At 42.5% G+C, this 72089-nt stretch overlaps 1 protein-coding gene and 1 non-coding gene across 4 annotated transcripts; both read left to right on the top strand.

Moving 5' to 3' along the window:
• The first annotated feature begins 14436 nt into the window (after positions 1–14436).
• LOC102153776 lies at positions 14437–42664 on the top strand. 3 transcript variants are annotated; one of them, XR_005386239.1, is made up of 4 exons: positions 22722–23164; positions 37723–37919; positions 39193–39271; positions 41569–42664. XR_005386239.1 is itself a non-coding variant. In XM_038587156.1 (3 exons), the coding sequence occupies exons 1-3, from the start codon at positions 14581–14583 to the stop codon at positions 42303–42305; spliced, it is 978 nt and encodes a 325-aa protein (XP_038443084.1). In that variant the 5' UTR covers positions 14437–14580; the 3' UTR covers positions 42306–42664. The 3 variants fall into 3 exon arrangements, 1 of the variants encoding a protein (XP_038443084.1); XM_038587156.1 differs by lacking the exons at positions 22722–23164; positions 39193–39271 and adding an exon at positions 14437–14624; XR_005386238.1 differs by lacking the exon at positions 39193–39271.
• Positions 42665–58164: 15500 nt separating this feature from the next.
• TRNAE-CUC lies at positions 58165–58237 on the top strand. Its single transcript has one exon. It is a non-coding gene; the product is annotated as a tRNA-Glu (tRNA).
• Positions 58238–72089: the final 13852 nt, after the last annotated feature.

Genomic DNA, 72089 nt, shown 5'->3' on the forward strand with positions numbered 1-72089 from the left:
CACCCCTTTGCATCTCTCCTTGAGGCCCCTCGCACACACTCACCCACCGGCTTGAGCAGGGATAAACAAAGGAGGAAGTGTGGGAGAGAGAACATTCTAGTTACCATTTCAGAGACATTATCCATCTATGCCTCTGACAATGTATCAACAGATTGTGTCCTTGAAATTCCTCAGAGCACCCCGACTCCCTTTGAGAAAGAACACTGGTCTCTTACACAGTTCTGTGAACGCCCCTAGTAGGAGTCCGGTGGAAACATTTGTGTGCACACGGCCCAGGGTTACGCCTAAGGCCACTAGAGTTTTCTGTGCTGCGAGCGCTCCAGGAGTGTTGAACGGACTGGGGCTCGCGGAGCTTCCAGGAGAGAGTATTAGCGCCCTCAGCAGGGGCAAGTAGAAGATGCAATGAATAAACCCAACTACTCTCCACTTTTTTTTTTTTTTTCCCAAAGATTTTATTGATTTGTTTATTTGAGAGAGCGAGATCCAGAGAGGGAACATGAGCAGGGAACTCAATGCGGGGCTCGATCCCAAGACCCGGAGATCATGACCTGAGCTGAAGGCAAATGCTTAACCGACTGAACCACCCAGGAGCCCCCACTGTCCACTTTCTTAGGATAACACTACATACTTTATGACTCTGCACTTGCGCACATTTTCCCACAGCCCGGATGATATCCTCCCTCTTTGCTCTTCTAATCTCCATCCTGAAGTTCTCCCAGGCCCAGTGGATGTGACTCTCTCTTCCATGAAGCCTGACTTGGTTTCTCCTGTCCCATTTGCCAACTGGAATCCTTCTCTATTTGGGTTTCTTTCTTTCTTTCTTTCTTTCTTTCTTTCTTTCTTTCTTTCTTTCTTTCTTCTTTCTTTCTTTCTTTCTTTCTTTCTTTCTTTCTTTCTTTTTTTTAAGGATTTTATTTATTTATTCATGAGAGACACAGAGAGAGGCAGAGACACAGGCAGAGGGAGAAGCAGGCTCCAGGCAGGGAGCCTGATGTGGGACTCGATCCTGGGTCTCCAGGATCCCACCCTGGGCTGAAGGCGGCACTAAACTGCTGAGCCACCTGTGCTGCCCCCTCTTAACCATTTTTAAGTGTACAATTCCGTGACATTAGGTGCATTCACAATACCATCCAACCATCGCCATTATCTGTTTCCAGAACTTTCTCATCATCCCAAACAGAAACTCTACCTATCGACCAATAACAGCCACCCTCTACCCCTGGTCATCTCTATGAATTTGCTTATCCTTGAGTCTTCATATGGGTGAAACCACACAATATTTGTGTGTGTGTGTTTACCACGTCTGGCTTATTTCACTTTGTAAACTGTTCAACTTTCATCCATGTTATCTCATTTGTCAAAATTTCCTTTTTAAAGCTGAATAATATTCCACTGCATGTGCATGTTGAAATGTTTGTTTGTTTGCTTATTTAAGTATGTCCAACGTGGGGCTCCAACTCACAGCCCCAAGATCTGGAGTCACCTGCTCCACCGACTGAGCCAGCCAGGCGCCCCTGTGTACATCACATTGTGTTTATCCATTCATCTCTTTTTTAAATTTTTAAAAGATTTTATTTATTTATTCATGAGAGACACACACACGGAGAGAGGCAGAGACACAGGCAGAGGGAGAAGCAGGCTCCCTGATGTGGGACTCGATCCCGGGTCTCCAGGATCACGCCCTGGGCTGAAGGCAGTGCTAAACCGCTGAGCCACCTGGGCTGCCCTATCCATTATTCTCTCTTTTTTTTAAATATTTTATTTATTTATGACAGATACAGAGAGAGAGAGGCAGAGACACAGGCAGAGGGAGAAGCAGGCTCCATGCACCGGGAGCCCGATGTGGGATTCGATCCCGGGTCTCCAGGATCACGCCCTGGGCCAAAGGCAGGCGCCAAACCGCTGCGCCACCCAGGGATCCCCCTATCCATTATTCTCTTGATGGACATTTGGGTTGTTTCCACCTTTTGGCTGTTGTGAATAAAGCTGCTATGAGCATGGGTGTGCAAATATCTGAGTCCCTGCTTTTAATCCTTTGGGGTATATACTCAGAAGTAGGATTGCCGGATCACAGGTACTTCTATGTTTAAATTTTTGAGCAAGTGTCCTTCATTTTTTAGTCTGCATAGACAAAGGGAAAAATCTAATAATGTGCGTGGTATCTGGTTAGAGCTCCCAACTAAACTAAACAGTAGAACGGTATCTACTGACAATTCATCCAGTCGATCCAACCCAAACTCCTGCTGCCCTGAGCAATGCATCCATTCCAGCCTTGGGATTCTGAAAGCATAGGGGCCGTTTTGTCATGTCCTTGGCCGATTTATGGTGACCCCCGACCTCTGCTATTTTTCTTTTCTGCATCTTGGGTAGCCTGGCATTTGTTTTGTGCCACAAATGGTTCTTTTAGTTTCAGTTGTTGAGGATGTGTTCCCCTAGTCCCAGGCGGAGGACAGAACTTTCTAAAGAGGAGAATATAGCCTACCTTACCCATCTCCAACCCCCACTTCATATCTTTTTCAGCTGTCACTGAGGAATTGAATATTGCACATTTGGAGTTCTCAAAAGTCTCAATTGGTAGCCTTGCTGTGGTCAAGACTGTTGGTGTTCACCACTCCGGCTCTTCTCTGTGCTAGGCACACAGCTAAATCAAATTTCTTTTCTTTTTTTTTTTAAGATTTTATTTATTTATTAATGAGAGACACAGGGAGGGAGAGAGAGAGAGAGGCAGAGACACAGGCAGAAGGAGAAGCAGGGTCCATGCAGGGAGCCCAACGTGGGACTCAATCCCGGGTCTCCAGGATCACACTCTGGGCTGAAGGCGGCGCTAAACCACTGAGCCATTCGGGCTGCCCATAAACCAAATTTCTCAACCACCCTTGCATCTAAGTGGGATGATGTGACTGAGTTCTGGTCTGGGGGATTTGGGCAGAATGGTTGTATGCCACTTCTCTGCCTAACCTATAAAATATTCCATATAGTGGCACCTGGGTGCCTCAGTGCTTGAGTGTCTGCCTTTGGCTCAGGGTGTGATCCTGGGGTCCTGGGATCGAGTTCCACATCAGGCTTTCCACAAGGAGCCTGCTTCTCCCTCTGCCTGTGTCTCTGCCTCTCTCTGTGTCTCTCATGAATAAATAAATAAAATCTTAAAAAAAATTCCACGTAATGATCTTTATGTTTGTCTCCTCATCTATTAACTAGATGGCACCAGAGCTACTGGAGTTACAAAATGAAAGCCTCTGGGTTCCCGAGTCATCATTTGGAAGACAGTGGTCCAGGACAGCTGTTCAGACAAGAATGTTTGCATAGCACTTGGAGGGAGGAAGAAAGAAACTTTATTATGTGAAGCCACTGAAATAACCTACTCTGATGAATACAGTTGCATTTCCAGTTTTACAACTCTGCTTAATAAAGACCTAGATGGGATCCCTGGGTGGCGCAGCGGTTTGGCACTTGCCTTTGGCCCGGGGCGCGATCCTGGAGACCCGGGATCGAATCCCACGTCGGGCTCCCAGTGCATGGAGCCTGCTTCTCCCTCTGCCTATGTCTTTGCCTCTCTCTCTCTTTCTCTCTCTCTCTCTCTGTGTGTGACTATCATAAATTAAAAAAAAATTAATAAAGACCTAGAGTACGACCATGTGAGGCTGTTTTCTATAGCCCTGATCTTTTTTTTTTTTAAAGATTTTATTTATTTATTCATGATAGACAGAGAGAGAGAGAGGCAGAGACACAGGCAGAGGGAGAAGCAGGCTCCATGCAAGGAGCCCAATGTGGGACTCAAACCCAAGAATCCGCCCTGAGCCAAAGGCAGGTGCTCAACCGCTGAGCCACTCAGGCGTCCCTATAGCCCTGATCTTGATGATCTTGTTAACTATCTTCTATCATTCCTACCCCTGTGTCTCAGATTAGGTGCCATCCTTTGAGTCACCACTCTCTTAGGCTTGTTTTTTCCTTTCGTGGTCATTTTTTTCCCCAGGGGAGGGAAGGCAACCCTGTCCCAACCTCTTTGTGAAAGAGTCTTAATCCCAGTGCCAATCCATTCTTGGGACACAAAGTACCCCTCAAAATTCTTTCTGGAGGACTTAGGGACCATACATAAATAAGACATACAATAGGTTGTGACATTTCTGTGAATTGACTAAGGATGTGTTAAGTATGATCCCACAGTACCCTTTTATTCTTTATTTTACAATAACCAGTTGAGCTCATGCCACCCCCCCTTTTTCTATCACTACTAGACCCAAAAGAATTACCACGAACTTGAGAGTGGGGGATTTTGAAATTCATTTTTATATCTCTAGTGATTCCCCACATGCTATCTGACAGACTCAAGCCGTCACTGTCTGTTGAGTTTGATGGAACAGGTAGTAGGAACCTCATCAACATACCCGCCACCTCACTGATGCAACCACCTCCTTGAGCCCCACTGTTATGTGAACTTACAGACAGGATCCCCTGTGCACTCTGGGGAATTTTTTTCCCCCTAAACTCTTGCCTACGATCCAGTAGGAATTTTTCAGTCAACTTGAGTGAGATACAATTTTTTAAAAAAAGATTTTATTTATTCATGAGAGACACACAGAGAGAGGCAGAGACACAGACAGAGGGAGAAGCAGTTTCCCTATGAAAAGCCTGATGCAGGACTTGATCCCAGGACCTCAGCCAAAGGCAGATGCTCAACTCCTGACCCACCTAGGCGCCCCACAAAATCCAATTCACACACAATTAAATGCATAGGTATTAAGTTTATAGTATGATAAGTTTTGACACATATAAGGAACCTTCAAAGTTCTACACTAATAAAGATAACAAACATTCCCACTACACCAGAAAGTTTCCGTATTCCCCTTGAGGTCAATCCCTTTCACCATGGCCATGCTTGCTGCTGCAGGGAGCTAGTGAACTTCTTTCTATCACTGTAGATTAGTCTAGTGCATTCTAAAACTTCACATAAATGAAAACTATGTAGTATGTGCTCCTTTGTGTCTACCTTCTTTTTTTCCTTTTAAAAAAATTATTCATTTATGAGAGACACAGAGAGAGGCAGAGACACAGGAAGAGGGAGAAGCAGGCTCCATGCAGGGAGCCGGACGTGGGACTCGGTCCCAGGTCTCCAGGATCAGGCCCTGGGACCAAGGTGGCGCTAAACCACTGAGCCACTCAGGCGTCCCTGTGTCTACCTTCTTTCACTCACCATGGTGTTGGTGAGATTCATCCAGGTTAGTGCGTGTATCGGCAAGCAGTTCGTTACTTTTTACGCTGAGGGGCAATCCCTGGTGTGAACATCTCAGTTTGTGCATGTATTTATGTGTTGATGGGCATTCATGTAGTTTCTAGTTTGCAGAAATGAGTAAAGCTGTTCTGGCATCTTCTAGAAGTTTTTTTGGGGATACATTTTTTTTTAATTAAAGATTTTATTTATTTATTTGAGAGAGAGAGAGTGAGAGCAAGAGCACACAGGCGGAGGGAGAATTGGGCTTCTTGCTGAACAGGGAGCCCGATGTAGGTCTCAATCCCATGACCCTGAGATCATGACCTGAGCCGAAGGCAGATGCTTGATGACTGAGCCACCTGGGCGCCCCTGTGGATGAATGTTTTCATTTCTTTTGGGCAAATACCTAGGAGCAGAACTGCTGGACCATGTAGTAGTCACACGTTTTAATGTTACAAGAAACTGCCAAACCTTTCCCCCAAATGGTTGTGCCATTTCATACTCCCACAAGCAACGTATGACCAGTCCAGTTCCTCCACCTTCTTGGCATCACTCGGTATTGTGGTTTCTAGTATAAATTTATTTGTAACAAATATTTCATTTTAGTTTATTATTTTTAAGACTTATTTAATTATTTTAGAGAGGAGGGGAGGAGCAGAAGGAGAGAGAGGAAAGCCCAAGCAGACTCCCCCCTGAGCAGAGCCCAAGGGAGGCAGTGGGCGGGGGGAACTCCATCTCTCCACCTCATCTTGACCTGAGCCGAAATCAAGGGTCAGACGCTTAACCAACTGAGCCCCCACATATTTCATTTTAGAAGCAGAGGGAGAGAGGCAGAGGAGAGGGAGAGAGAGAGAAAGGGGCTGGGGAGGGAGAGAAGAGCTGAGAAGGAGCAGGGAGGAGGGGAGAAAAGAGGCAAAGAGAGGAAAAGAAAAAAAAGAGCAGTATCTAAGAAATAGAGTCATAAATACAATCAGGTTTTCCGGTGTCTGCTCTGATCTCTTATCAACTAGACTGCATTGCCTTTCAAGGGAGAAATATGAAGCAGTAATCTTCCTGTTATTGCGGGGGTGGTATGAGCTGGACATTACATAGAGTTTATTCTAGGAAGCCGGTAGTTTTTCAAGTATAATTTGGACGGGAAAAACTGCAATTCTACAAGAATTATCTGCATGTCAGGAACTGGCAATAATTTTGAAGTTCCTGTTCACGTTGTAAAACCTGGCTGTTTTGTACTCACGGGAGGAGACATCTCTTTTTCTTTTGTTAATGCATGAAAATGAAGGTGTTATTCATTGTAAGTAGGCACATTCTAAACCAATGATCAGCAAAAGAAGCAAAAGGCAGGAGCTATGACAGATAACATGGGGGAGAGAAGGGCAGGACAGACGTTCTTAAACTTCACTGCACTTCTACCTAAACAAATGCAAAGCTCATCTGGCTCAGCAGGAAAATACAATGAATGTAATTACGAGGTAGGATTCAAAGAACTGGTCTTTCTAGGATACAAGTGTGAACCTTCTGAGAATGACGAGTTTGAATATAGAGAGCAAATGAGGGATTCTAAGTAGTGAAACCCGAAAGGTGGATTTTTAAAAATTCATGAGAAATGATCACCATATGAATATCTGCTCAGTATTGGAACTATTCTTATTGAGACATAATTTAATGCCATTCCTCTGCTCCCTGTTGCTGGGATTCTGGGTTATTGGTGAAGGGCCCATCAGCTTTAAATGTAGAATATAGTGAACCAGAGAGATGCCTCTATGTCTCCCACTTTGGGGTCGTCTTTATTGTGTTTTCAGTGGAGAATGTGTCCTGAGCACAATTGGTAGGGAGACAGGCAACGCCCCATGTTTGCATTAAAAGAGACATTTGTCCCACTTGTCGCTAATGAGATCTTACCCAACACCCTCAAAACCACAATCAAGGCCAAGGGAGTGAGCCACTGCTCCTCCCTTTCCCCAGTACCCCACATATGGCTTGTGATCTTTTTTCCCCTAAAAGGTCTCCTTCACTGATTGAGTTAAGGTGCCCGATGACTGGAAAGCATATAGTAAATATGAGCTTCCTTCCTTTCATTCATTCACTTAATACTTATTGAGGTCCTGCTGTGGACCCGGTACTGTTCCGGGTGCTGGGCATATACAGTGGTGAATAAAACAGACAAGAATTTCTGCCTTCATACCAGTAGGGGGAGACAGATAATAAAAATAATAAGTATGTAAATCGTAGAAAGTATTAGAAGGTGATGTATGTGGAGAAGAAAAAAGCAGGATAAAGGGAATGGGAGTGTTCGGGGTAGGGAGAGGAGTGCCACTGGGATAATAAGAGGCCACTACTCCTATCGTGTTTAGTGAAGCCAGATTTATGTCACCCCTCCATAAACCACCACTACCACAGCAACCTAGAACTGTGTCAAAATGATTCTAGATGCTCCATTCCGCACTCTGGAGAAGGAGCTAAATTTGGATAGCATTATGTTCTGTGTAGCTAACGACACCACCTTCACTCACCTCAGTATCTCGTAGGTGTCAGGAGATCAGCCAGGACCAGGAAATGAGCTCCCGGATGCAGTGCAAATTATGGTGTGGATCCTGCCCCACCCCAGGGTGTACAGTGCATCTGTTGACTAAAAGGTCAACAGGCCTGCTTTTTTTCCTTTTCCCATAAGTAGTATATCTTTCCTCATGTCTAGAAATATTTTTATAACATGGTTTAATCCCTGGCATGATCTTTTCCTTTATATGTGTTGTGATTTCTGAACAATGCCATTATTTCAAAACATTTAATTTCCATTTTTTTCACTGTGATGAAATACTTGCACATGTAACTTTGGACATATTTGTGGTTTTATCCTTAAGCTAACTTGCAAAAGTGGGTTCAGAAGATACACAAAGTTTTAACATTTTTTGATGCAAATTGCCCACTAGAAAGCTTGTATTTAATGTCCCCTCACCAGCTATGTATGAGAACGTTTATTTTCCTATATTCTTACCAATGCTTGGGATGTCATTCTTTTTACTTTATTAATTTGAAAGGTGTTACTCTGTATCTCATTAATGTTTTCAATCGCCTTATCTTTGACTGGGAGGTTTACCAGGATTTGTATGTCTCCTTTTGGAAACTGCTCGTTTTTAATCAGAGTGTTTATCTTTCTTAGTGATAGCTAACAGTTCTTTAGATATTATGGGTCTCAGCTTTTTTCCAACATATATGTTGCAGATATTTTCCCCACTTTAGGATTGTGCTTTAATTTTATTTACAGAGTTTCTAAAAGAGTTGTATTGAGGGTTTGGCACTTAAAACATCTTAAATTTATTATGGCTTTTTTCCCTGCGCTTCCTTGATAAGTGCTTTTTGCACTTAACTATGTAAATATCCAAATCATGTAAATATCCAAATTCTCTTCATTTTCTATATTTTTAGCATTTAGCTAAATAGTAATACCCGGAGTTTATTTTTGTGTACGGATTGATGTAGGGCTCCTACTTTACTTTTTCTCAAATGCTTGTCTAATAGCCCGAGGACCATCTCTTAAATAATTCTTCCTATCCTCACAAATAGAGAACACCAAAGCATCACATAGCTATTGTATAATTACTTATAGATACACATATGAAACTAAACAATGAAGTTGCTGTTTTAGAGCCAAAAATAGTAGAATACTGGCAATCCCATACAACTCAATCTAATACTAACCTGTGGCAAAGTGAAATCTCTGTTTTTTAAAAGATGATGTCGAATATTTGAACAATTAAAAAAAAAACAAGCTCAGTTGTTAAAAAAAAAAAAAAGATTTCAGATGTGTGTAACCCAGACGTTTTAGCTGACAAAAATAAATGAGTTGAGATGAGGTGAAGTCAGTGGGAGGGGTTGACTCTCAAGCATCTTTTTTCCCTCTGAAAATGAACGTAAACGCTGTACACTGCATTTTTAAAATATAATGTTCTTTTCCCCCTGTGGACTTTCGGGTCCACCTCACACCAGCTGAGTTGGCTCACTGAACAGAACTCTTCTTGTAAGATCTTTCCTCCTCTCTGTCTTTTCCCTGCTGGCCTCATTATTAAAAATGTGCTACTGTCAGATATAAATGATGTTTCTCACTAAGTACGCTCAATAGCATTTTCCTTTCACTCTGTTTTTTCTCCAAATTTAACAATAAGCCATCTTGCCTTAGTGAAAAAAGATCCCAACCCTCTCTGACTATTCCCAGGTTTGCGAGCTGGCATGACTGGCAGCCTGAGTGATTGATCTATAACCTTTGGGCACTCAGGTAATTATAAGTTGCCCATAAGCTTTGCTGTGCCAGCAGAGCAAATAAAAAACTTGGGGATGTAATTCTGGGTCAGCAAAGCTCTCTTCTCATGATGTCATATGAAATAAGAATTTTAACTATAAGAGGGAATTCTTCAGAGAACAATGAAAATTATTTATATTTTTCCTTCTAATCATCATGAAACGTGATAATGGTTAATTTTTTTCTTCTCTGTCCGTGCCTAAAATTGTTTTTCAACTTCTGACCTTCAGGATTTCCTTTCCACTGATCTAGGAGTAGAGGCAGAGAAAGCCAAGTTTCTGGTGTTCAAAGAAAAATGAAAGTCAGAAATAACCCTTGTAAATCAAAGTTTCAATACTTCCATTCCCATAATCCTGGGAGTTGTCAATGATTTTTATTTTCACTAATGAGGCAATAACTCAAGAGCCGGTCCTCTTCTGTCAGGAGACAAATATTATGAAACAGAACTGTCATTTGTCTCCGAATTCTGCTTTATGCAGAGGCGTATGTGGATAAGCTTGCAAGAAAAAAGGGCATTTTCTCAGCCAAGATAGAATGAGCTGTAATAGACTGATTACTAAATGGTTTATCATAAAAATCTTAGTGCTGGAAAAGAACATTAAAGGTCATATGGTACAGTCTCCTGTCTACAGATATGCTCATTCAAAGCTTAAGGGCCAAGTTAACAAGTTTTTGAAGCTGCTAAACACTATCATCATCTAACTGTATGACCTCTCTCTTCCCAAAATGTTCAATGACACATGGATTTTCAAATTGATTGTCTTTAGAATTTTGTGACATTGAGAAAAATTGCAGACGTCCTAGAGTAGGTTATAATACTCTTAGGAAAATGATTGTTTCTCTAGAAGCGTGACTGGTTCACTTTTCTGTTTAGTTTTAGCTGTTATTTACTGGCTGTAGGAAGGAAGCACTGCTCCTGATGTCCTTGTGGTTGATGGTAAAATTAACAGCCTTCCAGGCACCGCAAGTCCCTGTTTGCCCTTGGGTAATTCTTCACCCTCTCCATAGACACTAGGCTTGGTCATGTGACTTCCTTTGGCCAATGGGACATTGCAGACGTGACACAAGCAGAGGCTGGTTAAAGTGCTTGTGCGTTGTGGCTTGCCTACTCTTTTGCTTCTTTTATTTTTTATTTTTATTTTTTTAAAGACTTTATTTATTCATGAGAGAGAGAGAGAGAGAGAGAGGGGCAGAGACACAGGCAGAGGGAGAAGCAGGCCCCATGCTGGGAGCCCGACGTGGGACTCGATCCCGGGTCTCCAGGATCATGCCCTAGGGAAGGAAGGCGCTAAACCGCTGAGCCACCCGGGCTGCCCTTTTGCTTCTTTTAGAATCCAATTTTCATGTGAACAAGCCCCAGCCAGTCAGATAGAGACTTGTGGCCCAGTGAATAGCCAACACCAACTGCCAATGCGTTTGTGAGGCCATCTTAAGCCATTCAGTCCCAGTTGAGCCACCAGATAACTGAGATGGCATAAGACAAGGCCAGCAGAAGAACTACGTAGCCCCAGTTGCTGACCTACAGAATCATGGATAAATAAAACAGCTGTTGTAAGTCACTAAGTTTTAGGGTGGTTTCTTTTGAGGCAACCAGTAACTGATGCACTCCTGGTGTATAGTAAAGCCACATCTCTCTCTGGGGTTAGGTTTCCCAGTTAACATGTAAGGAAGGAAAAAAATCATGTAAAGTCAAAATTGCCATTGGATATCCCTTAGGCAGTTACCATCTACAATCAAAGCAAACATTTTTCCCTCTGTTATTGGGAGAGATTGTTAATTTTCTTTTGAGTGCCAGATGAAATAATTGGCTTGTGATTGTGGCCATGTTATGTGAAACACACATTCTATATCTTTAAGTATTCGCTTTCTAGGGAATCCCTGGGTGGCTCAGCAGTTTAGCGCCTGCCTTTGGCCCAGGGTGTGATCCTGGAGTCCCAGGGTCGAGTCCCACGTTGGGCTCCTGGCATGGAGCCTGCTTCTCCCTCTGCCTGTGTCTCTGCCTCTCTCTCTCTCTCTCTGTCTTTCATGAATAAATAAATAAATAAAATCTTAAAAAAAATAAAGTATTCGCTTTCTAATCCATTGGATTATCACTGATGTCACCCTTGTCTTGCAAATGTCCCAACTTCCCCTCACCATGTCCTCCTAGCAAAATTCTAACCCTGGTTATAGTCAGTGAACTGACTACTCCACATCAGTGACTAAGAAGCTGAAATTTGCTGGAGAAAATGACACAACCTCTGTTGAGGACTCTTACTTTAAACTTGTTACCGCAAATCTCTAGTAAGCCTTTAGTAGTCCTGGCTAATCCTATTATATTTCTCTAGTAAATTCACTTTCCAAATCTGAGACAACTATTTCACACTTTCTTCTTCTTCTTTTCTCTCCAACATCCTTTCCTTCCCCCAACACTGATTTTAAGTGTAAAGTTCCGTGTTTTTTTTTTTTAAATAAAGAGCTTTTTAAAAAATTTTTTTAAATCTTTTTTTGAAGATTTTTAAAATTGATTTATTCATGGAGACACACAGAGAGAAGCAGAGACACAGGCAGAGGAAGAAACAGGTCCCATGCAGGGAGCCCGATGTGGGACTTGATCCTGGAACTCCAGGATCATGCCCTGGGTTGAAGGCAGCGCCAAACCACTGAACCACCGGGGCTGCTCAGTTCTGTGGTTTTTGACAAATGTATACACACTGTATAACCACCGCTGTGATCAAGAGGGGGATCTTTTCCATCATTCTAGAAAGTTCTTTCATGCCTTTTTGTAGACATATGTTTGCATTTCTCTTGCATAAATACCTGGGATGGAATTGCTGAGTCAAATTGCAGGTATATTCACCAGGATTTACCACCAAATCTAAGAACTAATGAGTTTTGCCAGCATCACAGTAGGCAGCTGTGAGTTAGTCTGGCACATGAATTTTGGCTTCTTGCTTGTCATCCCAGGCCCGGAGCACCTCAGTGAACTTCTTGGTCATCCAGGAGACCATACCCTCTCCAACAAGGTCTGAATCTCTGAAGAGGTGTCCTTCTCCCAGTTTGTTCCTTCTTTGGATGCTCTCCCAAAGCCTTAGAGATAGCGGCTGCTTCCTTCATTGGCATTCCTGGAGAGCTAGCTTCACTCTTCTTAATAGTAGTTAAGCTCCTGTTGCTAGTTAATAATTACTTATACTAAATTTTCCCATTGCAAATTACTGTTGTGGTTTTTGTTTCACGAGTTGGTCCCGATTAATGCATCCCATGTCATAGAATCTTTTCTACTATGCCTCAAGAATGTGTCCTGAAATATCCACCCTCCCCATCGCTACTGCTAGCAGCCAAGCCGAAGCCTCAAACACATTTGATCTGAACAAATGCAACAGCTTTCTGTCTGGTTTCTCTACTTTTCTGTTGTCTTGTCCCCAGACTTCTACAGTCCATTCATATAACAGGCATAGTGAGCTTTTTTTGTTTTTTTAAGTAAGCTCTGCACCCAACATGGGACTTGAACTCACAACCCTGAGATCAAGAGTCCCATGCTCTACTAACTGAGCCAGCCAGAAGCCCCTGCTGAGCTTTTGGTGTAGATTCAATCATATTACTACACTGCTTAAAACCCTCCAATAAGGACTTCTGGTTTTAGCTTAGAGATGTAGAAAGTTGCATGAGAGTCTCTTCCATCTTTACAATAGCCAAACTGTGGAAGGAGCCTCGGTGTCCATCGAAAGATGAATGGATAAAGAAGCTGTGACCTATATATACAATGGAATATTTCTCAGCCATTAGAAATGAAAAATACCCACCATTTGCTTCAACACGGATAGAACTGGAGGGTATTATGCTGAGTGAAGTAAGTCAACCGGAGAAGGACAAACATTATGTGGTTTCATCATTCAGGGAATATAAAAAATAGTTGAAAGGGATTAAAGGGGAAAGTAGAGAAAATGAGTGGGAAATATCAGAGAGGGTGACAACATGAGAGACTCCTAACTCTGGGAAACGAACAAGGGGTAGTGGAAGGGGAAGTGGGCGGAGGGATGGGGTGACTGGGTGACGGGCACTGAGCGGGGCACTTGACGGGATGAGCGCTGGGTGTTATGCTATATGTTGGCAAATCGAACTCCAATAAAAAAATATACAAAAAAAAAGAGTCTCTTCCATCCATACAGCAAGGAAAATCTGGACAAACTGGAAATCAGTGATTTTTCTTGAATGAACCAGACAACCGAGGTTATAGGGCAACCACATTATCCAAGATCTGAGGAATGCCAAGTTCTTGCAGGGAGATATAGGAGCCGAAGTTTTGTTTCTCTGGGGCAGATGCTGCTGGACTCCGTTTAAGCTGGTAAGAGGATTCGGCCAAGTGTGAGCTAGTTGGAGGACTTGATCCTCTTGCAGGATTTTCCTCCACAAACCCCACCAAGCACTCATAGGGAAGTTCAGGGAGAATGGTGACAAAGCTTCCATGAAGCCGCTGGTTAGCAGAGAGAACGGCAGCCACTACTAAAACTCTGCTCAACTCTTTTTTCTACTTCCCCTATCATATAAAAGCCTACATTTATAGGGGGACACACAACAAAAGTAGTTATCATAGGGTACTGGTGAAAACCCAGTGCGGTTGAGAAGAGAGAAGAAAAAACTCTACTTCTGAAGGAATGGCAAGAATATGTACTAGGTAGGGGTGCCTGGCTGGCTCAGTCAGAAGAGCACGTGACTCTTGATCTCCTTGTCATGAGTTTGAGCCCACACTGGGTGTGGAGATTCCTAACAACAACAACAACAACAAAAAATGTAAATAAACTTAAAAAAAAAAGTACATACTAGGCCAAAACTATAGCTGGAGAGTCAAAAGCACTTGTGAGACTCAGAGACTCTGTTTAAGAGTGAGGCTTTTTTTTTTTTAAGATTTTATTTATTTATTCACAGAGAGAGAGGCAGAGACATAGGCAGAGAGAGAAGCAGGCTCCCTATGAGGAGCCTGATGCAGGACTCGATCCCAGGACCCTGGAATCACGACCCAAGCCGAAGGCAGATGCTCAACCGCTGAGCCGCCCAGGTGCCCTATAAGACTGAGGCTCAATCAGATCATCAGAGAATGCTCTTGTCTCCTGCCCTTCACTGCAGGTCAACAAGTATCAGGTAAAAATAACAGTACAAGAGAGTGGGGGTGGCGGGGGAGATTTACAAGAGACACACTCTCAACCATATAACACAAATGGGAAATCCAAGACCAGAAGCAGAGACATTGAGAAAGTAACTCTGGCAAACCAGCCCACATCAGGCATTTTCCAACTGACCTTATTTATCTTGCTTACTGTTGTATCCCTGGGATGTAGAACAGTACTGGGGCTTAGGAAGTCCTCACTAAATATTGAATGAATGACCGTTTGTTAGCTGCTACATCCAGAGATCAACTGAGAGAACATCAGATCCGTGTCTTATTGAATGAGACGGTCAGAATCATCTGATATTTAAATACCAACTTATTAACATTTAAATATATTCAAATAACTAATATTTAAATGATTATTTCTCTCTTCAATTCTGTTTTGCTTAACGCATATAGTTTAATTCATGTAAGTTAAATGAATATATGGTGAAGTTCCACTATAATATTTCTTAAAATATTTTATTTATTTATTTGAGAGAGTGCATGCATGTGCGTGTGGTGGGGGATGGGGCACAGGGAAAGGGAAGGAAAGAATCTTTTTTTTTTTAAGATTTTATTTATTTATTCATGAGACACACACACACACACACACACACACACACACACACACACACAGAGGCAGAGGGAGAAACAGGCTCCATGCAGGGAGCCCGATGTGGGACTCGTTCCTGGGTCTCCAGGATCACGCCCTGGGCCAAAGGCAGGCGCCAAACCGCTGAGCCACCCAGGCTGCCTGGAAAGAGAGAATCTTAAGCAGGCTCTATGCTCAGCATGGAGCCCAACGCAGGGCTGGGTCTCTCAACAGTGAAATCAGGACCTGAGCTGAAATCAAGAATTGATTGCTTAATTGACTGAGCCACCCAGGTGCCCCTAAAAGATTTTATTTTTAAATAATCTCTATACCCAACATGGGGCTCAAACTTACAATCCCGAGATCAAGAGTCACATGCTCCACTGCCTGAGCCAGCCAGGCGCCCCACTATTTCTCTTCTCTTCTTTAAACAGCGATCTGTGCCTTTAGATACCCCTTCCAAGTTGCAATCATGCACATTACATGCTGCTCATAGCTGTATCTTAACCTGAAATGATTGGTTTTGAAAATTATTCGAGGGGTCCCTGGGTGGCGCAGCGGTTTGGCGCCTGCCTTTGGCCCAGGGCACGATCCTGGAGACCCTGGATCGAATCCCACATCGGGCTCCCGGTGCATGGAGCCTGCTTCTCCCTCTGCCTGTGTCTCTGCCTCTCTCTCTCTCTGACTATCATAAATAAATAAAAATTAAAAAAAAAAAAAAAAAAAAAAAAAGAAAATTATTCGAATGAGGGTTTGATCAAGGAGATGGCTTCATTCATACACAGCTGGCCAAACATTAATGATGAATCAAAGCAAATCTAGAAAAAGCAATCTCACTATTTTTAGGATCATAATGGACACAATCCCAGAATCTCCATTCATGTATAAAATGTGCTGAGGCGGGAGACATTGAGAGGGGAGCCCAAGCATTGACAAAATACCGTATCTTTCTTTTTTTATTGTCTTATAGGTTATACTTCCGCTCACTGGGCATCTTTTTCTTATCTGTAAATTGGTAGAATTGGACCAAAGACCTCTATGGTCTATTCTAGTTTCTTAACATTGCTAAAGAAAATTAAAAAAAAAAGATAATAGATAGCATTACGAAACTGAGAACCATACTACATTCCTCTAACACATGGGATCCCTGGGTGGCGCAGCGGTTTAGCGCCTGCCTTTGGCCCAGGGCGCGATCCTGGAGACCCGGGATCGAATCCCACGTCGGGCTCCCGGTGCATGGAGCCTGCTTCTCCCTCTGCCTGTGTCTCTGCCTCTCTCTCTCTCTCTGTGACTATCATAAAAAAAAAATAACACACACGTACACACAGACACGCACACGCGCACATGCCTGTGCACACACACACACACATAGGTGTCCCTTATTAACTTCTGGTGCATTTGTCATATGCCTTGTTTCCAGTCCTCCATTCTTTGTGGTGTGTGTGTACGCCTGCATGCATTTGTGCTTGCTTATGTGTGGGTGTTTTAGACGTGGCTCCGTTCTTTTTATGTGGCAAAAAATCATTCTGATAGTCTGAAACTAGACAGATTCCCAGGGCACCAGACTTTATGTTTGCATTGCAAACATTCTGCTTTTGATATTTAGTGGAGTCAGAAATAAGAACAGAGAAAAATGAAGTAATTAAATAATTTTGTGACTACAAATTATGCTGGGCAAAATTCTCTTTAATTGGCAATACTTTATGAACTCATTGGAGATAAATTTTTAGGTAACTTCTTTAAATATATCAGCCTCTGAAGAAAATTGTATATTAGTTTTTTATTTCAACTAGCTTGTGTACAGTTTTAATTTAATTATTTTGAAAGATTTTATTTATAAAGAATCTCTACACCCAATGTGGGGCTCAAATTTACAATCTCGAGATCAAGAGCCACATTCTCTACCCCTGAGCCAGTCAGGTGCCCCTACAGTTTTAATTTAATTTAAATTTTTTTGAAGATTTTATTTGCTTATTCATGAGAGACAGAGAGAGGGAGGGAGGGAGAGAGAGAGAGAGAGAGAAAGAGAGAGAGGCAGAGACACAGGCAGAGGAGGAAGCAGGCTCCAAGCAGGGAGCCGGATGCAGGGCTTGATCCCAGATCTCCAGGATCACGCCCTGGGCCAAAGGCTGGCACTAAACCACTGAGCCACCTGGGCTGCTCCAGTTTTAAGTTTAAAAACTCATATTGTTTCTTGATTAATTGATAAATATATTCATTTGGTAGAACAAACATCTATGGAACATCTACTATGTGCCAAGTGTTAGTTTCAGTTATGAATAATATATAGTCTCTGATCTCAAGAAACTCAGGGTGGAGTGGGGAGCGGGAAGGAAGAATAATATAACAAACTTGCATAATTATGTTTTTGAAAATTTGGAAGGGTGATAGAATATTGCCTTGTAAGAAAAATAAATTCTTTTAGAAAAAATGTATAGGAATCCAAATGATCTTTTCATTTATTTTTACCTGAAGACTTAACTTACAGAACTCACTAATAATGTAGATTATATTTATTTAAGGGTTGAGAGTCTAATTTTTTTTGGTTAATTCACAAATACAATTTATTTTTGTCCTGGTTTTATTTCCCTTTTTAATTTGGTTATTTTTCAAATTGAATTTTACCTACCCATAGTCAAGAGCAGTGGTTCTCAAAGTGTAGTCTGCAGACCACTGGGAGTTCCCAGGATACTTTCAGGGGGCCCATGTGGTCAAAATAATAATACTGAGACTGTATTTGCATTTTTCTCTGTGTTGTCAATGCAAAAAGCAAATGTGGGAAAAATTGCTGACCTTTTTTTTTTTTTTTGAAGATTTTATTTATTTATTCATGAGAGACACAAAGAGAGAGGCAGAGGGAGAAGCAGGCTCCATGCAGGGAGCCTGATGTGGGACTCGATCCCGGGTCTCCAGGATCACGCCCTGGGTTGAAGGTGGCGCTAAACCGCTGAGCCACCCAGGCTGCCCAATTGCTGACTTCTAAACACAAATTAAGGAACTGACACCAAACTGCACTAATAGTCATTATATTCTTTATCTCCACATCACTGCCAAAAAGGATAGTTTCACTTACAATGTCTTTGAATGTGCAGTAAAAATGGTTAATTTTTTTAAAGAAGATTTTATTTATTCATGAGAGACAGAGAGAGAGAGAGAGGCAGAGACATAGGCAGGGAGAGGGAGAAGCAGGCTCCTCGCAGGGAGCCCGATGCGGGACTCGATCCTGGGTCTCCAGGATCACGCCCTGGGCCGAAGGCAGATGCTCAACCTCTGAGCCACAGGCATCTGGTTAATTTTGTTAAATTTCGATCCTAAAAAAAAAAAAAAAAAAAAAAAAAAAAAAAAAAATTCGATCCTCACACATATTTATAATAGTTTGTGTAATGACAGATTTTATGCTGTGTGCCAAAGGTCGGTTGTCATTTCAAGCAAAGGACTTGTGGGATTGTTTGTGTTGGGAACTGAACTCTGCTTTGTTCAGGGAGCACCATTTTTACTTGAAAGACGACCAATAGGGATGGCTGCGGGGCTCAGTTAAGCGCCTGACTCTTGATCTCCGCTCAGGTCTCCATCTCTCAGGGTCGTGAGTTCGAGCCCGGTGTTGGACTCCACGCTGGGTGTGGAGCCTACATAATTAATTAAAAAAAAAAAAAAAAAAGAAAGAAAAATGGGGCAGCCCGGATGGCTCAGCAGTTTAGCGCCGCCTTCAGCCCTGGGCTGATCCTGGAGACGTGGGATCGAGTCCCGCGTCAGGCTCCCTGCATGGAGCCTGCTTCCCTCTGCCTGTGTCTCTGCCTCTCTCTCTGTGTGTCTCTATGAATAAATAAATAAAATCTTAAAAAAAAATGAAAAAGACTGATAGAGACAAACTATGGTGTTTCTAATGTGGGTATTTGGCAGACATTTTCTCAAAAATGAAGGAAGTGAGTCTGTCGCTATAGGAAACTCAACTGACAGGTATTTGTTGCCAATAAAAGCATTAACTCGCCTTCCTATTGTTTCTTAACAGGCCAGGGTCTCATGAATGTTAAGGAATTTTTGAGGTTCATTAGACCCAAAGACCTTTGGAATTTGTTGAAAGACAACTCAGTTTCCATGAGAAACAAAGTACAAAGATTGGTATGCAGTTCTGAATGTCTTGTAAATAAATCTAGATGTTATCACTTTCACAATCCTGTGATTTGTAGTTAGGTTTTTTAGGTAGTCAAATGCATCATGAGTTTACCCACATATTCTGTATCTTTTCTTGGAGGAATTTCAGTTGTTTAAGGCAATCGAGCTCACATGAGAAGAAATAGCTTGCTCACCATCTGCGTGATGTCCACTATTTTACTAGGATGCCCATAACTGTAACTGCAGGTGACATTTATACCTATACAGTGGGGTGGTCAAAATATGGGAATAGGTCTTATGAAAATAGGGTGAACTCTTGGCAGACAAGTTTTAAAAACTCCACATATTACCTTTACAAAGTTCGTTTAAAACAGTTTTCTAGTTTAGAATGTTTATGATATTTAAAAAATGATGTATTTTCTCATTACGTAAATAACACATTCATTACAGAAAATTTGGGCAAGAACAGAAATTGTAAAAAAGAAAATGAAAATTCTCCATGATTTCACTATCCCAAATTCACCGCAGCTAATAATTTGGTGGGTTTCCTGCCAGGCTTTTTTCTCATCAGAGCCTGGCAGAGCTGGAAGGGACCTCAGAGATGATCTTGTCCAACTTACTCATCTTCCAGATGAAGAGAATTCATTAGAAACTTGACTCTTTTTCTGCATTTGTTTCAAGTCATTTAAGCAAGAAGAGTCCAGTTATGATAAGACAGCCCGTTGTGCAGTGCAGATATATCTGGAGAAACCCTTGGTTGTGTCATGGGTACAAGCCATGCCCAAGAGCTAACCCAGACAAAGAGCTTGCTAGAACCCAGTTTGCTCCCAAGGCCTTCCTGCTTTGATCATTGCCTGTGATGATGTGACATTTGGAGTTGCAGCAGTCATTCTGTGACCTAAGGTGACAAGCCCAAGGACAAAAAGCTCACACGCTAAAGGCAACAGAGTGGAATGAAAGAAAGAATAGGGGTCTTTAATGACATAATTGAGTAGCCAGACTAACCCTAGTATTGCCCACCCTCAGATATCTTGGTGAGAAAAAGAAATACTTCTCCTTTCAGTTCTTTGAGTTGGGTATTCTGTTATTCATATTCTCCAAAATCCAAATTCATAACCCTGTGACCTTGGATGCATACAAATATTAACTATTCTCTGCCTGGTTGCCTACACTGGTAAAAGAGATTAATGTACACACATATTTTACTAAGTTTTATACACTCTCATTTGTATTCTATTTCTGCCCTATAACATTCTATCATGACATTCTCCTGTGTTCTTTAAAATTTTTCTTAAAAGCACAATCTTTGATGGCTACAGAGATGTTTGTCATATGTTTTTCTCTAAATGCCCCCCTTGAGCACTGGCATTATTAGCAAATGTTCTTTTGTATAAGGAAAGATTGCAGTGAATCCTCCTGGTACAGGAAGTTTTCTACCTTCAATTCTTTTTGGGGGATACATTTCTAGAACTGGAAATCCTGTGTCACATGTTTAAGGCTTATGATATCAAAGCCACATTGTCTCTCCTGTCTCTTAGAAATTTAACATTGCTATTAAAAGTGTACACGAGGGGCCCCTCCGTGGCTTAGTTAAGCCCCATGTTGGGCTCTTTGCTCAGTGGGGAGCCTACTTCTCCCTCTCCCTACTGTTTGCTCTCTCTCTCTTTCTCAAATAAATGAATAAAATCTTTTAAAAAAAGAAAGTATACATGAGGAGCACCTGGCTGGCTCAGTCGGTGGAGCATGCAACTCTTGATCTTAGGGTGGTGAGTTCAAGCCTCATGTTGGGCATAGAGCTTACTTTAAATAAATAAATAATTTTAAAAAGTATACATTAGTGTGGAATGTTCATTTTGATAAGGGATGCATTTATGTGGTTCTAAATTCATTAAGTGTACACTGGAAATTTTTCCTCCCGTTCCTTTTCCCTAGCCACCCAGTTCCTCTAAGGTTTCTGGGAAAATTTTCCAAATATACTGTAAGTGTATATAGGGCCGAGGCAGGAAACAGATGGTACAGTTGAATTAATCAATTTAAGGAAAGAGATTATTGACAAAGTCAAGAGGGATGTTGGGAAGCCCACAGTCACAGGGTCGCTCCGTGGAGCTAGTGACAGGGGCCTCCGAGGACTAATGTGGGAAGAAGGGGAGGAAGCAGAACCTGCAGGCGAAAAGGCTGCGTCATGGAGAGGGCTGGCTTACAGGACCTTGACCTGCAGTGGAAATGCAGCCCCAAGGGGAGGCACTGGCTGATTAAATCTGGTGGAGACCAGAGGGGCCAGGAGGCCTACTCCCGGAGCCCTTCACCTCTCTTCTAAGGAAGCCTGGGGCTTTCGTGGCAGCAAGGCTGGTATACAGAGGATGGCTATGCGGAATTTCTGGAAGCTGGTGTTGCCCTTCTCACCAGTGCATTCCTTATTCCTTTAATCAAGGGAAGTGTCCTTTGGCCCCCCTACCCCAGAAGGAAAGTCCGAGACCGAAACTCTCTAGTTACTTATATTAATCTGTTGTCACATTCTCCCTCCCTCACTTTGTGACCTCCTCTCGGTGATCTGTCGGGCAGTTCCAGCCTATCCGCCATAGGCCATTATCTCGTCGGCCGAAGCTTCAGGAATCATCGTGGCAATGTACTAAGGTCCCAGGTGTATCTGCCAGGAGTTAGACTCCAAGTCACAGAAGAGTGACATTAGGCCCCTTTCCTTTTTTAATATTTTATTTATTTATTTATTTATTTATTTATTTATTTATTTATTTATGAGACACACACACACACACACAGAGACAGAGAGAGAGACAGAGACACAGGCAGAGGGAGAAGCAGGCTCCATGCAGGGAGCCCAATGTGGGACTCGATCCCGGGACTCCAGGATTACGCCCTGGGCCGAAGGCAGGCGCTAAACCACTGGGCCACTCAGGGATCCCCAGGCATCTTTCCATCTAGCCTTATGATCCGTTCCGGGGGTCCATTTCCGCTGCTCCCCATTGTTTGACTTCAGATTTAGAAAACAGAACCCGATTCAGTGCTTAAATCCTCATATTTTCTCGAGAGTTGGGTTTGCCTGTGATTGTTAAGGTTTTATTAATCAATCAATCAATTAATTAATTTTTAAAGATTTATTTATTTATTCATGAGAGACATAGAGAGGCAGAGACAGAGGCAGAGGGAGAAGCAGGTGCCTTAACGGGAGCCTGCAGCGGGACTCGATCCCGGAATCCCGGGATCACGCCCTGAGCCGAGGGCAGACGCTCAACCACTGAGCCCCCCCAGGCGTCCCAATTGTTCAGATTTTATTTTATTTTTTATTTTTTTTAATTTTTATTTATTTATGATAGTCACAGAGAGAGAGAGAGAGAGACAGGCAGAGACCCAGGCAGAGGGAGAAGCAGGCTCCATGCACCGGGAGCCCAACGTGGGATTCGATCCCGGGTCTCCAGGATCGCGCCCTGGGCCAAAGGCAGGCGCCAAACCGCTGCACCACCCAGGGATCCCCCAATTGTTCAGATTTTAACACTGATTGTCCCTCAGTCCTGGGTGCGTCCCCCTAATTGAGACGTACAATCCCAGGGTAGAAACAAGGAGAGGGAAGGGAAAGCACCTGCGGAGAGGCAGGGACAGCAGATGCACGGGCGAATCTCCACGCTGGCGGGGCCTTCAAGGGGAGCTGCCCTGATTGTTCGGTCCTGGTCCTGCGGTTTAGTTTCTCTCGACAGGCTTCGCCAGCCGCCGCTCCTGGGAACAGCCGCGGGAAGGACAAAGGAAGAGGAACGTGTCTGCGGATTTCCTCCTGGCTCACATCTTTCATTGGTCAGAGTTCACCAGATGGAGGTTAGACCCTCTGCAACCCTTGGCTCTGCCACCTGGCCTTCCCGAGCGGCCGCTAGGGAAGCCGCAGCGCCTCCTTCCCGCCGCAGGGCCTCTGGATCTGGAGGGTGCGGGAGAAACCAGAGCCTCCGTGGTTCTGCTTATGTCCGGCCTCTGGGCACTGGAGCTGTGGGGTCATTAGAAATATCAGCTGATCCCGCAATCTTTATTATTTTTCATTTTATTTTATTATTTTTTAAAGATTTTATTTATTTATTCATGAGAGACAGAGAGAGAGAGAGAGGCAGAGACACAGGCAGAGGGAGAAGCAGGCTCCATGCAGGGAGCCCGACGCGGGACTCGATCCCGAGTCCCCAGGATCACGCCCTGGGCTGAAGGTGGTGCTAAACCACTGAGCCCCCCCCGGGCTGCCCCCCACCCCACCCCGCAATCTTTATAATCACTCTCATTGCCAAGTGATCAAACCCCACAACCATTTGCTCTCACAGAACCTTGCCCTTCACCTGCGCTGTGGGATCATCTGAATTATTGTGATGTCACTGAATCCACAGGGATTACCAGCGTCCCAAGGAAGTGCTTTATGCACTCCTCTGATTTGTGATCCGTCGGATCCCAGAATGGCATTTTAGTGTTCTGTGTCTTAGGGCCAATTCTGGGATCGATGTGTGTACCATTCAGGGTCCCAGCATAAACCATATGGCACATTTATTTATTTTTAAAAAAGATTTTATTTACTTATTCATGAGAGACAGAGAGAGACAGAGACAGAGACATAGAGGGAGAAGCAGGCTCCCTGTGGGGGAGCCTGATGTGGGACTCGATCCCAGGACCCTGGGATCACGACCTGAGCCAAAGGCAGGTGCTCAACCCCTGAGCCGCCCAGGTGTCCCCATATAGAACATTTAAAGTGGGTAATTGAGGTGAGTTAAGAAACTGGCCACTTACAAAGGTAGGGGCGGGGTTTAAAGAAGGGATGGTGTGATACTCCAGGACTAGCACCAGCATGGGGGAGCAAACAGAGGGAAGAAAGACCAGAACCAGGTGAGAGTAGCTGTATGGAAAGGACCACTAGACAGAATTTATGGCCTTTGATAGCAGGATATGGCAACTCATAGTCCAGCAGAGGAGGAGGAGTAAATACCTTGTCCTTACTCTCCTCTCACCTTCCAATCAACTGTTAATGCTTCCACTGACCACACCCAACCTTAAGCCACAAGATGCGATAGTTCAGTTTTGGGGGTACAGAATGGAGTATGGATTGGTAGAGTGTAGACTGGACGGTCAAATGGAAATCTCCAGTCCAAGTCTAAATCCTGTGCTTCTGGGCAGCCCCCGTGGTGCAGCGGTTTAGCGCCGCCTGCAGCCTGGGGTATGATCCTGGAGAGCCGGGATTGAGTCTCACTTCAGGCTCCCTACATGGAGCCTGCTTCTCCCTCTGCCTGTGTCTCTGCCTCTCTCTGTGTCTCTCATGAATAAATAAATAAAATCCTGTGCTTCTTATTGCTGTATGTGAAGATTCTAGCCCACATTTATTGTTTGTAATATATAAATACATGGGAGATCTAGGAAAATATCACTATTATTTTATAACTCCATGATTTCGAAATTCCTGTTGAGATTCCCCAATTCCATGGAGTCATCCACTGACCAGCCTACCAGTGACTGTCACCACAGAGTTTCAAAGACAGTAGTACTTACATTTACTACGTTTTAAAGACATATGTATTTCATGCACTTTTGGTATATTAAATAAAAAATATGATATAAAAGCACAAGTACCCATAGAGCCATTTATTTACTCTGACTGTTCAATCATTTATTTAATAATACCTGCTTACTGAATTGACTATTGGCAACAAGGAAAAATATAATCTAAAACAAAATTCATGAGTCTGACATTCTTGTGAGGAAGTTAGACATGGTCTGAGAGGAAGACAGAGGCTGATTTTACAGTAAGGAGTTTGTATTTATTTGTGGTAAAATGTAAAGTCATTGGAGGATTTAAGGAAGGTAGTAATATGATCCATATTCATCCAATATGAATTTTACTGTGAATGAAACAAAGAAACATAGCTCTACATTGTTTAATCTTTTCTTTTTTTCTCTCTCTATAGATGCAGTGCTTAAAGATGATACCTTTTATAACATTTAAAAGAATTTTTTTTTTCATTTAAAAGAATTTTAAAAGCTTAAGAGACATTTAAAAAACAACAAAATATTTGTAATTAATTATTATTATTTGGCTGTGTATTCTTCCAGTCTAGGTAACCCAGGCTGTGAGGCTGGCTCATCTCGGATGGTTTTGTTCACATTTCTAGTTATTGCCTCTATGTCACGTGAGGCCGGGGATGACTTGACCTGTGTCCCTCATTATTCAGCCGGCTAGCCTGGGCTCATTCACATGGTTGTGATTACAGAGCTCCTGAGAGCAACGCCCAAGTACTTTTCAAGTCTTCACTGACGTCACATTCGCTATTGTTCCATTAGCCAAAGCAAGTCATATGGGTGAGCCAAGAATCAGGGTCAAGGGCGCATGGAGAGAGAGAGGAAATTATTACAGTTCTTTTTGCAAACAATCCCCCACAGCTATTAGTGTATTGCTAACTATGTGAATTCATCCTCCGAGTTGCTCACGTTACAAACCTCAAAGTTATTTTCTACCTCTCTTTTTTTCTCCTAGTCTAAAATGGGAAATTATTTAATTAGCTAAGTAAAAGATGTGCTGTGTGGGAAATGATTTTCTCTCCGTACTTTAACAATCCAAATATTAATATAAACTTTGATTACAGACCCATTACTGTTTTAATTAATTATATTCAGAAACTGGAAAGAAATAACATAATTGGCAGACTGAAATATAAAATTTATTTAAATTCCTTGCAACAAAATGTGCCTTAATATCCCAGTAATACATTTCATTTTATTTGTTTTCCTACAAATATGCAGAGGTAATCACCAATAAGTGGTAATATTTAAATACTTAGAAAAAATATTAAGTGGTGCTCCTGGCTTAGGTGATTGTGTATATGCTTCTTATCTGAAGTTGGCAGCAACTGAAATTAAATGGTTTTCCAAATGACTGCATTGTCAACCCACCTTCTTTCAGCTGACTATTTTTCGGTCATTGCTGTCTCCCAAGGGGGTTCCTTGCACTGCCGTGGAGTACCGACAATCCCATATGGCACTAAAGCTTCCTACAACCATCGGCTGGTGCAGCCCTATAAGGAGCCTTTAGTTAATTTATTTAGTGACTTATTTTTTTAATTTTTAATTTTTCAAAAAGATTTTTATTTATTCATGAGAGACAGAGAGAGAGAGGGGTAGAGACACAGAGGGAGAAGCAGGCACCACGTAGGGAGCCTGATGTGGGACTCGATCCCAGGACCCTGGGATCACGCCCTGAGCCAAAGGCAGGTGCTCAACCCCTGAGCCACCCAGGCATTGCAGTTATTTAATTCTTAAAAAATATTTTATTTATTTATGAGAGACACAGAAAGAGAGGCAGAGACATAGGCAGAGGGAGAAGTAGGCTCCCTGTGGGGACCGATCCCAGGACCCTGGGATCACGACCTGAGCCAAAGGCAGATGCTCAACCACTGAGCCACCCAGGTGCCCCCTTATTTTTTTTAAAAAAAGATTTTGCTTATGAGAGAGAGAGAGAGAGAGAGAGAGAGAATGAGCACAGGATGGGGTAGAGGAAGAGGGAGAAGTAGACTCCCTGGTGAGTGGGAAGCCAATGCGGGGCTTGATCCCAGGACTCTTGGACCATGACCTGAGCTGAAGGCAGATGCTTAACCTACTGAGCCACCCAGGTGCCCCTATTTTTAAAATTTTATTTTAATTCCAGTGTAGTTAACCTAGGGTGTTTTTTTTTTTTTAATTTTATTTATTCATGAGAGGCAGAGACACAGGCAGAGGGAGAAGCAGGCTCCATGCACCAGGAGCCCGATGTGGGATTCGATCCCGGGTCTCCAGGATCGTGCCCTGGGCCAAAGTCAGGCGCCAAACCGCTGCGCCGCCCAGGGATCCCAACCTAGGGTGTTATATTAGTTTCAGGTGTACAATATAATGATTCAACACTTCATATATTTATTACTTGGTGCTCACTGTGGTAAGTATACTCTTTAATCCCCATCATCTATTTCACCCATTTGCCCCATTCACCTCCCCTCTGGTAACCATCTGTTTGTTCTCTAGAATTAAGCGTCTATTTTTTTGGTTTGTCTCTTTTTTTTCCCTTTGATCATCTGTTTGTTTCTTAAATTCCACATATGAGTGAGATCATATGGTATTTGTCTTTCTCTGACTGGTTTCACTTAGCATAATACACTCTAGCTCCATCCATGTCCTTGCAAATGGCAAAATTTCATTCTTTTTGATGTCTGAATGATATTCCATTACACACATACACATATCTCACATCATCTTTATCCATTCCTCTATTGATGGACACTTAGGCTGCTTCCATAATTTGGTCATTGTAAATAATGGTGCAATAAACATAGGGGTGCATATATCCCTTCGAATCAGTGTTTTTGTATTCTTTGGGTAAATACCCAGTAGTGTGATTACCGGATCACAGGGTAGTTCTATTTTTAACTTTATGAGGAACCTCCATACTGTTCTCCACAGTGGCTGCATCAGTTTGCATTCCCACCAACAGTGTAAGAGGGTTCCCCTTTCTCTACATCCTCGCCAATACTTGTTGCTTGTGTTGTTGATTTTAGCCATTCTGACAGGTGTGAGGTCATATCTCATGGTGGTTCTGATTTGCATTTCCCTGATGATCAGAGATATTGAGCATCTTTTCATGTGTCTGTTGACCATCTGGTTGTCTTTTTTGGAGAAATGTCTTTTTATTTTTTATTTTTTTTATAAATTTATTTTCTATTGGTGTTCAATCTGCCAACATATAGAATAACACTCAGTGCTCATCCCATCAAGTGCCCCCCTCAGTGCCCGTCACCCAGTCACCCCCACCCCCCACCCACCTACCTTTCTACCACCCCTAGTTTGTTTCCCAGAGTTAGGAGTCTCTCATGTTCTGTCTCCCTTTCTGATATTTCCCACTCATTTTATCTCCTTTCCCTTTTATTCCCTTTCACTATTTTTTATATTCCCCAAATGAATGAGACCATATGATGTTTGTCCTTCTTTTGGAGAAATGTCTGTTCATGTCTCCTGTATAAGGGTCTTTTAGAAAACACTGCATGGGGACCCTTTCCTGCCAGGAGGGGTGCGCTAGGATACAAGCATGGCATTGTAGAGGCATATGATTGGTCTCCACTCAAATTAGCTTCGTAACAATTCTGGGCCTCAGTTTATTCACCTGGAAAACAGGAGATTTACCTTTATGGTCTTGCTTCAACCTGTGGCTCTCTGAGTCTGTGTGGGCTCTGCTGGTGCAATGGAATCAGCATTCTATTTAACCACAGAAACAGAGAAGGGGCCCGGAACACCCCCAGTTCTGGTGGGAGCAATCACAACCAGTGTCTGGTAACATGCTTAGCATTCTGCAGACACAGATCCAAAGTTCAAGTGACACAAGTATAGGTAGGAATCCAAAACTTCATGTGCACTAAAGAGTTGCAATCCTTTGTGGCTGCTGTTGGTTCCATATGTTAGAAAACGTCTGTGCAGCGTCACCTCGTGGGTGAAAGGACTGTCCACCTGCATTCTGATGTTCATCAGTTTGATTGGGTCAGGAGGGAGTGTCCACAAGTTTTTGGGCCTCAGATCTCCCTGAGGATCTGCAACAGCCCTAGGTGCGGTGAGTCCTCCATGCCATGTGCACATGCATGGAGCTGTGCCTCCCATGGGGCAAATGATTAGGAAGGCTCCGTGGGTCTCGGGTGAGGTGGGAAACCTGCTTGCCTGGCTAACCGCTTGCTCCCCTTCCCGACTGCTGACTTGTGTCAGGACATCGGTCCCCACCATCTCCACTCCAGCTGGCCCCCACGGCAGTCCAGCCACTCAACTTGAAAGGAAATTCTTCATCTCCAGGTATATTCTGCGTCCCCTTACGTTCACTTCTCTCAGATTGCTTTTTCTCCATACTGCTCAGGGCTTCTGTGTTGGGTAAACACTTGGTCAATCTGGTGTCGCACTAAGAGGTTTTAGACTAGACCCGGGAGTCCTGAGTCTCACAGTCTTTAGAGCCCAGTCCTAAACTTTGCTCTAAAATACCCCTATCCCTGCCTTCCTCCCTCTCTGCCTCCCAATCTTAGAAGCACAAAAAGCAAAGAGCCCTCAAGTTCTTCAACTGCCATGTGAAACAGAATATTTTCCTGGCCACCTAGGACCTCTATGGTATGGTTGTTCAAAACCTTCTGTGTGAGCAGCTGAACGAGAACTGTGGCTCTCGTGGGCACAGGGGAGTCCATCAGGAGTACTTGAAGCTGCAAGTAGCATAAAACCTGCCTCACAACGGTTTAAATAAAAACAGAGTTCAGTTATTTTTTTTTTCTTCAAAACAGAAAGTCTGAACGTAGGTGGTTGCTTGCATTCATCCAGCAATTCAAGGACTTTGGAGCTAGCAACTCTATAATCATTTGAGCTTTTCCTTCTGTTTGACCCCTTCTAGTTTTTATTCTGGCTTTATTGAGATATAATTGACATATAGCATTGTGTAATTTTAAGGCATACAACATGATGATTTGATAGATTTATATATTATGAAATGATTACCACAGCAGGGTTAGTTCACCCCACATAATTATCATTTCCTTTTAGTAGTGAGAACATTTAAGATTTATTCTCAGCAACTTTTAAATATATAATACAGTACTAACTGTAGTCATCATGCTGTACATTAGATCCTCAGAACTTATTCATCCTATAATTGAAAGTTTGTGCTCTTGACTGACATCTCCACCCTCCCCACCCCCCCGCCCCAAACCAGCCCCTGGCAAACCACCATCCCACTCTCTGCTTTTTTTTTTTTAAAGATTTTATTTATTTATTAATGAGAGACACACACACACAGAGGCAGAGACACAGGAAGAGGGAGAAGCAGGCTCCATGCAGGGAGCCTGATGTGGAACTCGATCCTGGGATCCTGGGATCACACCCTGAGCCGAAGGCAGACGCCACCCAGGCATCCCTCCAATCTCTACTTTTATGAGGATGACCTTTTCAGATTTCACATATAAGTGATAGCGTACAGTATATTCTTGGTCTGACTTATTTCACTTAGCATAATGCCCTGAAGATCCATCCATGCTGTTGCAAATGGTATTTGCTTCCTTCTCACGGCTGAAAAATAATCCATGTACAAGATCTTCTTTGTCCATTCATCTGTAAAAGGACAATTAGGTTGTTTATGTATCTTAGCTATTGTAAATAATGCTGCAGTGAACACGGGAGTGCAGACCTCTCTTTGAGACCCTGCTTTTATTTCCTTTGGATATATACTCAAAAGAGCGATTGCTAGATCATATGGTTATTCTATTTTTAATTTTTTGAAGAATCTCCATACTGTTTTCCATAGTGGCTGCATCAATTTCCATTTCTATCAGTGGCACTCAAGAGTTCCCTTTTCTCCACTTCCTTGCCAACACTTGTTATCTCTTGTCTTTTTGAAAATTGCCATTCTAACAGGCATGAGGTGATAATCTCATGGTGGTTTTGATTTGCGTCTCCCTGATGATGACTGATGTTGAGCATCTTTTCATGTACCTGTTGGCCATTTCTATCTCTCTTTTGGAAAGATGTCTATTCAGTTCCTCTGCTGAGTTTTATTTATTTTATTTTATTTTTTATTTTTATTTTTTTTCTCTGCTGAGTTTTAAATCGGATTGTTTGCTTTTTTGCTTTTGAGTCGTATGAATTCCTTATATATTTTGGATATTAACCCTTTATCAGCTATGTGGTTTGTAAATATTTTCTCCCATTCTGTAGGTTGCCTTCTCATTTTGTTAATTATAGTCCCACTTATTTATTTTTGCTTTGGTTGATTGTGCTTTCGGTGTCATATCCAGATACTGTTGCTAAGACCAATGTCAACGACATTTTCTCCTATTTTTTTCTCTTAGGAGTCTTATGGTTTCAAGTCTTAAGTTTAAGTCCTTAATCCATTTTGAATTAACTTTTGTGGATGGTGTAGAATAAGGGTCCAATTTCATTCTTTTTGTGCGTGATTAACCACTTTTCCCAACATCACTTAATTGAAGAGACTATCCTTTCTCCATTGCGTGTTCTTGGGTCCCTTTTCAAATATTAATTGACTATATATGCTTGGGTTGATTTCTGGGCTCTTGATTCTGTTTCATTGGTTTATGTGTCTATTTCTATGCCAGTACCATATTGTTTTGATAATTATAATTTTATAGTGTAGTTTTAAGTCAGGAAGTGTGATGCCTTTAGCTCTATTTTCCTTTCTTGAGATGCTTTGGCTAGTCAGGATCTTTTGGAGTTCCATATGATTTTTAGAATTGCTTTTTCTATTTCTGTGAAAAATGCTAGCGTAATTTTGACAGATACAGCATTGAAGCTATAGATGTTTTTGGGTAATATGGACATTTTAACAATATTAATTTTTCCAGTCCATGAACACAGACTATCTTTCCTTTTATTTGTTTCTTCTTCAATTTCTTTCAGCAAAATCTTAGTTTTCACAGTACAAATCTTTCACCTCCTTGGCTAAATTTATTCTGAAATATTTTTATTGTTTTTGATGCTACCATGAATGTGACTGTGTTATTTCTTTTTCAGATATTATGCTATTCATGTATTGAAGTGTAACTGATTTCTGTATGTTGATTTTATATCCTGCAACTTTACTGAATTAGTTCATTAGGTCTAACAGGGCTTTTTTGGGTGGATTCTTAAGCATTTTCTATATATAAGATCATATCGTTTGCAAACATAGATATTTTTACTTCTTTCTTTCTGATTTGGATACCTTTTATTTATTTATTTTTATTTTTGGATACCTTTCATTTCTTCTTACATTACTGCTCTGGCTAGGGCATCCAGTACTGTGTTGAAGAGAGCTAAGAGTGAGCATCCTTATTTTGTTCCTGATTTTAGAAAAAGAGTTTTCAATCTTTCACCATTAAGTATGATATTAGCTGTGGGCCACCTTTACTATGTTGAGCTACTTCTTTCTGTACCTAATTTGTTAAGTATTTTTTATCATAAAAGGATTTGTGTTTTGTTAAATGCTTTTTTTTCCATATATTGATATGATAGTGTGATTTTTTCTTTTCTTTTTCTTCTTTAAGTTTCTTTTTTCATTTTTTAAGATTTTGTTTATTTATTCATAAGACACAGAGAGAAAGAGAGAAGGAGGCAGAGACAGAGGGAGAAGCAAGCTCCCCATGGAGCAGGGAGCCTGATATGGAACTTGATCCGAGGATCTTGGGATCATGACCTGAGACGAAGGCAGACATTTAACCAACTAAGCCACCCAGGCACCCTATTTATTAAGTTTTTATTTTATTTTATTTATTTATTTTTAAAAAAGATTTTATTTATTTATTCATTACAGACACACAGAGAGGCAGAGACATAGGCAGAGGGAGAAGCAGGCTCCATGCAGGGAGCCTGATGTGGGACTCGATCCGGGAACTCCAGGATCACACCCTGGGCCGAAGGCAGGCGCTAAACCGCTGAGCCGCCCAGGTGTCCCTACGTTTTTATTTTAATTGCAGTATAGTTGATTTTTAACTTTCACTTTATTAATGTGGTGTATCACGTGGATTGGTTTGCGTACATTGAACCGTCCTTGCATCCCAGGGATGAATTCTACTTGGTCATGGTAAATGACCTTTTTAATGTGCTGTTGAATTTAGTTTCCTAATGTTTTGCATTTTTTTGCATCTATATTTATCAGATATTGGTCTATAGTTTTGTCTTGTAGAGTCCTTATCTGGCTTTGGCATCAGGGTAATGCTGGTCTTGGAAAATGAGTTTGGGGATATAAATTCCTCTTCAGTTTTTTGGAAGGGTTTGAGAAGGATTGGCATTCACTCTTCTTTAAATGTTTGGTATAATTCCCCAGTAAAACCAATTGATCCTGGGCTTCTCTTTATTGGGAGATTTTTGGTTATTGATTCAATTTCTTTACTCATTATTGCTCTGTTTAGGTTTTCTATTTCTTCATGATTCAGTCTTGGTAAGTTGTATGTCTCTAATAATTTATCCATTTCTTCTTGGTTATTTACTTGGGTGGCATATAATTATTTATAAGAGTCTCTTCTCAGTCTTATGTATTTCTGTGGTATTAGTTGTAATCTTTTTCTCACTCTTGATGTTATTTATATTTTCTCTCTTTTTTTCATAGTCTAGTTGATCTTTTCTATTGTCTTTCTGGTGTCCATTTCATTTATTTCTGTTCTGATCTTTCTTATTTCTTTCCTTCTGCTGACTTTGGGTTTAGTTTGCTCTTTATATTTTTTGAGGTGTAAAGTTAGGTTGCTTATTTGAGATCTTTGTTGTCCCTTAAAGTGGGCACTTTTCACTATAAAATTTCCTCTTATTTTTTAAAACAAATTGTATTTTTAAGTAATCTCTATGCTCAAAATGGGTCTTGAACTTAGAACCCTGTGATCCAGAGTTGCAAGCTTCACTAACTGAGCCAGCCAGATGCCCCCATAAAATTCCCTCCTAGAACTGCGTTAGCTGTATTCTATAAGTACTGGTACATTGTCTTTCCATTTTCATTTGTTTCAAGATATTTTTGATTTCCCTTTTTTGACTCATTGTTTATTCAGGACTGTGTTGTTTAATATCCACATATCTGTGAATTTTTTCAGTTTTCCTCTTCTTATTGATTTCTAGTTTCATATCATTGGGTTCAGAAAAGATACTTGGTATGGTTTTAATATTCTTAAATTTGCTAAGACTTATTCTATGGTCTAATCTATGATGTATCTTGGAGGATTTCCATGTGCACTTGAGAAGAACGTATATTCTGCTGCTGTTGGATGGAATATTCTGTATATGTGTGTTAGGTCAATTTGGTCTAAAGTATAGTTCAATTGCAGTGTTTATTGATTTTCTGTCTGGATGATCTATTCATTGTTGAAAGTGGGATATTTAAGTCTCCTATTATTATTGTATTGTCTATTTCTCCATGTAGATCTGTCTGTATTTGCTTAATATATTTAGGGGTCTGATGTTGGGTTCATATATACTTATGATTATTATAGCCTCTTGATGAATTGACTCTTTTATCATTATAATATGACTTTCTTCATCTCTTGTTACCATTTTTTGGCTTAAAGTCTATTTTGTTTGATATAAGTATAGCTAACCCTATTCTCTTTTGGTTTCTACTTGCATAAAATATCTTTTTCCATCCCTTCACTTTGAAACCATGTGTATCCTTAAAGCTGAAGTGAGTCTCTTGTATGTAGTATGTGTATTTTTTTTTCTGTATCCCCCAGCCACTCTATACCTCTTGATAGGTAATTTGATTCATTTACCATTAGAGCAATTATTGATAAGTACAGATTTACCAATGCCATCTTATTAATTGTTTTTGATTCTTTATCAGGTAAAGCACAGATCTCCAAGTCTTTGGGATTGGTTATTGGAAGATTATTGTAATCCTTTAGTGGTGTCATGTTTCCATGCTTTTTTCATGTTCTTTGAAGTCTTGCCTCACTGTCTTCCCATTTGAAGTAGTCGTCACTCCCTCTAGTCTTTACTAGCTGCCTTCAGGAGATAAATACCTTCTGTGAGCCCTGATAGGGATTCTGAGGCTTTCCCAGACCCTCTATGGATACACCTGCTCCATGTTTCTTGCTCTCTGTTGGCAGAATTCTTAAGCTCGGATGCCTCCTGTTGATCTTGCAAAGTATCAGGCTTGTGTGCTGACAGCCTTCCTTTTGCTTTCCCAGGGGCAGAGCCAAACAGTTTGTGGTCTCTCCCTGCCCACAGATTTAGGCAGGCTTTCTGCACATGTTTGCTAGCCATCTGCCAAAGCTTGCTTTAGCTGATCAAGAGCATGCAGAGGGAGCTGGTCACAGGGTGGAGATGCATGTGGATGAGGCATGGAGCACAGGGTGTACTCATTGGCCCATTGCAGGGATCTATGGGTGAGATGTTCTGAGTTGCACGTGGGCGGGCTTCTTGATGGAATCCTTGATGCAGTTATTAGGATCTGCGTCCTTTAATGCCCTCTGAGTGTCCTATCTGCTGTTCTCCCAGCCTCTTCCACCCCCAAGTCATGCAGCTCACAATTCAGTACTCTGGATGGGGTGTGAGAGAGAAATAGTTCTCTTTGGCAGCATCCTGTACAGTTGGGGAAGATGGCTACTCATTCACGTACTCCCTGTGGGAAGAACCATGGACTGGGAAGGTCTCCCTGGCACTGAGCTGTGCCACCTGGGAAAGGGGTGACACGGGTAAAGTCCAACTATTCCTCTTACCCTTTCTGATGTGTCCAAACTCATATTTTTTTCTTCAATGGTGTGCTGAAACTTGGCTGCTGGAAACCTGGACTTACACAAAGGCTCTCTTGTCCATGGGTGATTATCAAAGACTGTGTTCTCCAAGGGCTTCTGGACCATAGCCAAGAGGGGCTGGAACCAGTTTATGGACCTCAGGGTTCACAGCTGAGACCAAGATCTGTCTACCATTACCTGATGCGTGGATGGGTGATACTTTTCCCAAGTCTCTCATCATACAGTGCTGAATCACACAGCTCCCACAAGGGTGCTTTTGCCCATGGATAGATTCCAAGTTGTTAAAGTGGAGATGTGAATGAGGGACCTCTTATTCAGCCGTGTTGCTGATATCACTTCTGACTTTTTATGGCTTTAAGATGGTTATCTTAGCTCCATATTTTCATATATTTAAAACCAATATAGTATATGCAGTATTTCCAAAAGCTAACAGTTCCTAAAACAGGATTCCCAAGGCTGAATGATTATGGGCAAGTTTCTTAATTCTCTGACATTCATTCCTTTAGTTAGCAAATATTAATTGCTATGTGCTAAGCACTTTGCTAAGGAAAGCTTAGTGAAACAGTGATAATTGCTGTACTCAAGAAACATATATTGTAATTGCATGTTTGACATCAAATACCCAAGCAAATAAATGTGTCATTATATATCGTGGCAAATTATATGAAAGAGAAGGAAAAAAATTCTGTAAGAACCATACTATCATCTGTAAAATGGGATAATACACTATCTGTCTCAAGGATTACATGAGATAATGCATGAAAATCACTTTGCATAGCATCCAGTGTTCAATAAGAGCTCAACAAACATGGGCTATTTTGATATTATTATATATGCATATATTTTAAATATTTTATTTATCTATTTGAGAGAGAGACAGTACAAGGAAGAGGAGCATCAGGCAAAGGGAGAAGCAGGCTCCCCTCCTGAGCAGGGAGCCCGATGCGGGGCTCCATCTCAGGACCCTGGGATCATGACCTGAGCCAAAGGCAGATACTTAACTGACTGAGCCACCCAGGCACCCTGATATTATTATATTTTTGCCATGTAATTCCAAACTATAAATATCTTACAATCCAATTATGGCTGATTTAAAATGACAAATTTTTCTTAACAGTTTCTGGCTCATTATTATTATTTACTACAGTTAATTCACCACTTTGTTATTTTACCTTTCTATATTGAAGAATTGAGTATATGTAGGTTCTGTGTCACAATACAAACATATCTAGTTTCTTCCTATGCACCCTAATCACAGAATTCTATGAACTCTATTATTGTCTGATATAAATGATTAATTATGTGATATTATTTGCATTATTTTCTGCCAAAATACGAAGGATTGATATTATTTATAACACACAAAAATCAGACTGACGTCTAAATCATCCTTGCCAGTGTTTATGATTAGTCATTTATTTAGGTCTGCTTTATTTTTCCAGCCATCTTGCAACGTCTTACTATTTTGATCGACTTTAGCTTGATGCCAATCTTTTTGTCCACTTGGAAAGCATTCTTGGCACACGGCACTGGGAGGGAGATTGCTGTCACTGGCAGCCCCTGTGTCATTCCGAGAGCATCCCTGTGTGTCTGGGAGCTATCTGAGTGCCTGTCTATGGGGATGAAAGGATGGAGTTCCCCTTCATTGTGTGGCACAGGACTGACCCAGGGCTTGTACTGTGACAGTGTCTCTGGTCTCTTCTGCTGTTTTCCTGTGCTCATAAAATTGCAAGCAATGATGTGGGTCATAGAGCCATGTGATGTGGAACTGTAGGCCTGAGATGGCTTTCTAGTCCATCCTGTCATACATCTGAGCATGTGACTGTATCTCCCAGAGAATAACACTACTTAAAAAATGATAATAGCTGAATTTATTAATCTTTAATAACTGTCAGTCCCGCACAGCCAAAGGTAAACCTTAACTAGGTTTGAGGTTTGCTGAGTGACTGAGTGACTCAGCAATACATGCCTGTGGGATGTACTGTTATTCCTAGATGAGCAAACTGAAGCTTGGAGAAGTTGCAAATGTCCAAGAAACTATTATAGAGGTGACTTGATCACTGATTTTTTTCCCCAAAAATAATATTGTATATGTATATGTTTCTTTAGAATTTACAAACATAGGTTATTTCTTTTTTTTTTTCATAGGTTATTTCCAGTTGAACTTCCTCTTCACAGGCTTGTGAGAGTATCCCCCAAACATGTCTTGCCTGCCATCTATTTTTGCACTTTTCATCAGAGAAACTGGAAAGCCTTATCCATAGAATGTTATCCACATCTCAAGGGGCTTGAGTTTGGGCCTAACTCCATGATTTGTTCTGGGCCAACGAAAGTTTCTTATCCAGGTAAACGGGGGTTTGGGTAAAGAAGCAGATTATCTAATATTCCCAAGAAACCCTTCACGAGGTTAGCAGCGAGGACACCTAGCACCTAGCTGCCTTCCCCCTCCTCCCTAGAGTTACAATGAAGCCGAGCAGAGCCAGGAGCTGGGAGGTTCCTTCCCAGCCACTAGAGGCCAGCAAGCCGCAGTCAACAACCTTCCCAGCTGGAGCGTGCAGCTTCGCACTTGGAGAAACAGGAGGAAATGATCATTCCAAATGGGGAAAATGATGCTAGAATGTTTTTAGGAGAAAAGACATGCCGTTTCAATGTGTACCACTGCGATGCCTGTGGTGTTTAAGTCCTCCCAAGACTTCCCGGAAAGGCAGCCCTGAGCAAATCATTATTATTATTCTTTAAAGATTTTATCTATTTATTCATGAGAAACACACACACAGACGCAGAGACAGAGGCAGAGGGAGAAGCAGGCTCCCTGCGGGGAGCCCGATGTGAGACTCGATCCCAGGATCCCAGGATCAGGCCCTGAGCTGAAGGGAGATGCTAAACCGCTGAGCCGCCCAAGTGCCCCAGCCCTGAGCAAATTAAACAAGTAGAGAACAGGTGTCTTTGGGATGCCTGTCCATGCCTTCTAAAAGCCCGCATGTTCCTTTGCAGCATGTGCTTTCCTTCCTCCCCATCCCTGTTCCAAAAAAAAAAAAAAAAAAAAACAACCAAAAAACCCAACACCTTTAAGTGTTCTTCCTCCCTCCTCTGCTCCAGTTGTTTGAGTTCCCAGAAGCAATCACGAAGGTCTTGCTCTTTCTTCGCGTCCCTTGAGGCTACATGCCCTGTTCCTCGCTGTCCCTTGCTGTTGCTTGCTCCTGTCTTCGGGCCACGGGCACTTAGAGAGGGGCGTGGAGGAGGGCTGCTGTGGCTGGAGGGGAGGAGCGCACGTGGGAGGGGCTTTGCCCAGCCAAGCACCCCGTGCACTGCTCTGGGGCTCCCACCTGCCAGATGGAGGGGCCCTGCTTCAGTGTTCGTTCTCGGAATATATACTTAAAATATATATGCTGAAGTATTTCAGGTACAGAGCCATGATGTATGCCATTTACTCTTGAATGGTTTCATATATGTGCACACATATATACTTATACACACACCCTACAGTGCATGTATATACAGACAGTCCCCAACTCGTGATGGTTCCACTTAGTGCTTTTTGACTTAAGACGGTGAAAAAGCAATATGCATCCAGCAGAAACTTTACTCTGAATTTTGAATTTGGATTTTTTCCCCCAGGCTAGCAACATGCAGGATGATACTCTCTTGTGGTGCTGGGCAGCAGCAGCAGCCACGCCATCATGAGGATCAGCGACTGGTACACATACAACCATTCTGTTTTTCATTTTCAGTTCAGAATTCAGTATATTACATGGGATATTCAACATTTTAGTATAAAATAGCTTTGTGCGAGATGATTTTGCCCAACTGTAGACTAACGTAAGTAAGTGTTCCGAGCAGGTTTAAGGGGGGCTAGGCTGAGCTGTGATGTTTGGTAGGTTAGGTGTAGTAAATGCAGTTTTGACTGATGGTATTTTAAGCTTACGATGGCTTTATCGAGAGGTAAGCCCATCGTAAGTCAAGGAAGATCTCTATATACACGTATATACTGAATTATTTCAGAGTAATGGAGAAGAGACACACAGAGACAGAAAGTGAGAGCACAAATGATAAAGCCAATGAGGCAAGATGGTAACAGTAAGTGACTCTGGATAAAGGGTCATCTGTTCTATGTATGATTCATATTCTTGCAATTCTTCTGTTCCTTGAAACCACCATGAAAGAAAAGGTTAAATGTAAAACCTGAAAACTCTGCTTTCTAAATGCAGTTTTTGTGTGTAATCAAGTACTTTTTAAACCATGCTGCCCACTTTTCCAGGAAGTGTGGCCTCAGAGTGACTCTGACGCCACTGAGCTGATAGATGGAAGGAGTAAGGAGCAAAGGTGCAACACGAACCTCTCCTAGGTCCACCCCCTCCTACCTGCACCTGCCATATCTCCTTTCTCATCACCCCCCCCCCAACAGTTCACTCAGGAAACAGGCTGCCCTCCCTCCCCTATTCCTTTTCCAGACAAGTAGCCCTGGATGGAGGCTTTGTCCTCTTAGCATGTGCTTTATCTCTTCATTCCAGGTGTTTGCTTTGACTGCCTTCCAAGGTGGCATGCAGCAAACCCAATGTGGGCCACTGGGAAAGGCCTCCAGGAAAGGCATCTGGTAGCACCTTCTTTTTTTCAGTCACGTGTTTTTCTGCTGTTACCTGCTAGGAGAGTGACAAAAGAGAGATGACTCAGGCAGGCAAGTGTTGTGGAGGCTAGAGCCTGTGTATGTTGCAAAAAGAGTCACAGATCCTTCTCGTCTGTATGTGCGTGCCCCTGTCCAACGTGGCCTCGTATGTCCTCCCATTCAGAGGCAGCCTTTATTTCTTCATCTCTTCCATCTGGGCTTATGTCCCAGGATCTTGCCCCAAGCAGAGGCCTGAAAGCCCGTGTTCTGGGACTCGCTGTCTGGCTGCACATTGAACCCCGAGAGCACCGTGTGACAGAGCCTGTGCTAGCCTATGGGGTGATGAGGCACATGTGCTGGGCCAAGTCATCCTCATCACCCCCCCCCCCCACCAGGCTGACACTGAGCCAGTTGCCAGACACGAGAGTGAGGCCATCCTAGGCTCCGCATGCCCTGCGCAGCCATCAGCCGGCCCTCTGTCCACAGGGGTCCAATAAGTGGCCTGGGCAAGAAGAGCTGCCCTAGTGGCCTGGAGAAGAGTGAAGAAGGAATCCTCGTTTGTTCTAGGCCACACGGTTCCACGAAGGCTTGGGTTGCAGCCAGAGCTAACTGCACCAGGGTCCACCCCCAGTGGGCAGGAGGGCTGTGTTGGGGCTTCGGGACCCTTCTCTCAGCACCACGCCGCGTGGACAGCTACCTGGCTCACCTGTGCATATGGCTTCTTCTGGCTTCCCTCTCGGCCAGCTGGGCCCCTGGCCACTTGTCACTCGCTGAAATCAAGAACAGGAGGGCGCCGTGGCATGGGGCATTATGACTAATTTATTTCTGAAATTTCTCCCGGTGACCTAGTACGCTTCCCCGCCAGTGCTGGAAAATCATTGAGGTGAAAGGAGCAATTTTTCATTGTTAAGCTGCTATTCCGTTTAAGAAACCAAACAGTTAAATGTATATGTGGCCTGCTTGTCTTGATGACAGCTTCTGTCTGGAGGGTGATATCTTTATCAAGAAGTAGTCAAGATGTAGATGAGTAGCCGAGGGATTCCTGGAAAAATACCCCTCTGCTGTATATTTCATAATAGCAATGGCCCCATCTATCTCCAGAGGGGGAAGGAGGTGGCAGCCGGAGAGGGTTTTGTAGTTCTGTGAATAAAGGTTTATTACTTTTCTCTACCTTCCATCAATCAGCCCGATGTTAGGAGAACTAAAAAGGAAAAAGCAAACCTAATCTTTGTGTCTGCTCATAAAAGAGAACGGGCGGAATGTTCCCTCATTCCTGACCTTGAAAGTAACTTTTTCAAAGTTGGGTAAAACCAGGGAACATTATCTGATTAGAACTGGAGGCTGGCAGAGAGAATCTATAGCTTTTAACCGCGGCTTTGACATTTATCCAGCTGTCACAGTTCAAGGCGCAGACGTTCGTGGGCACCTACCCTGCGCAGGAGCCAGGCCCCTGATGCAGAGGACACAGGGATGGACGAGATGCGGGGTCGGCCCTCTCCAGACTCGCAAAATAGCAGGGAGCAAACAACGCACAGCTATAATACGCGACGGAAGATGTCAGAATCCAGGAACAAATCAATGGCTTTTTGCTCCGCTGCTGCGGCCACTCCGGTTCCTCCTGCCAGACGTGCAGTCGTCGGGCTGGCCGCGCACCTGCCTGCTGGCCGCGCACCCCCGGGACTGGAGAAGCGGCTCTGCATGGCCACTGCAGCCGTCCCGGGCAGGGCTGGGGACCTTGGGGACCCGACGGTGCGACCAGCGTTGGCTTTGGTGGCGCCAGGCTCCGCCCCGCCCTGCGCGCCACTGGCCGTCTCCTCCGTCTGCGGGGTGGGCACTCCCGCGGGGAGAAGCAGGTTCACAGCACTTGGTTCTTGGACTTTCTCACCCAGGACCTGGACCTGGGCCGGGATCGGATAATTATCTTCTTTTTTTCCTTGGACCCTGGCAGCTGGACAAGAAAGGGACAGTCAGGGGCATCTGCATGGCTCAGTGGTTGAGCATCTGCCTTTGGCTCAGGTCGTGCTCCGGGGTTCTGGGATCAAGACCCGCACTGGGCTCCTCTGCAGGGAATTTGCTTCTCCCTCTGCCTATGTCTCTGCCTCTCTCTGTGTCTCTCATGAATAAATAAATAAAATCGTAAAAAAATAAAAATTAAAAATTAAAAGGCAAGAGAGAGACCAACTATGTTAAAAGCTACATGAGAATTGACTTTTGAATTTAACAAGATCATAGGCACCCTGACAGGAGAGGTTTCAGCAGAGTGCTGGGGAAGAAGCCCTAATTGGGACCTGTTAGTGAGGGAATGGGAGATTAAGAGAGCAGAATCAAGTAAGAAACGACTCCTTCAGGGAGTTTTGCTTAGCTGAGGGCAAATGTGTGGCTAAGAAAAGGCTGGTGTTGGAAGGGAAGGAAAAATAAAATAAGATAAAAACAGAGAGGGAGGCAAACTATAACAGACTCTTAGCAAGAACAAACTGAGGGTCGCTGGAGGGGAGGTGGGCAGGGGCATGAGCTAGAGGGGGGCGTTAAGGAGGGCATTTGTTGTGATGGACTCTGGGTGTTGTAAGCAAGTGATGAATCACTAAATTCTACCCCTGAAACCAATACTAAACTCTATGTTAAGTAACTTGAATTTAAATAAAAATTAAAAAAGGAAGAGGCTGTTGTTTTGCTTTGCTTTGCCTTTTAATATGAAACATCGTAAATGTGTGATGGATATATTTTCATAATGATGCGGCTGGAAAAGAGAAAGGGGTGCTACAAGACAAGGGGCTAAATGACAGGAGAAAATCACTGAGTAGGCACGAGGGACTGGGATCCAGTGATAAGTAGACCACTGGGCTCCAGTAGGAGTTCAGACATCTCATCCATGGTAGATGAGGAACACGTGGGTAGAGCTGCAGTTATGATGACAAGTGGTGGAAAGATGAAGCCATTCCCTTTGCTTCTAATACTTCAGTGCAATTTGAATTGAGAGCCCCAGCTGAGAGTGAGGAGGCGGGAAGGGGTGCTGAACACTCGAGAAGAAAGAAGAAGGCATCTATCAGTTATCTCAGAAAAAGAGGGAGTGACTTAACTGCAAAATGTATCAAGATTGCTCAGCAGTGCTGAGCGTCCACTTCAGATTTTTTATCATAAATTTAAAGTAGCAGCTCAGCAGACCTTCCACACCCAGTAAGGAGAATGAATTCATTCAGAACAATGTCCCAGCTGGACAAAATCGTTTCAGTCTTCTTAAAAACATCAAGTAGATAATGAAATAGTCATGAGAGACTGATCTGGGAGGGAATTTGGGAAGGTGACAGGTAGCTGAGAAAACAGGCTGTGCTTTGACAGAGTCTCAGGGCAAGGAAGATAAAAGTCGGAGTCCAGGGGCTGTCAAGGGGAAGTACCCTAGTAAGCCACTCTAGGAGTCAGAAAAGGCCAGAAGCAAACTACCACGTAATTGTAGCCCAGACTCAAGGCATCCAAGAAGATCAGAATCAGAAAAGTTCCTGCCCTAAAACTGGATTGAGTGATCCTGAATTGCTGGTACCCTCATGCCCCTGGCAGTAGCAAAGAAAATTCCTGGCGTGGGGATGGTTATGTTTTCAAATACAGTCTGGGGGCACCTGGCTGGCTTTGTCAGTGGAACATGAGACTCTTGATCTCAGGGTCGTAGGTTCAAGCCCCACGTTGGGTGTAGAGCTTACTTACAATCTTAAACAAAACACAATCACACACACACAAGCAGGTCATCCATTATCTCGCCCTCATTTACTTTTCCAGCAATCTCATCTGGACATCCCCCTTCCCATGCCTCATCCTCACTGCCCATCCAGTCTCCATTGGACTCTTAGAGCTTTTTTTCCATTTGACACATTTTCCAGTTTCCTGCCTTGGCTTGTGTCCTTTTCCCTTTTTAAAGATTTTTAAAAATATTTATTTTTTTTTAAATTTTTTTTAAATTTATTTATTCATGATAGTCACACGGAGAGAGAGAGAGAGAGAGAGAGAGGCAGAGACACAGGCAGAGGGAGAAGCAGGCTCCAAGCACCGGGAGCCCGATGTGGGATTCGATCCCGAGTCTCCAGGATCACGCCCTGGGCCAAAGGCAGGCGCCAAACCGCTGGGCCACCCAGGGATCCCTAAAAATATTTATTTATTATATAGAGAGTGTGCATACACATGAAGAAGGGGGAGGGGCAGAAGGAAAGGTAGAGAGAATCTCAAGCAGACTTCCTGTTGAGCACAGGGCCGGGTGCGGGGCTGGATCCCAGGACTCCGGGATCACGCCCTGAGCTGAAGGCAGATGCTCAACTACTGAGCCACCCAGGCATCCCTATTTTATTATTTTTTAAGGATTTATTTATTTGAGAGAGAGAGAGAGAAAGAGAGAGAGAGAAGGGAGGAGCAGAGGGAGAGGGAGAATCCCAAGCAGACTGCCCACTGAGTGTAGAGCTTGATCCCATGACCCTGAGCACATGACTTAAGCTGAAATCAAGAGTCAGATGCCTAACAGATCAAGCCATCCAGGCATCCCTGGAATCATAGATTTTTGTTTTATTCAGTGTGTTATAATTTATCGGGTTTTGGTATATTTTGACACTAAAATGCCCTAGATTTGGCCAATGGAATCCTCTTCAGGATGACTACTGTGTACTTTTGTTAAGAACTGTAATTTTCTGAATACTTTCTTATTTTCTGGCACACAAACAAAACAATGTTTCAGGCACATCTTATAGTTCCTATATCCTAGCCCTGAAAGCAGCCATTTATCCAAGGATTCTTGACTCCTTTTAGTGGGCAATGGTCATTAATGGGAAACAAAGACTTGGTGCTAGGTGCTCTCATTGTCATAGTGGCGTTTTGCTTCCCTTCACAGTGGACAGACCTACAAAAGAATTGTAGTTAATTCCGATTCACCATCAAAATTTTTTTCCTAGTCTTTACTCAATTCATATTTATATCTCTCTTCATCAACAGTGAGAGACCTGGCTTCCAGTATCATCAATATATTTACTCATTTGCCCAATCCCATAACACACATAAAAGAATTTCAGAATTGCAGACCTATGCCATTAAGAAAAACAAAACAAAACAAAACCCATCAATAAAGGTTCAAGATTCATTTGCAGTTCATTTTGTCTTTATTTTTAAGTAATTTCTACACCCAACATGGAGCTTGAACTCATGGCCCTGGGATCAAGAGTCACACATTCTACCCGCTGAGCCAGCCAGACACCTCTGCAGTTCCTTTTGTCTTTAAATTAAAACTATATTGTCAGAGTACTATGTTCAAAAGTTAGTATATCTTTTCAACTCTGTTCAGTGAGACCACATTGATAGTTTGACATCAGCCACGAGGGAAGTATTCACAACACAGAAACTGACAAATGCTACGAATCTAGGCTTTTTTTTTTTTTTTTTCCAGAGTGTCATTTGTTAAACATGTTCCAGTACACTACTCATCCAATTCCCTGGATCGCTCAGGCACCAAACCTAGGAGTTATCTTTGATAACTTTTTTTTCTTTTCATATCTCATCCATCAAATTATGTCCATAATCCGACAACTTCTCTTACGGGCTGAATGCATCTCCTCAAAGTTCATATATTGAAGCCCTGACCCCCAAAGCGGTAGTATGAGAAAGTGGGGCCCTTGGGAGGAAATTGTGTTTGGGTGAGGTCATGAGAGTGGAGCCCCTATAATGGGATTAGTGTCTTTATAAGAAAAGGGAGAGACACCACAAGTCTGTCCCTGTGCAAACGGAGAGAAGAGGTCATGTGAGCACACAGTGAGATGGCAGAGGCTGTCTATAAGCCAGGAAGATTGCCCTCAAAAAGAATTGGATCTGGCCGCCCCTCCATCCATATTAGACTTCCTGGCCTCCAAAACCATGAGAAATAAATGTGTATTTAAAAACATATATTTGGGATCCCTGGGTGGCGCAGCGGTTTAGCGCCTGTCTTTGGCCCAGGGCGTGATCCTGGAGACCCAGGATTGAATCCCACGTCAGGCTCCCGGTGCATGGAGCCTGCTTCTCCCTCTGCCTGTGTCTCTGCCTCTCTCTCTCTCTCTCTCTCTCTCTCTCTGTGTGACTATCATAAATAAATAAAAATTAAAAAAATAAAAATAAAAGCATATATTTATTTATTTTAGACAGGGAGAGAGAGTGAGAGTGGGGGAGGGGCAGAGGGACAAGGAGAGGGAGAAACTCCTGCAGACTCCCCGATGAGCATGGAGCTTGATGCAGGGTTCGATCCGGCGACCCCCAGCTCATGACTTGAGCCAAAACCAGGAGTTGGACATGTAACCAACTGAGCCACCCAGGCGTTCCCCAGAAATGTGTATTGTTGAAACCAGCCACCTATGGTACTTCGTGATAACGGCCCTCATTAAGACAACTTCTTGCAGCTCAGACCCTCTTTAAGCTGCTGTGTCTCTCATCTAAACCAGTGTGATGCCTTCCAATCTAGTCTCTCTGCTTTCACTGCTGCCCACCTATGGTTTATACTCCGTCTTGCCATCGACATGATCGAGTCATGTCACTCCCCTGCTCAAAATTCCCTGACAGACTTCCTCACAAGTAAAATAAAATGTAGTCTTTTTACCATGGCTTACAAGTCCCCATGTAATCTCAGCTCACTCACCTTATGGCTTTACCTCCTACCATTTCCCCTTGCCCTCCCCACACCACCTGCTACAGTCACATTGGCCATTTTGGTGGTCCACAAACACTCCAAGTTTCTTTCTCCCTTAGGGACTTTGCACTTGCTGTTACCTATGTTGGAAACACCTTTTTCGGGACACTTTACACAGTTTTCTCCCTCACTACATTCAGGGCTCTGTTCAAATGTCACTCCCTTTGAGAGGCATTCCCTTAAAATCCCATCTAAACTTGCAACCTTTATTTCCATCCCTTTCAAACCCCTAAGCCTGCTGCATTCCCCCCCAAACGTTTATCATCATCTTATCATCGTCTCCAGAATGCCTAGTTTAATTGTTTTCATGTTCACCACCATATTCCCAGTAGCTATAACAGTCCCTGGCACATGGCATTTAAGATATATTGGTTAAATAATTAAATAACTGAACAAATGAATTATAAATTTTTATGCTCCAATCTTATTTGGAACCTCATATTGCTGAGAAATCATTTTACTTAATTACTATTTATCTTCCTAATGGCGACTTCAGACACTTACTGTTCTCTTGAAATCTTCCTCCCTTTTAAAAAAAATTAAAAAAAAAAAAAAAAAAAGAAATCTTCCTCCCTTTTAGCTCAGTTGTCCTAGAGAGTATTTGTTTTGCTTCTTTAGCTTCCCAGAATCTTTAGAACACCCTTCCTGTCTCCTAGCTCACCAAAGTATAAGGCAAAAATATGCTTTTTCAGTTTCCTTTGGAACTAGAGTGATGGCAGCACCAGGGCTAGCCTGTATAGCATCTTTAGGAGAAGGTCTCTCTTCTGAGACCTCACTGAGACACAGTGAAGTGTGAGCCTAGTGCTGTTCTGCAGATTAGAAAAGAAGCTCTGATAGATATAATGATTCGGTCTCTAAGTTTACTAAGAAGATAATGCCCATCGAGAAATTCCTATACACCATCAACCATATTCTTCCCTCCTTCCTGTCTGCCTTGGAGGAAGCACTGTCTCCAATGGCTTTGATCAGGTGTGACTTCTATACACAGGCATTTCTTCCTATCATGTGCCCCAGCACCTACCACACCCATTACCCTCATTCTCTCTGGAATCCTGATCTCCAATTTGCCTCCCTCCTCCTGAATGTAAGTAGATTTGTGTTGCTGTAATCCGAAGGAAATCTCTTGACATTGTCACCATGCCTCAAAAACTTGAAAAACAGATGCCTTATCTATTCCTTGACTTCTCACTAAGCTTTTGAGAGCAGATTCTATCTCAAAGCCACGTCCACCTTCTGTCGTCCTTCTAATTCTCCAACTCAGCGGTCCTTTATTCTCTCCTCATTCCCTTTGACTTTTGTGCAGAACTGGGACACCCAATGGACACCCCGTTCTTCTTCTCAAACACTTCATCCTGTAGCTTCCAGAGCACTGCTTGCATCTGATTTCCTCTTTCTCCCTTTGATTGTTGCTTGCGTTTTTGTGATTTTTCTCTCTCTTCCAGATCTTTGAATATTGGAATTTCCCTCAATTTTGTATTCAGGTATTCTCTCTTTTTACTTTAAACAATCTCTAATGAATTGCATCTGTTCCTGAATCATTAACTCCCACTTTCTAGCAGATACTATCAAATTTGCATTTCAGCTCACTTTAAAAAAAGATTTTATTTATTTATTTATTTATTTAAGGTGGAGGGAGAGAAGAGAGAGCCCACAAGCAGGGGGAGGAGCAGGAGGAGAGGGACAGGCAGACTCCATTTTGAGTGTGGGGCCAACATCAGACTCAGTCTCAGGACCCCAAGATTATGACCTGAGCCAAAGCCAAGAGTTGGGTGCCCAACAGACTGAGCCACTCTGGTACCCCTACATTTCTGCTCACTTTCTTAACTATAGACCATATTTATTGTTTCTACACAAATTTACTACGTGCATCTCAGACTCAACCTATCTGTAGTAGTCAGGGTTGTAGCAGAGCTGGAACCACTAGGAAATCACATATGATTTCTTACGAGGACTTGAACTTTTGTACTTATAGTAGAAGTCAGTCAGCTATTTCTGTAAGGCTGTGGTCTCCACACTGGATTCTACAGCTTAAGTCAGCAGGGCGAGCAACTGGGAAGAGAAGGTAGCTGTAAATGGGGATGGAGCAAGGACAAATAGGGATCCATGAGAAAGGATTGGAACGCATGTTGGTCTCCCATGGTCTGTACTTATAACTTGGATGATGTAGGTGTCCTACAGGAGAAGCTGGGGGGCCAACCATGCACGTGGTCCAGAGTCAGAGAATCAGAAGGTAAATAAGGTAGAAGGTGGAGCACCTGCAGGCCTCATTGCTAACCCACATGGATCAGGTGAGCCAAGGTGGAAGGTGGAGTACCTGCAGGCCTCATTGCTAACCCACATGGATCAGGTGAGCCAACAGGAAGTGACAGTGGGCGTGAACTGCAACGTCAACTGGTGTCCCTGTACCGATCTTCTGAATCTCACACAAAATGTCTCCTCTGATCAATCATAACCAAACACATTCACAGAAAAGAATTCTGGGAAACAAAGATTAGCCCAGGCAAGCTGACATGTTAAAAAGCCACCCTATTTTTCAAAATTAGATTCATTATCTTCCTGTGTCTTTTTTCTCAGAAAAATGCTCTTCTGACACTCTCCCTATATCATTACTATCCTCCTACTTGTCTAACCTAGAACCTCTGACTCATCTCTACCTTTTTTCTTTCTCAACCCTGCCCCCTCACCCTCGTGGCACATCCAGTTAGTCACCAAGTCTTGCTAATCCTAACTCATTAAATTTTTTCACATTTATCCTTTTCTTACAATCCAATATCCTAACCATGTCTTGTCTGGCCCATGGATCGGAAGCCCTGGTCCAAATGACTCATGTTCTTCCCCATCCCCTTCACCTTCCACATAGTTATCAGGATGGAACATTCCAAAATTTAGATCTTTTTTTTTTTTTAGATTTTTTTTAATTTTTATTTATTTATGATAGTCACACAGAGAGAGAGAGAGAGGCAGAGACATAGGCAGAGGGAGAAGCAGGCTCCATGCACCTGGAGCCCGACGTGGGATTCGATCCAGGGTCTCCAGGATCGCGCCCTGGGCCAAAGGCAGGCGCTAAACCGCTGCGCCACCCAGGGATCCCCCAAAATTTAGATCTAATCATGCATTTTCTTAAAATAATGTCATTTGTGGATCTTTTAATCTATAGAATGAATGAAAAACCTTAACTATGTAGATTGGATTATTGTTCCTAATTCTTCCTTCTCCTCACAATAGAATTATGTATCCATGCCCTTTGCCATGTGACTGCAATTCTTTATGTAATGTGAACACAGTATACTTCCCTGCCCCATGTGACTTGCATTGGTCAATGGAATCTTGGCTGGTGTGATATGAGAAGACTTCAAATGTGCTTATGTGGCTTGGATCCCCGTCTCCAGTTTCAGTTATTGTCATGAGGAATGCATGCCCAGAAATACATGCTCTGCACGGATGGCTACAGGTCCCAGAGTGAGACATGTGGAGCAAAACTGGTCTCAGCCTGGAGCCAACCCTGCCTGAACTTGCGTAGGCCCAGCAAAAATCAACCAAACTAAGCCAAACCTCAGCTGATCCACCTGTGTGTTAGAAAATAAATGTTTGCTGTGGTAAGCTACTAAGATGGGAGGGGGTTATTTGTTACACAGCATTGTTGTAGCAATAGTTGAGTAATACATGTAATATACAAGCCTTCCACAATTTCAACTCAATCAGACTTCTAGTGCCAATGTCAAGCCATTTCCTTCCATGCACCTATAGTAATACTTGTTCTCATGTATTGAGCACCTACTCTTTTTTTGCCAGATTGACTTGGTCAGGCACTTAGCTAGTGAGTAGCAGAATTAAGGTTCGCATACATCACGATCCAGATCAGCATGTGTTATTCTCACATTTTCATTCCATTAATCTCTTCTCCAGCCACAGAGTTGCTTGGGATTCTCCAAGCACGTCTACAACACAAAGCCTATACTTCTCTGTCTACTTTTGCAGGTCAAATTTTAGGCTCCCTTTTGTATATAACCTGATCATATTAATAGTGGCTGAATTTCTTGAGTGCTATGTTCCAGACACTGTTTTAAGTTATTCATTTAATCTTCACAATGATCCTATAAGATAGGTACTGCCATAGTCACTATAACAGAGGAGAAAATTGAGATCCAGAGAGGCCAAGTAACTTGCAAGGTCACACAGTGACTCATAGATCCAGGATTCAAACCCAGTTTAACTCCAGAGCCTCTGCTCTTAACTACTCTACTGAATCCACATGGGCTGTTGTGTCCCTGTGTGCCTGCACTACTTTGCACATACCTGTATTACAAGCCTACACATTTCATGAAGATTATTTATACTACTATTTCCCCCACTTCATTGTGAACTTTTAGAAGTCAAGGACTCAATTCTAGGTGTCCTTCCATGTCTGATACTTAGTAAGTGGCTGGCCCATAGCTACTTCTCGCGAAACGTGAATGCTATTTGTTGTTGAACTGTTTTGTCATCCAATTTTCATCACAAATTGCCGGAGAACTGGTCCAAATTGCCTTTTTTCTGATACTTGAAAATGACACAATGTGTTTTGAGAATGATTTATAGAAAATCATGTATTTCACACAGTTGGAAAAGGATACAATGATAAGGAATGTTCCAATTTCCCCTCAGGTGCTTGCCCTTTAAACATCAGTCAAACAATCAACAAATCATGCCCCAGCACCTCCTCTGCATCAGAAACAGGCCAACCACTTGTACTAGAGAAGGTTAACTAATTACTTTGTGCTCTGGTGGCTGTATTTCATTTTTTTCAGATCCAGTTTTGTTTTTGTGTCTTTGAGCCAGTGGGATCAATGAATATGGAAAGAACTTAAGATAAAATAAAAATTTTACCTGACAGCCTTTTCTGGAAGCTTCAGTGGCTCTGAGAGAGTTTATTGATTCCTAAAGAAAAATTACCATTCTCTTTTAAGGAAGGATGAAATATAGGGAGGCTTAGTGAATAAAAGGAATTAGAGCAATTAGCATAGCCTTTTAAAATTTGGCTTATTTCTATTGATTAGATTGCTTCAGAATTGTTGAAGGTAATGGAGAATACACATACAAGCAAGACAGGAGCGAGGTCTGTGAACCAAGATCTGCCTTTTTGAAGAAAAAAGCCCAGTGTTGAGAGAATTCAGTCATAAAAGTGAAGGGAGAATTTCTGAAGGTTTCAGAGCATAGTAGGAAAAGTATTTTTTTCTTTATAAAGGTTAGGTAGTCATAGTCATGCAATGAGATTTTTTGAGACCAAGTACAGAGTATCTGCTTAAAACAAAATTTGAAACAAAAAGAGAAACTAGAGATAATATGTATTGAACCTATTAGGCCTCTGTTAAGGGGTTATTTCCTTTGAGTGGGTTACTTTCTTTCAGTGAATGTATGAATTTTTCATTTTTGGTGGTGGGACATTTTACACAGGTTCATTGTCCTAATCAAACTTAAAAAAAGTACAATGGAATCCAAATATTTCAGCCTTGTTCATCAAGAAAAAAAAATAGGTGAGCAACATTTTCTTCCGGAGTGTTGACTTCTTACCAGTTCTGTATGAATATACTCAACGAAGAAAGTGGATTTTTGAATGGCCTAGTGATTTGTTTGGTCAAATCTTGCCTGGGTTTTAGAGAATTAAAACAGATGCACATTTTCCTTATCATATGCATTTGCTGTATCAACAGAATGGTTTGTATCCCAGATGTGGGGAATGCAATTTAAGAAAAGTGAATCTCAAGGTTGAAGAAGGAATATAATGATGAAAAACATAATTGAGGCAAGAAAGCACAGAGCTCAGTATTTTGTTAGTTTGGGTAATTAAAAAAATCATTTATATATAAAGAGGAAGACGGAAGATGATGCTTTGGTGGTTCTTTGTGTGGTGTGATAGCACAAGATGAATGGTACACAATTAGGGCATATGTAAAATCACATTTTAATGAACCGGAGGAAGAGTTGGCTTTGAATGTAGGCCTGCATTCCCAATGTAAGTCAGGTATCATTTCATCAAAACACATGCTCTCATCTGTTTGCTCGCACGACCACTTGTTTGCCGTATGTGCGTTGCATTCATTTATTCATAAATATGTATCGAGTCTGTTCAATATGCTTGGTTGAGGATACAGTAACTCTTTGATTCTTCCTAAACCTGTCGCTCCCACCATCTTTCCTTTGGGAGTAGAAGTCACCATTTTCTTGCTTTTAGAATTGGGCGCAAGAGACAGGGCTCCTGCCCTGGGACCTGTCTATGGAGAGTCCCACTTGGGTTCTCTTTTCATTACAGTCCCCATCAGAGGGTGAAGGGTCCATAGGACTGAGGAAATACACCCCCCTGAGATTAGTCCACTGAGAGTCTGTGGCTGCTGAGAGCTTATTCTCGACCCTCCTAGCCCAAACCCTGTGTGGTCCTACAGGGCCCTGGGCTCAGAAAGGCCTACCCTTGATTTAATGCTCCGCTGTTACTGTCTTGAAAGGCTTAATAATTTTATCTTTGAGCTTGTGCTTTGTAAATGAAATATGATGGAACAGTGGATATGCATGTGAGTAGAGGAAGTACCCTCCATTTCCTATATGCTACATCTCTGCTCCTCATGACCCCTCCTATAGTGTTTATAGCACCCTGTGAACCTGGGATTCTGATAGTCCCACATGCGTGGGAGTTTTGTGAGACTCAAAGCAAATACAAAATAAATGTGTTACATCTATGATTGGGGCAGTGAGGGCAAACAACCCAGAGAAGCCACGCTTCCCATTCACACTAGAACTTGTTTGAGTGCAGAAAGAATTCTAAGAAAGCACAAATGAGCATATTCTTTCTTATCATATCCTTCCTATCATATCCTTTCTTACTCATTTACTTTCCTGTGGCAGCTAACCACTTTTGCTGAAAATGAAGACACAGAAGGAAAGAGGAAAATAGGCTAACACACAGTTCCTGCTCCTTTCACTCCATCCTCACTCCTCAGGACACTGAAGGTAGAGAGTATTGGTAGCATGTGCACACATCAAGAAGTGAAATAAAAATGGCTGAGTGAATTTTGTGCAGGCTTTCCACTGCTCTAGTAGGAATGAAATATGAATGTAAATACTGGTTTTAAAATAGGAATTGTGTAATTTTAGTGATCCTTCATATGAGTTAAAAGCTCTTATATTTGCATTTAAAACTGGCACGGCCTGAGATAAAGATGAATGGTAAAATTCATGCTAATAATTTAAATTTTTAATTTTTCTTTTTTAGAATGACATTAAATAGCAAATAAACAACACTGTGACAAGTCGGACTGTGGAAAAAGGGAAAATGCTTTATATTTTAGTACCCTTGACAGCACTTTTTTTCCTGTCTTTTGAACAAGGGCCTTTGCATTTTCATTTTGTACTGGGCCATGCAAATATATGGCTAGTGCCACTCAAGGTAGCTGGGGCCCAAGAATCTCTTGCCCAAAAGGGCTCTTACCCTTCTTGAGACCTTTTCCCCAGACGCATCCTTGTGATGCATATTTAAGAACACACATATATTGTCTGTTTCTGTCTCCTTCACTGTACTCTGAGTGTGTGTGACATCTCTTTCCCTTTTGTACTCCTAAGTACTAGCCCAGAGCCTGACTCACAGTAGGTGCTTCATAAATAATTGCTAAGTTAGTGAATGAACGAATGGACAAGTGTAAATAGGGAAGCCCCTGTGATTTACCATCTACAGGGGGCAACAGGCAATACGAATACTGTGAAGGTAAATTTGTTAACAGGTAATAAAAAGTAAATAAATGAATGAATGACTAAAAAATAAGGTGCTGTGGACCCATAGAAAAGGGGCATCTAACTCAGTGTTGGAGGCTGTCTAGGCCAATGCTATTCTACTTTGGGTGAACATTGGAATTATTTAGAATTTTTAAAAAAGATTTTATTTATTTATCCCTGAGAGACACAGAGAGAAGCAGAGACATAGAGGGAGAAGCAGGCTCCTCACAGGGAGCCTGATGTGGGATTTGATCCCCAGACCGGGATCACACCCTGAGCCAAAGGCAGACATCTGCTCAACTGCTGAGCCACCCAGCTAGGTGGCTGGGTTAATCGGCCACATCCCAGATAGATTAAAGCAGACTCCCCGAGAATGGGACCCAGAGACTAGCAACTCCTCTGGTGATTCCAAGGTAAAGCCCAGGCTGACAACGACAGGTTTAGGCTGGGTCAGGAAAGGTCAGCAGAATTGAGGCAAATGGTGGTGGGGGCAGCCAAGGTGGGAGGATGATGTGGTAAGAGAAAAGTAGGTGGGTTGGGGCGTAAACAATTTTTCCAGATTCTTGGAACTTTATTCATATCATCTGTAAAGACATGGCTAAGAATATTTAGTTCATGGTGTTGTAAGGATTAAAGAAAGACTCGATTCCTATCAAGTGCCCGGTTCATAAGAGGTACCCCCTAATAAAGAATTTAGAGTGCTTGTGGCTGCAGTTGTAGATGATTTGTTTTTGTTTGTATATTGTCTGAGGTGTAGAGAATCTACTACCAAATCTCTGAGCATTTCTCCAAGGAGACAAGGGCATGCTGAGGGCCTCCTGCAAACTGGTATGTGGAAGCAGAAGCCAAACCTGTCTCCAAAGACTAGCAGGTCTCTGGCTTCCTCTTGCTCCCTGGTGGCAAGCTTCCTTGTCACTAATGATTAGGCTCTGCTCTATTTTTATCATATTTCTCCTTGTCAACTTGATTTTCAGTCCACCTCTCCTGCCTTGGCTCAACACATTCCATCCATGTGCTTAAGGGACAAGGAAATACATTACCATCAACATTTCTCAATAGCCCAAAGGACTCCATCATGCTTTCTTTTGGTTTTGGGTCCTAGGATAAGACTCAGGGGTTCCAGAGGGCTCAGGAGGTTGTCTATAGAAATAGACCCTGCATGGATGCAGGAAACAACTTGTGTTAAATCCTTTGATCCAAAATCTTAAGGGGATTCAGTGAATGAGTTGACCAGCCCAAATCTAAAGGAGCAACATAGATAGATGCAGATTTCCTGGTAGGCCAACATGGCCACCAAGGGGTGGCTGTTAGGCCAGTGCTTCTTTTTTTTTTTTCTGTTATGCAAGGTAACTTTATTACTTTCCTATTGCTGCATAACAAACTACTGAAAATTAGCAACTTAATATGCATCATTATCTCACAATATCTGTAAGTCAGAATCTTTTTTTTTTTATTATTGGAGTTCAATTTGCCAACATATAGCATATCACCCCAACATATAGCATATCACCCTAGGCCAGTGCTTCTCAAGCTATCTGTGGTACAGGATTAGATGTTTAAAAAATTCCCCAGCCCCACAGTAAACCAATACTTTGGCAAAAATCCAATAAAACCAAAATACTAGAAAAAGAAAAGAAAAAAGAAACAAAGACAAAATTCAAGTCTGTTTTATTAGATTCAACAGGCATCAAATTACATTTTAATAAATATAATCAAAGCAAATAAAACATAAAAGAGAAAAGCGCAGAAAGCATATATGGTTGTTTATGAAAATGTGCATATAGGCTATTAATATAATCACCATTACACATAACTTCTTGTTATGCCACAATCACAACAAAAGTTGAGGAAAGTGGCAATTCCCTATATTAAATGCCTGTACACATTTTTAAAAAGGATTTTATTCATTTATTCATGAGAGACACAGAGAGAGACAGAGAGAGAGGCAGAGACACAGGCAGAGGGAGAAGCAAGAGCCTGATGTGGGACTCGATCCCCGGGACTCCAGGATCATGCCCTGGGGTGAAGGCGGCGCTAAACCGCTGAGCCACCCAGTACATATTTTTGAACAAACATTGTATATATCAATATTTGTAGTTTTGAGGTAAGAAATGAGCCTGCTTCTTGCTTGTTAACTAATCTATTCTAGATATGACTACTCACAGAGCATAATGCATATCTAAAATGTTTCTATGTTTTGTTTTAATAACACTCATAGTAGAGAGATCAGTCTTATATTAAGTGTGCTGAGGGAAATGGAAGAAGGTATTTTAAGGCAGTTTCAGCAAGCTGGGGATATTTGTTTTTAACTTTTAACCAAACGTACTAAGCAATGCTGTATTTTCAAACCTCATCTTCAATCTTTCATCGGCAGCCAGTTCTAACAATTAATCTTATAAAGTATAATTAAATTTAAGATCTCTTTTTATGAAAGGGATGGGTTAAAGATCCATGAATTTCCCGTGTGTGATTTTTTTTTTAAGGAAAATAAAACTCGGGCAGCCCGGGTGCCTCAGAGGCTTAGCGCCACCTTCAGCCCAGGGCCTGATCCTGGAGTCCCAGGATCGAGTCCCACATTGGGCTCCCTGCATGGAGCCTGCTTCTCCCTCTGCCTGTGTCTCTGCCTCTCTCTCTCTCTCGCTCTCTCTCTCTCTCTTTCTCTCTCTCTCATGAATAAATTAAAATCTTAAAAAAAAGGAAAATAAAACTCAATATGTTCTATCAGAGTTGTAAAATATTCAGAGAAAACTTTTTGCTGATATGCAATATCGAAATCATTACCCAAGTCTATGATAATTGTTAAATTATGAAATAGGACATAACAATCTGTACAAACTTTGTTCTTCCAAGGTTCTAGCTTCTGTTTGGTTTTTACATCTTATCTACTGTCAAAAAACATGTACTAAGTCCTATAAATATAGTGAAAATATAACACAAAAATATCAAACTGTCTAATTTGTACCTTTAAAAAGTTGGATTAAACTGTTTTCCTATTTTGCAGGAACACTGAGAGTTTATTCTGTAGTTTAAACATCCTTGACAAAACTTTTCTCTTGCTTATCATCATACCCAGCATGCAATAATCACTGTTTATGTTCAGATTCTATGTTATCATGAAATACAGACAAAAATCTGAAGTGTAATGCATTAGTTTCTTTTTTAAGGATTTATCTATTTATTTGAGAGAGAGAGAGAGATCCAGTGAGAATGAGCAGGGGTGGGGGTGGAGAGGCAGAGGAAGAGGGACAAGTAGACTCCCTGCTGAGCAAGTTGCCCAACAACCTTCAATCCCAGGACCCTGAGATCATGACCTGAGCCGAATTCAGATGCTTAACCCACTGAGCCACCCAGGTGCCCCATAATGCATTTGTTTTAATGTAATTCTCAGATTTTCTATGTCAATAAGCACATTGTTTGGTTTAGCTGACATTGTTTTCATAGCAAGATTTTCTTGCCGAAGGAAAGTGTGTTGATTTACATTCTGGAGACACCTTAATCTGAGTAACTACTTGGAATGTTTTTTTTATGATTGCAGATGACTTATCAGCATGTCAATTCTAGAGGCGCCTGGCTGGCTCAGTCGGTAGAGCATGTGACTCTCAATCTCAGGGTTGTGAGTTCAAGCTCCATGTTGGGCATGGAGCCTACTTAAAAACAAAGCATTACTTTTATATGGAATCTAAACTTTCGACCACTTTTATTGGCAATGTTTTATCAGATGAAACATTTGCCTTCCTGGTTTTATACAGTGCGGTGCAAGTTGTACTTTAAGCAATGAGGTTGACAAAACAATTTTTCCTTAATATTTCCATCACGTTGAAATTGTACATATGCTAAAAATTACTATATTAATTATTTGCTAAGGATACCGAGTTGCAATGGAAAACACTTTGCAAGCTTTACGTTTTGTGTGAGTTGCTCTTTCATAAATTAGACTGTTCCTTTGCTTGGAAGGTGAAACCTGAGCTACCTTCTTTGCCACCAATTCACCCAACATTTCTAAGCAAATATTTTTGTTGTGTCTTTCTCTGATGCCTTGGCAACTGTATATGGATTTGGAGCCTTAGCAAACTGAAGGGCTACATTATGAGAAGCCTACACAGATGGGGCACTGGGGTGGCTCAGTTGGTTAAGCATCTGCCTTCGGCTCAGGTCATGATCTTAGGGTCCTGGGATCGAGCCCCATGTTGTGCTCCCTGTTCGGTGGGGAGTCTGCTTCTCCCTCTGCCCCTGTCCCTGCTGGTGCTCTCTCCTTCTCTCTCTCTCAAATAAATAAATAAAATCTTTTTTTAAAAAGAAGGCTGCATAGCACTAGTGTTTATGTGTGAAAAATTGCGCATCTGCTTCCGTTGACTTTTTATTTCAATACTCGTTCATTCTTATGTTTGACCTGTAAATGCTTCTCACATTTTGATATTTTGATTGCTCTGTTTAGCTAGAAAAACTCTACAACTAATACATTCTGTTTGAAGCACTTTACCATCAGTTATGGCTACAAACCTGAACTTACCACTTGAAGGAATATACTTGTGAATAAAACTAGTACAAACTCCTCTTGGCCTTCCTTTTTCAGGACTCAATTTTGATTAGCATCAACTGGTTTACTACTCTTGCTGCCATCAGAAATGGTTTATCTTCTTGACAAAAATGTCCTAGTGAAGCTTATTTTGTCAAATGTGATCCAGCATCAAAATTTACTTCCTTAATTTAGTTAATAATGTGGATCCTTAAAAGTTAAAACATTGTAAGACTGAAAAATTATTAAAAGAAATAAATTCCTAAGTTGTCTCTGATTCTTCTAGACTTTAGAGTTACGGGTGACAGAGTAATCCTAAAATATGACATATTGTAATGTGGTCTTACGGAGCTTGACTTGTCTGCAGCTGGCACCACATGTACTCACCAGGCAAGGGTGACAACAGCCAAGCTGGTCCGTGCCCTGTTCCATGACACCAGTCCACTGATAGACGCTTTCTTACATGTGGCAGCAACGTCAAACTGTTAAAAGGTTTCCAAAGGTCCCTTCTCAAGTTTACTTATCTCAATCATAACGGTTCATGGAACAGCACTGGTCTGTGGACCACTCTTTAAACTACAAGATTTGGAGTCCAGAGAGATTTGATTTCAAAACCAAAATTATATTACTTACTAGCTATGTGACCCTAGGCCAATTTTTGCAACCTCCTTTGCAACTTCTTCTTCTTTAAAATGGTGATGATAGGGGCGCCTGGGTGGATTGGTCGGTTAAGCATCCGTCTTTGGGCTCTGGTCATAATTCTAGGGTCCTGGGATGGAGCCCTGCTTTGTGTTGGGGAGCCTGCTTCTCCCTCTCTCTCTGCCCCTCCCCCTGCTCCTGCTCTCTCTCAAATAAATAAATAAAATCTTAAAAAAATAAAATGGAGATGATAGCATCAATCTCAAAGGGTTGTTGTGAAGATGAGGAAGGAACGTGTTCATGAAGTCACTTAGTAAACACATATCTAATGAACCCCTACTATGTGCCAGAAACTGAGGATCTTGGGTTACATCAATGAACAAGGCAATGATGGAACTGAGTACAGTAATAACAGCAAAACAAGTAAATTGTAAATTTTGTAAAAGGTGATAAGTGTAATGGAAAAAAGCACACAGTAGACTATGGTAAGGGGACTTGAGCACTGGGGCAAGGGGTGGGAGGTAGGTTGCAGTTTGAATAGTGTGATCAGGAAAGAAGTTCAATTCAATAATGCACAGAGCTTAGGTAGTACTTAGAAAATGATAGCTTTTATAATGAGTTTATATCTGTTTTTTTTAAAGATTTTATTTATTTATTCATGAGAGACACACAGAGAGAGGCAGAGACATAGGCAGAGGGAGAAGCAGGCTCCCCACAGGGAGCCCGATGCAGGACTTGATCCCAGGGATCACGCCCTGAGCCAAAGGCAGACCCTCAACCACTGAGCCACCCAGGTGCCCCAAGTTCATGACTGTCTTGCATTGCCCTTCAGAAAGCAAAGATGCCTCTATTTTTGGGGTGACGGCTACAGATGAGTGTGTGCACACAGCAGTGCCTGCACATATACACACATATGCACATGCCATGGAAATTTGGTGTGGATTTAACCATCTCCTTCTAGAGCACATTTCTATTTGCAGTCATGATCATTTGGGGGGCCCAGATAAGTGGGAGTTAGCTTGGTTTGGGAGTAGAACAGGATTAAATGAGAAGCTCACAAAATTCTTGGCCAATTAATATAGAGGGAGTACCAGCTTCTGATTCCATCCTAACTGTGCGTCTAACTTGATTGTTTCTCCTTATTTTGTTGATGTGCCACTGTCCCTTTTGATCCTGTAAGATGCATTACATTTGGCCAAAGCCACGGGAGAAAGTATATCAGAGAAGTGAGAACGGTTGTCAGCTAACCTTTACAGTTTGATGTTTCTTGAAGATTTAACAGACCGTTGCTACCTCTTCAGGAATAACCCACTTCTACAAGATTGTACACACATCATTATAAAACTTTCATTAAGGGGTGCCTGGGTGGCTCAGCAGCTCAGGGCATGGTCCCGGGGTCCTGGGATCGAGTCCTGAATCGGGCTCCCTGCGGGGAGCCTGCTTCTCCCTCTGCCTGTGTCTCTGCCACTCTGTGTCTCTCATGAATAAATAAATAAAATCTTTAAAAAAAGAAAGAACTCCTAAGTGGTAGAGGAAGTTCCAGGGCTTCCCCAACTTCATGGATCTGAGCCATTGCAGCAGACCGGCAGGAAACCCAAAGGAACCGAAATTTATAAGAATCTTCACAGAAGTGGCTGCCAGCCCAAGAAGGTCCCCTAGGGCTTGGCATGTCCTCTGTTACCTACGGTAACCCTGTACCCTATAAACAAATCCCAGCAATCAGCACGCAGCCCAGCAGACTTCAATGGGCTTGTATATAATGGCCCCCACAGTCAGGCAAATTCTAGGCAAAAGCAGTGTGACTGGACCCCCGATGCAGGAACCACTCTGGTTCTACCACCCAGGCACCTATTCTAGCTCGTGCTGCGTAACAAGTCACTCCAAAATGTGGTGGCTTAATATGATAAACACTTATTAATCTCCCTGATTCTGTGGGTCAGCTGAGGGGTTCTGTTCTGTGCTACCTGGTAGTTGGTGGGGTGGTTGGTCCCGGGGACTACAGCTGAGATGGCTTGTCTGCACACAAAGTCCAGTGGGCTTGTTGGGCTTCTTCACATGGTGGGCTCAGGGTTGCAAAGAGCACCAAGAGAGGGCAAACTCCAAAGGGAGGGTGGGGGCTCTAGAAGATTCCCTTTGTGTCATATTTGCTACTGTCTTGAGGCCAAGTCCAGATTTAAGGGGTGGGAAAGTAGACTCCACCTCTTGCTGGGGGAAGCAGAAAAATTAACTTTCAGAGGGAGTACATACAGAGATGAGAGGGATCTGTGGCCTTTTTTGCAATCAACCACACCATCTCTGGTGGAAGAAATACTCTCTAGGAGCGCTTTGTCCAAAGTCCTGTGAGTGTGAACTTCCTTTCTCACCCCGTCAACAATACGGGGCTTCTCTTCCTTGTTTCCCAACATCATTTGCTTTGCCTCTTCAGTGACTGGGTCCTACAGAGACATCACAATATTCCAAGGTGAGAAATTTCTAATAAAAATAGCTAGTGTTCCATATTATCTCCTGATTTACGTATTACATCCACACACTAGTTATTTTTATACTCAGGGTCATTCGTGCGTACACCAAGTAAAATTTTAAAAAATGTATTGTTTTTCTATTAGAGATATTTTACGGGACACTCTTACTCAGAGAACCTGGTTGTGGGCAGTGGCTTTTTGCCCAATAGCGAGGCTACAAATTATATTTAGCAAATCAACATACTGTAAGACAGTAGCAGACTACATTAGAAATATAATGCTTGGGTGGTTGTTTATTGCTCGTATTGTGTATTTTTCACATATCAACGTGTGGATATGTCAGGATTGCATTTACACTTGAGTTGCCTAAAATAAGAAAGCCATAACCAGGAAACTCAACAATATATTTTTCTGTGTGTGCTCCATTTTCTCTCTGGCCAAGTCCTCCAGGGTTCCAATAACATACAACCTAACCTGCGTTCTGGGGTATGGGAGCGAGTTGGTGTCAAAGAGGGTGCAATTTTTTTTTATAATGTGGCAAGTTTCTAAGAATAATTAGGTTTTCATTGGTACTGGTGACATTCTATATATTTAAATTTGGAAAGATCTGACCTTGGCATTCTTCCTTTCTGTATATGTCTAGAATTAATGAAATAGCTCAGTCACATGCAGCCCATCTATTCCAGTCATAAAAAGAAAAGAGAAAAACCACCAGGGATCTGTTCCAAATGCTAATCTCCTCTTAGAAGTAGCTCTCTAGGTAGTATGTGAATTCACCCTTCTATCAAAAGCATCCATGAGGGGTGCCTGGGTGGCTCAGTCGGACTCTTGATTTTGGCTCAGGTCATGATCTCAGGGTCATGAGATCAAGCCTCACATTGGGCCCCATTCTGTGCTTGGAGCCTGCTCAAGATTCTCCTTCTGCACCCCCTGCTCTTTCTCTTTCTCTCTCTCTCTAAAAAACAAAGCCAAAAACCATCAAAAGCATTCAGAAGATGTACTAGCTGCCCCTACAGGTCATTTGTGTACCTCATTTGTGTGTGCGTGGAAGTAAGTGTATCTGTGCATCTGCATAAGACAATATTGTTTTCCTTCGAATGTCAAGTTACAGGAAGTCCCAGCCTCTTTGGTTACAGGAAGGTCCAGTCTCTTTGGAAACGCATCCTTTTTTGAATGTAAATACGTTATTAATGATCTAATACAAGAGTCACCAAACTCTTCCTCTAAAGGGCCAGACAACAAATGTTTTAGGTTTTGCAGGCCATACGGTCTCTCACCACTACTCAGCTGTGCCGTTGTAGCATGAAAGAAGCCGTGGACGATCTGTAAGCACATGGAGACTGTGTTCCAATAACACTTTATTTATGGACATCGACTTCTGAATTTCATATGATGTTCACACGTCATGAAATATTATGCTTTAAAAAAATGTTCTGCAGCCATCTGCAAATGTCAAAACCATTGTCAGCCCTTAGGTGGCACAGAAACAGGCTGTGTGTCAGACTTGCCCCGCGAGCCAGAGTTTACCGACTCCTGACCTAGCACATTAATTAAGGGAGCAATCGTCTGACAAAGGAAGCGGGGATTCCAGACTTGAGCTCTCCCAACTCCATGTTGGCATGTCTATTTTCTCTATAAATACATTTCTCTATGAAAGATGAGTTCTTTAAAAAATTTTCAGCGCCTCTGCTTTTATATATAACTGCAGGGAAGAATTGTTTCTTTGTGCTTCTGTATTTTTTTAAGTAAAGATAAAAGCTATTTGAGAGCAAATTAGTTTTCCCTTTCTTTATTTGCACATAATTTCGTGGGTTTAGGTCTTTGCTTTTCCTTATTTATTCTTTACAAAGCTCCAGCTTTGTTTGTCTGAGTGAGGCGATGATGATCTGTGAATTGGCAGCATGAGTAATAAATCACTAAGTTGTGGAACAAAACCCATTCTGATAATGGCAGCTCATTCCCTCCATCCCAGAATCAGCAAATTCCATCCTTCGAGACCTTCCATTATGCATTGTAGTCCTAGCCCTGTATTGTCTTTGATTATAGTATATCATAAAGACCTGTGTTCAATCTGATCCTTTTTGATTTTCCAATTTAGATCTTAAGAAGTGAATAAAATCTATGTCAGCATTTTGACAGTGGTAGTACTTCAGACTTTGTTCAGCATTTTCTGGTAACTTATGTCGCTCTGTATTCTGATGATACATAGAGAATGTTTCGCAGTGTTTGCAGTCGTCTCATTGGATGGAATGTTTCTGTCTGATAGAGAGAAGCCTGAATGCCTCCATGTCCAGACAAAACTGCTCCCCTGCTCATCTCATTCCGGATGAATTAAACTGGTCTGAGGAATCTTTTGATGTTACTTTGCCATCCGACGCCTTTGGGCTTTTTTTGGTAAAAATATCATACTCAGGTTTTTTAGTAGCAGTTTTAACTTTTTACGTGGCTGTTGGAATACTAAACCTATTTTGATTTTCTTTCCCCATAGTCAAGGTGACATGACATCAACCTGTTCTGAGTGGTTAAAGGCTTCCCCGAAGTTCTTTGGAAGCACTTTCGCTAAGGCGTTATTTTCACCCTTCTTCGTTCCTGGGTTACCACCTTAAAAAAAAAAAATATTGCACAAATCTCTGTTTCTCAGCGTAAGCCTTTTCCTTCTTCAGGTTAATCATAATTAAATTCAATTCAGTGGTTATTGGAGGCTTAATTGGGCCCCAAGTTTGGTGCTAGGGATGGTGGAAGGTACTAAGATGAGTGGAACGGTGCCCAACCTCAAGGCATTCACACTTGTCCTCAGGAAGAACAGCCGAAATACCAATAAGGACCAAATGGAATAGAAGGTGTGAACTGGGTAGTAGGTAGAGGGCTCTAGATAATGGAGAGATTACTTACTGCGGGTCTCATAGCATCAATTTTAAGTGTTGTGTCCTTGGCTGTTCATACTAAACTACTGCTATCTATCATTATCTACTTTGGTCAGATAAAATAAGTCAGCCTCTTTCTGCTTTGAGATCCAACTATGAAACTTTTTTTGTTTTACATTTATTTATTTGACAGGGTGAGAGCACGAGCAGGGTGAGGGGAAGAGGGAGAAACAGATGCCCTGCTGAGCAGGGAGCCCGATGCCCATGAGAGGCTCAATCCCAGGACCCTGGGATCATGACCAGAGCTGAGAAGGCAGACGCTTAACCGACTGAGCCACCCGGGCGGCCCCCAACTGCAAAACCTTAAACCATAAAATTAAAATAGGTATTCCCTACATCTACCAAATGTACTCAGTATTCTTGCAGGGAGGAAAAAGGCTAAAATAGGACATTGTTTGAGACATGACCTATTTTCTGTTTTGACTTTATCATTTAGTGCAGTAGAAAATTTGCTCATTAATTGCACGAAAAGTAAATCCACTGAATCGAAGAACTAAATTTTGGAATGTAAATTGAATTGACTGTTTTGACTCAACTAGCTGCTCAGTTCAAACTGGGAGAGTTAAAACCTTGTTTTCTCGGGGTCTGAGTGCAGACAGCTGCAGCTAAGTGATGTGGAGGAAACCAGAGGGACAGTTATTAAGGATCAGAGGTGAGAGGAAGTAATGGGTCTCAGAAGTAAGTCAGCAGTGAGTAAGCAGCCAAGATCTGGCACATCTGAGATGAGGTCAAGGTAAGCAGTGGGCCCAAACGGAGGTGTAAACAGCAACCGAAAAGCTAAACCAGAGCTCCCAAGGGAAGGCATTCTACGAGACTGAAGGAAAAGAAGCAATCCCCCCAGAGAATCAAATCAAAGGTGTGGAAAAAACCTGGATACAAATAATCAAAGGCTAGTCCTCACCTAGAACTTTTTACTCTCCTGTGAAACCCTGAACCAAACCCCTGGACTGTTTGAAAAGGCTGGTGCTGATGATTCACATCTGCCCCCAATGATAAGAAAATTAAAAGGATTGTAGTTTCCTGAAGCAAATGGAAGAAAATATTCTTTTGTTTGGCTTCTGTAAGCCTGTCACCAGAAAGATACTGTTTAAAGACAGACCTTATCATTAATGAGCACTTCATTTAGCAAATTATGAGGCTTATGATTTTGGATGAAACTTTGGCTGAGAAGGGATTCTGATACTCCTGAGGATGGCCACGGAGTATTGTAGAAATCGAGAGCCTCAAGCCTTTAGTGCTCACTCTGCAAGTACTGAAGTGGTCAATACGAAACTTGAAATTGGTATGTATTTTCTTCTCCCTTTCCATGCTGGCACTATTTCTCTTCCTTATAAAGGACTGGGTGAGAGGTCTCTGATAAAAGGTATTGCTCTGATAAGTGCAGGTGCCTTTGGAACATAGCCCATCACCACCAGCTCAGTCACAGAGAGTTGTATCTACAGAGGACGGTGAAATTGAAAGGAGAGGGAGTTGGCCCCATGGACGGAGCTAATGGACCGGCAGCTGTCAGTTCATTGTTTAAACACTTGCTGTTCCTCAACTGTGACCCCCCCCCCGCCCCCGTCCCAGAAACTGGCTCAAACCAACATATGACCTTTTTGTATAATCTATATAGACTGTTGGTTTACTGCAGAGCACTTGAAATTGAAAATACAAAAGCTTTCTTTGAGTGTTAGAACAAAACAGCTTCTGACTTGCTCTGAAAATGCACATTGTGGAGATTCTTATCTAGAGGGGCCTTTGATTTCCGGCCAAGTTTAGAGGAGGATGGTCTAATAATAACACAGCAAAGCGGTTTGAGTAGTAAATTCACATCAAGTTTTTCAGAGAATGTGAAGATAAAAATCCGAAAGAGAAATTCTCCAAACAGTCCCCAAACCGATATATTCCACTCTTCTACTTCCCCCAAGATGAAAATGAAAGCACAAAAGAACAAGCCTCTCTGTATTAGCAAGAGTTGGTTATTTTTGCTCCCTTTAAATAAATAAATAGTCCTTGTTGGCTATTTCTGATTACTAAAATACCCCAAAAAACATGCTGATTGTAGAAAATGGGAAAATACCCATAATCCCAGCACTCTAAGATAACCGTTCTTTTCTGTAGACACCCATACTGTATTTTTTTTTAATGAAAGGTTTTTTTGTTTTTTGAGCCACCCAGGTGCCCCAAGAGTTCTTTATACTCCACAGCCTCTGAGGGTCCTCTGACATTTCTGTATGTTTCTTGGATTTGTTCTGATTCAACTGAGAATCTTTGGGATAGTTGCAGAAACTCCAAGGACAGGGATGAGGGCAGACATCCACACGATAGGCTCAGGGGTAGGATGGTGCCTGGCTCTCTGGAGGCAAACTGCACTCATGAAGAGGGGGTTTAGTACTCCTCAGAGGACAGGCAATTTCACTGAGGGCCTCGACTCGAGAGTGGGTTTGGCTACAAGCTAGCTCTACATTTCTTTTTTTTTTAATTTTTATTTATTTATGATAGTCACAGAGAGAGAGAGAGAGAGAGAGAGAGAGAGAGAGAGACAGAGACACAGGCAGAGGGAGAAGCAGGCTCCATGCACCGGGAGCCCGACGTGGGATTCGATCCCTGGTCTCCAGGATCGCGCCCTGGGCCAAAGGCAGGCGCCAAACTGCTGCGCCACCCAGGGATCCCTAGCTCTACATTTCTGACACCAAATGAACCAACCAACAAACAGAACACTTCATTTTTCTGGGTTTCAGTTTCTAACTTTATGATGTAAGGAGAACTGGATTGCAGGCTATTTACTGTCATTGGTGGATTTAAGTCTTTGAGAGTTATCTCCCAGACTGTGCACCATGTCCTTCTCCATCCCTCACTTTGCTCTATCATCTCCCACCTAGAATTATGATCTTGAGGGAGAAGGGAGGTAGCCCATTTCAGGATGAGGACTAGAGCCAGACGCACAGACTCTACCAGAGCTCATCTAACTGATGTTAAGTGACTTCGCTTGGGGGAACAGGGCGTGGCAGAAAAGGATTTAGTAGAGGAAGGGGTGGAGGTGGAGGAGGGAGCAGCCCAAGAGGTAGCCTGGGAAGGGTGTCCAGTCTCTTGGGCACCCTTGTAAATAGCCTCCCATCCACAGAGGGGCGCTGGCTCTCTCAATCTTTCTCTCCGACTCCCTTTCCACCTCCTTCCCACCCTGCTGGTGGATCAACTGATCTTGCAACACCAGATAAGGACTTCAACCTGTGAGTTTACTTAATTCATTTTGCTCTGTGAATTCTGTTATCTTAATAAAGTTTAATTTTGGTTTCTACACTGCATTAATAGACAAACTACTCTCAGTATGTAGGGGTTTTGTTTTGCTTTTTTAAAAAATAGTTTACCAGCATTTTTTAAAAGTTTTTTTTTTTTAATTTGATAGAGAAAGAGAGCACACAAGCAGGAGGAGTGGCAGATAGAGGGAGAAGCAGGCTCCCCACTGAGCAGGGAGTCTGATGTGGGGCTTGATCCCAGGTCCCTGGGATCATGACCTGAGCCAAAGGCAGACAATGGGCTGGGCCACCTAGACGCCCCATTGTTTTGTTTTTTGGTTGTTTTTAAAAATTTTATTTATTTACTTGAGAGAAAGGAGCAGAGGGAGAGGGACAAGCAGACTCTGAGCTGAGCATGGAGCCCAACACAAGGCTCAATCCTAGGACCCTGAGCTCATGACCTGAAATCAAGAGTCAGATGCTTAACCGACTGAGCCACCCAGGTGCCTCTTGTTTTGCTTTCTAATACTTGAGTTTTTTCCTATTCTGAATGCTTACTAGCTAGTCCCAGTTCAAAATGCGCCAAGGGCTTCCCATCAAATAAAACCCTTACTAGTTCCAATGGCCTGAATGTTACCTTGGAACAGTCTTTGCTGCTCACCTTACCACCCACCGCTCTTTCCATCACTCATTCCTGCTTGCTGCTTCTGGAATACCCCAACATTTTTCCCACCTCATGTTCTGAGCCCAGGGCCTCTTATGACATACTGCTCTGCTGGGAACCAGGACTTTTCAAGTTCTCCAGAAAGTTCTAACGTATGGCCCGGGTTGAGAATAACTGAGCTAGAGTGTCATTTAGGCTCCAAGCTTCTCCAGTTTAAATGTGGGTGTACAGCACCTTGGACTCTTACTCCAGTGCAGGTTCTGATTCAAGAGTGGGGAGGAGCTCGGGATTCTGCGCTTCACCCCAGCCCCAGGTGATGCCCAACTCCCTCCCCACAGTGCGCTTCCTGAGACCAGGGAATACACCTGGCTTTGTGCCAACTGTGAATGTGTCCTGACTGAAAGCTGTGTACATTGTCATAGCATCCTTTCATAAAAGCTGCATGCCACCACCAGCGGGTTCTAATGACCTCAAATAAGACGGGATGTGTTACCCAATCAAGATATCAGGCTCTGTGGCCTACATCTGGATGCTACAATAGGACTTTACATGGGTGAACATTTTGTATTAAATCCTTACATTCTAGGGGCACCTGGGTGGCTCGGTGGTTGAGCCTCTGCCTTTGGCTCAAGTAGTGGTCTCGGGGTCCAGGGATGGAGTCCCACATTGGGATCCCTGCAGGGAGCCTGCTTCTCCCTCTGCCTGTGTGTCTGTCTCTCTCTGTGTCTCTGATGAATAAATACATAAAATCTTTAAAAAATCCTTACATTCTAGAGCCATAACAATTTTATTCTGGACCATGCAGGAAGCTTTCATTGCTCCTGAAATGACAAAATGTGTTCTTATTCCTCAGATCCTTCTTCGTGGCTATTACAATCTCCTCAGTTTGACATGGGTGAGGTAGACTTCAGCCAGAGAGGTTTTTGAGGGAAAAAAATGGGAAAAGTAAAGATGCTGCTCTACCTTTGGCATCCAGTATCCTCGGTGTGGTCATCAATAGCACTGATTCCTGACACCCGTACTACATACCCAGGTTTCCAAGTCTGCGTTCCATCAACAGCTTCAACAATTGCCTTTATAGCATTTTCTTCCCAAGTGTTCTTTGTGTCACTTTCTATATCTTTCCTGCCCAGAGTGTCCGCACCCAAAAGACATCCCTCAGGCGCCCCACTTAGTCACCCACTAAATCCAAAATGAAGTCACCCCTGGTCTTGCCCCATCGTGCACCAGCAGAGGAGATAATCTAATTTCAGGGGCTGAAGCCTTTCTCCTCCCCAGAGCACGAGAGAATGGAATTTCTTCCTAACGAGGTTAACAGGGATATTGTTGTTTCAGGGCTTTCTGACAGGCTGAAGATTGATCCTCTCCACTCTGTTTCCTGATTCGGAAGAGATTATGGGCCTGGAATCTGCAGTGCCTCTGGGTCACTTGGTAATTTAAAATTGATGACTTGGAAAGAGAATGGAGATAAAGATGTTGTCCTGGGATGTGTCCTTTTATAGAGAGGTATTGTAATTTGGGGGCACAACGTTCTCTCATGCAGTTCTTTTGAAACACACACACATACACACACACAGTGGTTAGGGATGTACTTTGATCACTGACTTCATCAGCCAGACACTCATGGCCATCCCTTTCTGAGCATAGAGACAAAGATGCACCACTTACTGATTAGATCAGTGGATCACCAGGGTGCTAATTAAAATCTTACAGGGACGCCTGGGTGGCTCAGCGGTAGAGCGTCTGCCTTTGGCTCAAGGCATGATTCCAGGGTCCTGGGATTGAGTCCCGCATTGGGGTCCCTGCAGGGAGCCTGCTCCTCCCTCTGCCTGAGTCTCTGCCTCTCTCTGCGTGTCTCTCATGAATAAATAAATAAAATCTTAAAAAAAATCTTACAAGTAAGATAGTATGATTCCATTCTGTAACATTCAAAACCCGACATAACTACTATGCTCTTAGAAGGCAAAATAGAGGTTACCTTGGGGTGGGGGTGAGTGACTGGAAGGAAGCTTAAGGAGCGCTCTCTGATGTTCTGAATGTGTTGTGTTCTATTTCTTGATTCTTTTACTTGGGTGTGTTCACTCCGTGGAAATTCATTGACCTCTATGCATTTCTGATTTGTGCACTTTTCTTTGCATACCACACTTGATTTAAAAAGTTGACCAGGGCAGCCCCGGTGGCTCAGCGGTTTAGCGCCGCCTACAGCCTGGGGTGTGATCCTGGAGACCCAGGATCGAGTCCCATGTCGAGCTCCCTGCATGGAGCCTGCTTCTCCCTCTGCCTGTGTCTCTGCCTCTCTCTCTCTCTCTCTCTCTCTCTCTCTCTCTCTGTCTGTGTGTGTCTCTCATGAATAAATAAATAAAATCTTAAAAAAATAAAATAAAAAGTTGACCAATAAACATCCAAGACTTTTAACACTCTTCTATTATTATTTTTTTAATTTTAATTTAAAAAATATTTTATTTATGTATTCATGAGAGACACAGAGATAGAGGCAGAGACACAAGCAGAGGGAGAAGCACGCTCCCTGCAGGGAGCCCAATGCGGGACTCGATCCCAGGATTCAGGATCACGCTCTGAGCCAAAGGCGGATGCTCAACTGCTGAGCCACCCAGATGCCCCTTAACACTCTTTTATTTATTTATTTAAATTTTTATTTATTTATGATAGTCACAGAGAGAGAGAGAGAGAGAGAGAGAGGCAGAGACACAGGCAGAGGGAGAAGCAGGCTCCATGCACCGGGAACCCGACGTGGGATTCGATCCTGGGTCTCCAGGATCGCGCCCTGGGCCAAAGGCAGATGCTAAACCGCTGCGCCACCCAGGGATCCCCCCTTTAACACTCTTTTAAAGCAAGTTTTCCACTTATGAATAAATGATAAATTGAAGAAATCACTGTCTGAAAATGTATTCAAAAATCACTTGTTCATCTACAGGATGCACGGCCCCCTCCAGTGAGGTGTTCATTTCCCCCCTCAGACTTTGCTGCCCCCCTAGTCCTCTTCCTGACCCTCCCAGCTTTGCTTTGATTGTGGTTAACGCCAGAAAATCCGTGACTTGGGAGGAGC

This window comes from Canis lupus, chromosome X (assembly GCF_011100685.1).
Source record: "Canis lupus familiaris isolate Mischka breed German Shepherd chromosome X, alternate assembly UU_Cfam_GSD_1.0, whole genome shotgun sequence".
Taxonomy (NCBI): domain Eukaryota; kingdom Metazoa; phylum Chordata; class Mammalia; order Carnivora; family Canidae; genus Canis; species Canis lupus.

Coding starts and splice junctions, on each gene's coding strand:
- LOC102153776 (XM_038587156.1), top strand. CDS start 14,581: ATGCTCTTGTCTCCTGCCCTTCACTGCAGGTCAACAAGTATCAG. Junction 14,625..37,722: donor TGCAGGTCAACAAGTATCAG/GTAAAAATAACA, acceptor TTTTTTTCATAG/GTTATTTCCAGTTGAACTTC. Junction 37,920..41,568: donor AACGAAAGTTTCTTATCCAG/GTAAACGGGGGT, acceptor ACATTTATCCAG/CTGTCACAGTTCAAGGCGCA.